The following is a 71171-nucleotide window of genomic DNA, read 5'->3' as shown; positions in this document are numbered from 1 at the left end:
CTTTTGTTCCCAAGCGCAGGGCCTTGAGAATCCTGCTCTTCCACCCAACTCCCTTGTCTGTGCCGTGGGAAGATTATGAGAGACAAATATGCCACAGCTCAGTGTACAGCGTCAGTGCTGAGCTGTCTCTCTGGCTTAGCTAGGAAGGGTCACAGAATAATCGGAATGTTAGCAGCAGCTCCTGATTCATTTCCTTATTCCTCAGAGACTTCCATCCCCAGACAAGCACACAGTCCTTTTCTTTTTAATGTGCTGCCTGCACACAAGAGGAAGCCCTACTATTAGCACCACGCTCTAACCAGCTGAGCTAACTGGCCAGGTGAGCAAGCCTACTATTACCCCAAGCCATCCTTTGCTTGGGAACAGGGTCTACAGACTTCTGGTTCCAGAAGGTGGCTTTATTCTGCTGGATGTTACTCTTCTTGGGACCCTCTCAGGCTACTTGGAATGTGTCTGCAAGACTCTGTTTATGGCTTGCAAGGCCTATTCTTAATGACTTGCTCCAGACTTGTGTTCAGAGTGTTTCTGATGAACTTCCAACATCTAAGAAGGTTGGTTATCTGGAGGCTGTTAGCAGAAAGCATCTTCAAACAGAACCCCACACCCATACTCTCTCTCTCTCTCTCTCTCTCTTTTCTCTCTCTCTCTCTTTTCTCTCTCTCTCTCAGTGTGTTTATTTCTTTATTCTTTCATTCCTTCCTTTCTTTTTGTAATTGTGAGATACTTATTCAGAGAAACAGAAAACATGTATTTAAAAATAACTATAAAGCTAATCCTTTGACACGGGTCAAGAAATAGAGCACAGCCCTCAACAGCTCCCTGTATTGTCCTCTCTAGTCACTTGTGTGGAAGTTGCAGGTATTCCTTTCCTTGGCAAGTCTGGAAAATGTTCATTCTAGTGGGTTCTTTCCTGACACATCCATAGACGTCCTTATGGCATGCAGCCATGGATAGTGCTGTCTTCTCTCTGGATCTCTCAGATCATTCTCTCCTTTTATCTGTGTTCCATTGATCCCCTTTGTCCCTTTCTTCTTCATTATTAGTCACTACTCACCACCTGTCACATGTACAACACATTCCCTCCTGCAGATGAGAGCAATTACAGGGAACAAACCCCAAATGCGTCATTAATTATAGACACAAACAGCAATTACCACATACCAGAATGCATTTAAATACATATGTTTTGATGAATGGGTTTCTTGGATTCATCTTTATTACTCTGCCCTAGAATCCTCTTCCCGTGGACCTATCAGATTCCTGGCTATTCCTTGTTTCTTCTTGTTGGCTAACCTACACATCCTTTATTCCTCTTGGCCTCTCTGGGTGGCTGCACAGTTCAGAGTCCAGTTGGGAGCAGAGACCATACTAGGTGGTGAGGCAATCTGATACAAAGACTTAATGCCCTAGAGAAAAGGAGGGTTCCAATGTTATGGAAGCTGCCACCCTAGGAAGTCATCACTCCCCTAGGCTAGGGGAACAATGAGGAGGGGTCTCAGTTTTGATGTCTCTGATGCTAGTGTCTTTGATCTTAGAGAATGGGGGTCCCAGACATTTGAAAAGAGGCTGGTGTTAGGGTTTCAACAGGGGAAGGGTGCATGAATGATTGTGTCTTGGGGAAACTAAGCCGGGTTTGTTGGCTGCCATGAGAAGGAATTGCTACTGTGATTGATTACAGAATGAGGTGGGAGGCTGGGCAGTGCTGGTAGGATGGGAACCAGTCCTGTAGTAAGCAGATGGGGGAAGCAGTGGACTCTAGGGCTGTGGTGTTCTGCATTTGAACTGCATTTCAATAGGGTGAAACCAACTGGGCAAGGCAGATGCAGTTGGGCAATCGGAGAGTTCTTGCACGGTGTAGAGCACGGGACTGAATCTGGTCTGAGGGGTAGAGCTTATAGATTGGCACAAGTGACCATCAGGCTAACACATGAGCAGCCCTCCCCAGACCACTAGCTTGGACCATATCTCCTCTGCTTCTGCTCACACAGACCAAACATTTCTCCAAGTCTAGAGAGGCAGGGATGCCTGCAGGGACTTACAACTTGTCATCAGAGCACATATGTGCTCAGACCACTATGATGCCAGTTGCATGTGAAGCATGCTCTTCATTCCTGTGAAATATGTCCCATATAAAGTCACCCATCTCCACACCAAATAATTTCTCTGTTTTAGAAAGAGTGATCTGGGAGACCCCTCCAGAGGAGAAATTGACTTTTGAGTGGTTCTGAGGGCTGGGAAGCAGTCAGCCATACAAAAGTCATATGGTAGACCGTGACATTCGCATATGTTTGTTCTCTGAGAATGGTACCTGCTAGGCCCATGTGAGAAAGATCAGGAAGGTGACATGTTTGAAAAAACAAAGGAGAGGCTGAAGGCCAGAGAGGATGAAGAAGTCAGTGGGTCCTAGGTAAGCGTAGCCTAGGATCCTTATGGAATGTGTGGATTTGAGCCCGCAGGATCTATGGGTAGAAGCACTTCACAGGGAAGTCTGGTGGTCTCTGATTGATCCATGGAACCATTTTAGAAGAATAGACCAACTCCTGAAAGATGTTTTCTGCTCTCCACATAAATGCTATGGCCTGTACACATGTGTGCGAGCGTGCACACACACACACACACACACACACACACACACACACACACTAAATAAAAGTTTGGATTTTGTTTCAAGTGGGATGAGAAACAATGGTAATGTTTTAGGCATGGAGCAGAAACAGAAATTCAAGCAAGCAAACCAAAATGGTTGCTCTATGGAGAAGCAAAGTGGGGATAGGAAGAGTAAGGCTTGGAAGTGTGTGCACATTTATTGTCTCAGTCAAATCCCACAATAACCATATGGAAGGCTGTTGCTACTTTCACCTTCCAGATGAGGAAAGTGAGTCTTAGAATGTTGCCTAGCTGGTCAGAGCAGAGATTCCAGCTTGGCCCCCAAGGATACATTTTCTCTGTGCCTCTGTCCTAGGCTGGTCTTGTTCTGCTTCTAGGTTCTAGAGGGGAAGAAGGGCACCTCTTCCCAGAGTTATTTAAATTATTAATTAATTAATTAATTAATTAATTAATTAATTAATTGTGGGTGCTCATGTGATTGCCATGATGCATGTGTGGAGGTCAGAGGACAACTTGTAGGAAATGGTTCTTTCCTTCTACCCTGTGGGTCCTGAGGATCAAGCTCAGCTCATCAGGCTTCGTGGCAAGCGCCTTTATCTGATGAGCCATCTTGCCAGCCCTTGTGTGAGTTATTGAGAAGCCAGATAGTCTGTGAGAAACCGGAAACGAAGGTTTGAATCTAAAACGCTCGCACGGGTTCCTGCTTTCTCCCACGGGTTCCTGCTTGGAATGCCTGCCCAGCTGCTGGCAGCACTATTTTGAAGGCTTCGGGACTTTCAGGAGGCTGGGCCAGGCTGGTAGAAGTAAACCACTAGGGGCAGGACTGGAAGGTTACAACTGATGTCCAGCTCTGCTTCCTGGTCTCTGGGGATATCATCCACTCACTCCCCCACGAGCTGAGTTCCTCTGTCATGAGATAGTTGACAAAACCCCACAAAAATAAACCTGTCTGTTCTGTCAGATATTTTATCCAAATGAGATAAGAGTAACTAGGACAGAGGGGGCTAAGATCCCCTGACAGCAGATAGGAACCACACAGACACCAGGCGCATTCAGTTCCTGGTAATGACAGATTGCAAAGTGAAGACACGGACTGCAGTAACGCAGCTCTGCAGAAAATAAGAGAGGAGAAGCATCTCAGACAGCGGGTGGCCCCTTTGTATCCTTTACCACTTCTTTCTTCCTCATCCCTGGGATTTGTAGGGTATCCCTTCCATTGATGAATACAGCCTCAATGATGGGTGGTACTCTTTTGTCCTGTTCTTTTGTTTGTTTTGTTTTGTTTTTCCAGACAGGGTTTTTTTTTTTTTTTTTTTTTTTTTTGTGTGGTTTTGGGGCCTGTCCTGGAACTAGCTCTGTAGATCGGGCTGGCTTCGAAAACAGAGATCTATCTGCCTGCTTCTGCTGGGATTAAAGGCGGGCGCCACCAGCACCTGGCACAGTTGTTCTGTACTTGGTCCCAAAGAGTAAAGTCTCCATCTCTTATTGTGTCCACCTCTCTGTCATTCTCTTTCTGTAACTGTCATCATTGTTGTGGTTGTCATTAGCACCACCACTACCATCTTCCCCCTACTTCTCTACTGCATATTTGTTGTTCTACCTCTGTCTGTCCTTTCTTAAACAAAGGGGTCTGTTATTAATTAATATACTGGAAGGCTGAGGTGGAGACTGGTTTGGGTGGGTGTATGATTATGCTAAACACCAATATCTGTGTCTCTGCTCCCCTGGACAGAACCTGCTTACACATTGAGGCAAATAGCCCCAAGAAGTTCAGGCTTGTTTTCACCTTCTGAGTTAGCAATCTAGTGGGGGGTGGGGGGGGGAGTGTCTTTTATCTAACACTTCCAGTAAGTCTGGGAGCTAATCTGATGCTCATGGGCAGCCTTGGCAACAAGCCCATTGCTGTAGTCACTGTGGCATTATCACCAGCCAGACCTGAGTCACTTGCTATCCTCCGGCAGGGGGATGGGGAGGGGGGATGTGGGTGGTGAGGTCAGTCTCATGTGAACCACATGATGTTATTAAAAGTGTTTATTCATAGGAGAATAGGGGTGTTGATATCTGAAATGGATGGAAAGGATGCTTGGCAAACCAGTACAGCAGCCATCTGTGACACATAGCATTTGAGGTGGGTGGGCCTGAGTATCAGAAAGGAAGAGCATTCTGAGAGGACACAGGAAAAGCACAGGGTCTGGACTGGTCTAGCAGCCTGGTCCTCTGGATTCAAAGAAAGAGGGAAACTTTCTTTGTTCCTTTCAGAATAGCAAATGTTGCAGTTCTTACTGTCATATGGCCATTCTTCTCATCTTTTGAATTTCATGGTGGAAGACTTTCAACAAACCCAAAGACAAAACAGACCAGATCCAACCCACCCTAGCCTGCCACTCAGTTTGGAATTATGAATATTCTGCCAGTTTTAGGTTGCTGATCTTCCCTCATGGAGTGCTTTAAAATATACCCCAGACACAACATCATGTCTCCTCTAAACCTGGCCAGTATTAGGTATTATGTCAGTCAGTTTTCATTCCAGTGACATAATATTTGAGGCAAACAGTTTAAGAAAAGAGAACTTTACTCTGGCTTGCAGATCTAGATGTATTTGTTCCCGGTCACCTGGAAGTGTGTTCCTAGACTAGTAAGAGGGCATGGTGGAGGAAGATTCTTGTGTCACAGCAGCCAGGAAGCAGGGAGGGCAGCATGAACCGCCAGGGACAAATATGTCTTTCCAGGATGTAGTTGTTACTTTTTTCATTGCTGTGGCAAAACAGCTGACAATGTAAACATGAAGGAAGAGTTCAGTTTGGCCATAGTTTGGGAATGCAATCCCTTGTGGCAGGTAGGGCTGGCATGGTGGCAGGAGCATGAGCTAGTTGGTCACATTGCATCTACAGTCAGGAAGCAGAGATATGGACTCTGGTAGTCAGCTGCTTTCCTTCTTTCTCTCTGTTGGAACCCCAGTCTGTCGGATGGCACTGCTCACAGTCAGGTGAGTTGTTTTCCACCTTCAGTCAAACCTCTCTGGAAACACCCTTACAGGCACACCAAGATGTGTGTCTCCTAGGTGATTCAAAATGTAGTCAAGTTGAAAATAAAGATTAACCATTACATGGGGGATGACTCCAGGGACCCACTTCTTCCAATGAGAGCCTACTCTTCACAACTCTATCATCCCACATAGCATAGTCCATTCAAATTTAACATACATCAAATAAGCCAGGCATGGTGGCTCATGCCTTTAATCCCAGCACTGAGAGACAGAAGCAGGTGGATCTCTATGAGTTTCACACCAGCCTGGTTTACATAGTGAGTTCCAGAACATGGTCAGAACAACCATGAGAGATAGGTAAGACCCTATCTCTCAAAGCAAAAAAGCTGTCGTTACATCTTTTTGAGTCATTGACCAAAGGGGTCCCATAGATACCCTCAAACATCACAGGTTATTTCCAAGGCTGTTGGTTACTCTTTATAACCTGATGGTAAGGCCCTGTTGTTGAAGATACAACTAACATGCCTTTTAATGTAGATAAATCAAGCTGGAATCCAACTAGAAGCTTCACCCCTGCTGACTAGCATTCATAGTGTGAGTACTACTGGAGGAGAAAAGTAAGTGCCAACATCACCCAGTTACAAATTCTGTGATCTACAACAGAGAGCTACTTGCAAGATATATTGGTACAATATTTGCAAACCTGTTATAGGAGTAACCAACCACTTTTTTAAAAAATTGGATTTAAGGCCTACTCCATCAGGTGATACTCAACCCTGACACTGCTAAAGTGACCAAGAGCCTGAGACTAGACCTAGGGGGAACCTACTGCTATTATTCTGATAAAGGAATGTAGCAATAAAATGACTCCTAATGGTATATTGCAAAAATCCATGGTTAGCTACACCACTCAGTTCTTATCAGGGAAGCTTCTTGAGGTAGATTAACACAGAAAAACACAACTGGACAATGTGCAGAGAGTAAGAGACTTCAGATAAACTCAGCCCAGAATGGGATGTCTTCATCAAATCCCTCCCTTCAAGGCTCAGGGATCTATGTGGAAGAGGAGGCAGAAAGATTGTAAGAGCTAGTAGTTGTGGATGACTCCAAAGGCAAAGAGTCTTCTACACACAACAGGACCAATGATCATATGAACCCATATTGACTGTGACAGCACACATAAGACCTGCACAGGTTTAAAACAGACAAAATCCCAGCACTGAGAAGGGAGAGTGGAAACAAAGCCCCACCCCAACCAAAAAGTTATTTACAATTGATACACACTGAGAAGGGGGAGACCACTTTTCTCAAATGGATACTGGATCCTCACTGGTGATATTAACCACACTCAAGGTCGAGGGCAGTTCCCATGCCCAGGAATATTTGGCCAGCACAAAATGGACTCAGTGTGTGTGTGTGTGTGTGTGTGTGTGTGTGTGTGTGTGTGTGTGGTTTTTTAAAATTTTGTTTTGCTTTAATCTTATTAGTTTTCTACATTTTAATTTGTTAGTTTTGAATTTCATTTTGTTGTTTTGTTTTGGGGAAAGAGAAAACAGAACTTGAAGTTAGAGAGGTGGGGAGGGTCTGAGAGAAGTTGGAAAGGGGGCAGAATATAGTCAAAATATATTGTATAAAAATACTAAATTAAACCCACCAATGAATTAATCCATTCATGAAGGCAGAAGCTTCAAGATTCAATCACTTTTCTAAAGCACCATCTCTGCATCCAAATCCTTCATTAACTACTACAAACGTCTCTTTAAAATACAGAGACACTTAGAATCCATAGTCATGATACATCACCTCATTTAACACTACTCTTAATGTGGTCTAATAATAAATTTGGATTCAAATTTATCTCATTTTTTTCAAAAATACTTTTAAAAGTTGGTTTGAAATAGGTCCAAACCCTCTCCACATCTTGTATTTGTTGACATGTTTGTAAGTTCTTTGTTTTCAATAGACTTCTATTTGAATATTAATTTCAGGTCTACTTAATGTGTAACATTCTTCTTCTTTGTTGAAGAAACTGGATCTTTCTGGGTTTGGTTGGCTATCACCTCAATAATGTGAACATGTGATTTAATATATGAAGGGACACTAGTCAATTTGAGTTTGTGGCTCCGGTAGGCCCTTCCCCAATTCCCTCTGCTTTGCTAAAAACTGTTAGATTGCATTCTGAAGCTAGCTACCAAAGTCTATTCCCTATTCCCTTATTTGACCAATTCTTCCTCCTGAGGTTGACTGCAAAGGTCCAGCTATCAAAGTCCAGACATCCAAAGCTCCCTTTGGCTCACCTAATTAGCATTCCCAATTAAAATTAAGCATCTCATCCTGACACCGGCTTTCCTCTTTTACCTTTAGAAGCCACCATTTTCCTTTGTGCCACGTCTGCCCTGGTCGAAGGCAGTCCTTTGACCCTCTGGGACAAGTACCCCTTCCCTCTCTTCCTTGTTCCCTTCGCCTTCTCTCTTTCCCTCCATCTCCTGTCTTTGTCCCTTATTCCCTGCCTAAGTCCCTCTGGGGCAAATCTCTTTTGTGCTGAAAACTTGGTCTTAGTGGTTCTGAGGCAACACCGAGCCTTTCAACAAATTTCTGTCTTTGGTTGTAAACTGGAGAATGGTGTAGGTGCTCCCTTATATTTTGGATCCATTTTCTCTTCTTCCTTGTTTTGGCAAGTTGCCTTCGCAGTGACATGTTTGCTATGGTGTCCTATCAGGAAACACCCAATGTCTTGCTCTTTTAAAGGGAACAATTTCCACTTTTCATCTTTAGGAAGGATACTTGCCATGGAATTTTTTTTCAGCTACTAAGGCTTAGGCCTAATACATTTATTCTTAGTTTGCAAAAGTTTTTGTTAAAATAGTTTCCAGGTCGGGTCCTTAGCTTACTAAGTCTTGTTTTTGTATCTATCTATTATATTTTCTGATTTTGGAAAATGTTTTCTTTCTCTCCTCATAGAACAAGCCAGGAAACTGCGCCCTACTTTTCCTGTTCTCTGGGAGAGTTTGTGTTGGATTGCAACATTGTCTTTGAGTGTTTTGGTAGGATTTGCCTGTACCTCTGTCTCCACAGACCTGCTGTTTTTCTTGTGGAGGTATTTCAAACCACTTACGTGGTTTCAGACCTTTTAGGATTTTTTTTTTACTTCTTGAGTTTACTTGGTGAGTTACATTTTCCTATAAATTTGTTTATTCTATCTGTTTTTCTAAGTTATTGGCATTGGATTTCCATAATTCCTCCTAATTCCACCTTTCCCATGCTAAACTTCCCTCTCTGTTTATGCTTCAGGTACTGGTCAATATTGCCTAAAGCAGTGGTTCTCAACCTGTGGGTCACTACTCCTTTAGAAGTCAAATAACCTTTCACAGGGTTCACCTAAGACCACCAGAATTGTTTTATGATTCTTTTAAACTAGTGGGTTTTAACGTGTACTCAGTGGAATACACAGATCATGGATCTACTTGGGCAGGTTCTACCAAACACACATCTGTGTAAATTAAACCTCCAGCCCTACAGGGATTGTTCCTGTCCTTGCTGTTTCCAGAAAACCCACATGTAGTGACAGTTCTGATTTCCATATCATGTGGCATCTTTGCCTTTTATAACTCTAACACAAGTAGAACTTTGTTACATGCAGTCTTTGTATCTTTTTTCTTTTTAACCTCATTGTAGTTAGGTGTTTGGTTTGTCTGTTTTGTTCCGTTGTTGCTTCTGTTCCATTGAATTGATATACCTCCTCCTTTTCTTTTTGCCCCCCCCCTTTTCCCCTTTCCCTCTCCCGACTTCCTCTCTTCTTCTTTACCCTTCTTCCAGGTGCCCCGTGTCACATAACTAGCATAAATTTCTCCCATGGATGCGCATGTGGATTCTTTCTAGATGTACTACTTACTCTTTCACTTATGATGACAACTGCTACAAACGTTTTTATGCAAATCTTTTTTTTGTTTTGTTTTGTTTTCAGAACTTGTTCCTATTTCTTTTGGGCAAATAGTAGGAGTGGAAATGCCAAGTCATAGGTAGGTGTGTGTTTACCTGTGTAAGAAACCAAATTGTTTCCCAAGGAGGTTTTTCTAATTTCTGCTCCCACCAGAAAGTCCTTAACAGCATGTGACCTTTTAAGTCTTTTGAATTTCTATAACTCTAGAGAATATCCTAGTTGTATTTTTAAAATCAATTATATGACTGACATATAATTTACCTGCAATAAAATGCATACATTAAAATGTATGATTGGTATGTCATGGAAAATATAAAACCACCACTCCAATCAGGACATTGCTATCACCATGTATCCCTGTGAGGCCAAGTCAACCCCACTAACCTCATTTCTACTCTGTGTACTGTTTATTGGTGTAGAGTTTCACACTGTGTGTGCTGTCAGTTTAGAACTTCACACTGGTAGAATCACACACTACATACTGTCTTTCGAGTGGCTTGACTCAGTTGGCAACATTTTCTTTAAGATTAATCCAAGTGTTTGTATATAGTGGTGACTGTTTTTTCTTTGCTGACTGTTATTCCATTGTACAAATATGTCACAGCTTGTCTTTTTGTTCATCTGATGGTTTGTTTTAGCTTTGGCTTTTATGCATATGCCTTCTATGCACAAGCATTTTGGGGTATATGATTTTATTTCTTGGATAAATTTCTAAGAAGAGAATGATTAAAGCATATGGGAAATGTGTGTTTAGCTTTTGAAATAGATTTTAAAATGTAATTTTATTGTATGAATGAGTGTTTTGTCTTTTTGCATGGGCACCATGTGCAAGACTGGTGACAGTGGAGGTCAGAAGGGGGCATTTGGCTCATCAAAACCAGGGGTACAGGTGGTGTGAGCCACCATGTGTGCTCTGGGAACTGAATACAGGTCCTATGTAAGAGCAGCAAGCACTCTTAATCAGTGAGCCATCTCTGGAGGGCCCATGCTTAACTTATGAAACTATGAACCTGTTTTCAAAGTGCTTATAATAATTTATAATTCTACTAGCAGGGTATGAGACTTTCATTGCAGTAGATCTGCCAATGGTTGCTATGGTGACACCAGTTTTGACTCCATGTAGTAGTTCATTTGCATTTCTCTGATCACTAATGATATTTGCCATTGTTTCCATTCTTCAGTGTTTTAGTGAACTACATCTGAGCATTTCACACATTACTGCTGTTACCTTGCTGTTTGCAAGAGACAGTTATATATTTTATTTAATGTGCATGTATGTGTGACTGGGTCTCTCCCTCCCTCTTTCTCTAAAAAGCACATGCATGAAGGAGCCAAAGGATGCCTGAGGAAGGTGTCAGGTTCCCTGAAACTGAAGCTGCTGCTGCTTGTGAGCAGCCTGATATGAATTTAAGTTACAGCTTTTCTATAGTCTCAGCTCATGTAATTGACAAGGTGAATCGGTCAGATTTCCAAAGGGCCTTACTATTGTGCATATTCAGTGTGTCTGTCAGCTTGGAGCTCTCTCAGTTCCTGTCTTGCAGAATCAACTGCTCACGGAGAAATCTACATGGATTCTTCCTGCTCAGTGCCCAATTCCAGCTGCATGGCGGCCCCAGTCCCTGACTTCTGTTTCTCCATCTGTAGGGCCACTGCTCTTTGCAAGAGCAGCTGTTGTCAAGCTGTGGGTTGAGATAACTTTTCTGGGTGGGTGGGGATTGCATATCAGATATGCTATAGATCAGGTATTTATATCATGATTCATAACAATAGCAACATTACAGTTATGAAGAAGCAATAAAAATAATTTTATGGTGTGAGGTCACTAAAACATGAGGAACTGTATTAAAGAATCATAACCTTTGGATGGTTGAGAACCACTGCTAGAGACTCTTGTTCTCTGTACAGAGGTTTGGGAAGAAGCCTTGAACAAGAAGATGAAATGGACCAGGCGCTTGCCTCTGGGATAACTACTGCAAATGTAACAGCTTCTGGCAGATGACAATTTGATGGATGTGTGAACACATTCAGTGGAGTCCTCATCCTCCCTATTAGATGTTGAAACATTTCTATGTCTAGAAGAAGGGAGCTCTTTGAGTAAGGGTGGTGATGGATGATGGGGAAGTTCCAGGTTATATCTTCAGGGTATGACAGGCTTGTCTGGGGGATGGAGAAGATCTGGAATTTCTTCTGGAGAAGGAACCATAGGTTACAAGTGTGTATAAAACCATCACATGGAAATTCTTCCACCATTTCCTATCAGAGGCAATAGAGATGGCTTCAGTTTGTGCTGTTCAAATGACCTGATCTTTTAAAAGGATGGCATAGAATTTAGGAAATGTTATATAAATAAGTTCCAATGTTTAATACAAGTGTCTCAGTGATGGAGTTGGATCTGCATTTTGGTGAAGTTGAGTGATGGTTCCCCTGGAGTTACTTTCTGGTAGGATGGGCCCTCCTTTGTTTAGCTCCTGCAAGCTGCTTGCTCTTGGTATTTAGTACAAAGCAGTTGAAATCGGGGAGGCTGGCAGTACTTTATTTGGGACCTTGCCACTAGCTGACTCTGAGATCTAGAGGAATCCTCTTTCTGTGGATTTGACCCTTCTCTGAAACACAAAGCTCACTGACTCCCCAGTTCTACCATTCTTGAAGAGATATCTCAATAAAACTGAGGTATCAGTGAAACCTCCACACATCTGATTGCACATTTTTTAAAACCACTTAGTATATTTACTTACTTATTTAAGAATTATGTGTCTATGTGGGAATATGTGCACATAATGGCAGGTGCCCATGGAGGTCAGATGAGTGTGTCAGATCACCTAGAGCTGGAGTAACAGGCAGTTTTCAGCCCCCAACATTGATGCTGGCAACTGGATGCCTTCTATAAGAACAGTATATGCTCTCAACCAGCCCCCATTTAACAACTTTGAAGTATATATTATTACTCATCATTTCTGAGTCTCTGTTTTCTGACCTGTAACATGCCAGTGCACTGTGCTCATGAAAATGAAACAAGATAATAAACAGGAACTGAAAAACAGTGTGTTCCTTTCTTTATTTTTTACACCTGTGGATCTCAAATTTATGAGGCATCATAATTCCTTGGGTCCTGGTCTGTAATGCACATTACCTCCCACTCCCAAATTCTCATCCATCTCCACGGTTCTGCACCAGTGGGTTTAGGGTGCAAGCACACGGTGTACATTTTTATGGGCCTCCAGGTGGTTGTACCATGGTAGGTGGTTCCCACTAGGAGGCATTGAATAAGCCTCTAAATGTTCCCTGATCCATCAAGCACGGCTCTTGCACTTGGAAGTTTAAAAGAAAACAAAAGCAGTGGACAGGCAAAGGTCAGAAAATCAAATGGCCTATCCTTCCACAGTCAAGTAGTCCTCAAGAAGGCTGCTCAGTCACCCGTGGGGGTAAGGCTTTCGGGAAAAGCCAGCCCTTGGCAACCCAGCCCTGGTGGAAAGTTCGGTGTGGTCAGACCATGTTTTTCAGCTCTTGCTCGACTCTCCAATGTTTCTGTTTTGACAGGTGTATCCAGGGTTGGTGCAGCAGAGGTTGCCAGCTCAACCCTGGTCTGGGGAGAAGGGCTGGGGGAAGAGCGGGTTTGCCCAAACCTGTCCTCTTCTGCAGGAAGAAGGGAGAGGTTGCCAGGATGGGAAAGCAAGCTCGGAGTTCTCAGAGGCACTGAGAGACCGTGGCTCTGGTCTGTGGCTTCTAGGAAGCCCAGGAGTAATTTCAGGGTTTTGTAAGTTTTGGAATTAAAGTCACACCAACAGCAAAGTCTGTGCTTTGCATGCAGTAGCTGAAATCTCATGGGCTGTCACCTCTCCATGAAGAGTCAGACTTAATTATCTTGGCTTTAGTGAGATACAGCAAAGCAACTGAATAGAGCAGGAGAAAAGGACAGCTTGGTTAGGACAGATAAATGTGGATCTCCAAGCCAGGTCTATTGATCCAAGAGGTCTGTGCTGGGCCTATAGTCCCACAAGGAAGAAAAGAGACCAGCATGGCTGAACCATGACCTGTCCCAGCTCCATGTTTACTGATGGACCCTGTCAAATAACCCACCCAATCTCCACTCTCAGACAAGTGGCATCCATCTCACAAGATCCCACATTGAGTCATACCATTTGTTTCAGGCTTTATGGTTCCAACTGTCCATTCCTAAGCCCCAGTAAGTTCTTTGGAGTTTCAAAAGAATTGGGAAAAAAGTTAGGATATTCTAAAAGGAATATGTGATGACATGGGACAGAGGGATGAGGGTTGAGAGAAAGGAAGGGCAGAAGTATAAGGAGTGTGCTGGCTTCTTGCTCTGACCATTTGAGGAGTGTTGAGTCTTAGTGATGTTAAAGAAACTTAGATTCTATGTAATTGGATGGTGACTGATATCTATGGAACACTGGCTGCTGCTGGGTACCCAGATTGATTGACTTATGCAGCCATCACCTCAGTGTGACGATCTGGAGCCATGTTCTTCAGGAAGTCATTAAGCATAAGCAAAGTCATAGGGTTGAGCTTAAGGCTGTCTGGAAAAGCATAAGAACTTGTCTACAATCTGAGGGTGTAACACAAAGGTGGCCCTCTGCAAACATGGAAGAGTTGACATTTTGAGTTTAACCTTCCCGACCTCTTGAACCATGAGAGAAGAAATTTCTGCTGTTGGAAGCATGCAATCTGGTGTGTTTGCTGGTGGCAGCTAAGCAGACCAATACCCTAGCCGAAGAGCTTTCCAGGAATCCCATGGAGGCAACTAGTCATCAGTTAAACAGCTTATTCAAGGCTGTCTCAATGTGTATGTCTAAAAAAAAAAAACTAGTTATGACTTTGGCCCACACATTAATGCACTGCTCCACAACTCAGTTCTCCTGTGAGGTAGAGATGCGCATTATACATTCTAAATGGTAGTAAAGACTGAGTTACTATTTGTGAAGTACCTAGGGTGGTATGTGGCCTCTGCCTGACTGCACCATTGTGCTTGCTTTCACTGTTACTGTTGTATGATGTGGACCTCTGGGCTCTGGCATGCCATGACTGTTGCCACCTTGTAATCCGTGCAGCTGTGATTACTAATGAGCGACTTTTATGAGAGTGGGCCCACCTAGGATTCTCTTACGGAATGTAAGGGCAGGAGGATGCACAAGGTTCCTGAGGTTCTCAGTCCTTCCTGGAGGGTATGTAAGTGGGTAATAGTTGTGGGAAAGAGGGCGTGTTTCTTGGTGTATCTGCCTGTCTGTAAGTAATTCAATTAGACTCAATAATTCTCCAAGCGGGAGTTGGATGGAGCTGTTTCTTTGCTCTGTGATCGCTCTCTCTCTCTCTGGGGAACAGAAATGAGCTTCTCAGGGAAGGCCATGAGACATTGCCCTGCTGACACAGTGCCCACTGGATTTCACTGCTGTGATCTCAATGTTCTCAAATTGACTTCTTTTTTTTAAATCCCTATGTCTTTTCTATCATTTTGTCCTCCAAGCCCGTCCTTTGGAATCTATCTCAGCTCTGGCTTTGCTGGGACTTAACTTCAAGTCCAGCTTGTGGTAGTTTGAATGTAATTTGTCCCCATAACCCCATAATCTTGTAGGGAGTTGCACTATTAGGAGGTGTGGCTTTGTTGGAGCAAGTGTGTCACTGGGGGGCGCTGGGCTTTGAGGTTTGCTATGATCAGGATGCCAGCCGGTGTGTCAGTCAACTTCCTGATGCTTTTCAGTCAGGATGTAGCTCTCTCAGCTCCAGCACATCTGCCAGCACGCCGCCATGCTCCCCGCCGTGCTGGACTGAACCCCAATGAAATGTTTCCTTTATAAGATTGCAGTGGTCATGGTGTCTCTCCACAGCAATAGAAACCCGAACTAAGACACAGCTGATACCCTCACTTACGCTTTTCTTATCCCAGGGCCTGGCCTAGTCCTTTCCCTACCAGTAGTGTGGCAACCAGTAGTTCAAGATTTCTGGAGGTTGGTTCATAGTCCGAGAGTGTGAGGTGACTCCAGTGACCTGTCTTTCCTGTTGTCCTTGTGTTACTAGCTGGGCGTCACCCTTCTGGACGTGTCTTATCAGGGAGACTTGTCCCCACCCCCTAACTTCCCCTTCCTTTCCCTGTCTTGTTTCATGCAAGGCTATAGATATGTCTGCCCTCTTGAGGAAAAGTGGCCAGATTGAGTTTTAGGCCTTACTCATCCTTGTGAGCCTTAAGCAATGAACTCAGCGGCCCACATGCGGCAGGTGCTGTGTGAAGGGTGGCCCTCACGCCACACAGATGGGCAAGGCTCGTATACAGGGGTCTCACCTCAGCTCTTCCACCTTTTCACTCCCACTGAGCACCCCTGACTCTTACATGCCCCACATCAAAGCAGTGCCCAGGCTTTGCACGGGGGTGGGCTTGACTTAGCAAATGAACTTGCTCTCCCTTAAAACTCCTTGTGGAGCAGGCTCAGTCTTATTTCTAAGGAACCCAGCTGACCTCTGTTCTTTCAGGCCCCTTGGAGCAAGTCTGGCCTTGTCTTTTCCTCCTTTTTGGTTCTGCTTCTTTGTTTTAGAGACAACATGTGGAAGCAGCAGGCATCCCTGTGTTGTCTGGGCCTGCCCTATTTCCTATTTTCCAGTCTCATTGTAGCCAAATAACTATAGGGTCTAGCCGCAAGCTTTAGGGGATGCACTGTTTCAAGCTTGGCCTTGCCCTTGGTGGTAATTTCTTAGACTCTTGCTTGGGCTTCACTGCCAACCACTAGAGCTCCAAAAGCTCCTCGGTTCTCAGATTCTGCAGCAGAACCCTTGACAGTGACTCCCCTCTGAAGGTTAATATGAAATGGATCCCAGAAGGAATCACTTCCTCTGGTTGGGTACAAATACCAGAAGACACATCCCTCCTGGAAACAGCTCTTTACTGGGCCAGTGATACTGTGTCACATATTATCGTAAGTAGACAGGACAGTTATACGGCAGGGGGTAGGTGGGTGGTGCAAGCCAGTTGCACACTGATGTTGAGGAGAAAGGTGGTACAGAGGCTTTGAGCAGGAAGAAGACTAGTCTCTGAGGCAGTGCAAGGGAGGAGACAGCTCTGCCTTTTGCCCAGGAGCATTTAAGTCTATTGGAGTCTGAAGGAGCAGGGCAGCCTAATAGAAAGTGAGTCAAGACAATGCAGGTCTTTCCCAGCATCCCTTTCTGCCAGTGTATGTAAGACGTTCATGAAAGACAGGAGAAACATCAGAGGCTCCTTGTGCATGTTCAGGCTCTTCCCATGCCTCATCCAGCCTGCTGCTCATGTGGGAAAGAGCTCCAGACTTCTTAGGTTGTGTTGGGGTGAAGTCAATGTTCATCTATGGATAGAACAGCCAAGAGTAGTAGGCAAGAGCCCCCCTGTTATCCGGGGTGGGCCCTGCTACAGCTTCCTCCCTGGCCACCACAGAGAAGCCCCACTGGGAACACGGCATGGCAGCCCAGGCTGAACAAGGGTTGACTGCAGAGAGGCTTCACTCCTGCCTTGTCCTCCCACTTCCATCCCTGTGGTCTTCCTGGGAGCTGGACAGTAGACAAGCAGAATGTTCTGGGACCTGCAGGGTCTCTCCCTGCAGATGAAACTCTGCTTGGTTTCTTTCCAGGCCACTCCTGAGATGTAGAGGTAAGACTGAAGCGAGGAATGTTCTGGACGTGTGAATAACAACCCTCTGAACTTGTCAGAGATGACATGCACGGAGGATGCCAGCCAGGCAGAGTTCTCCTGCCATGTGTGGGGCAGGGCAAGTCCCTGTGACTCTGTTCCCATGGCTGTTGGGAGAGGCTCCCTGCAGTGTCATCTATAATGCCCCAAAGGTTTCCCTGGATGTTTTCAAGACCAGGAAGAGGCTTCTGGCTAGTGTAGATGTTAAGTCACTGCAGAGACTGGAACTAGTTATCATCCAAGAGATCTAAGACATTCTTCCATAGCCAGCCACCTCCCTCCCCAGCAGGCTATCACAGGAAGTGTGTGTGTGTGTGTGTGTGTGTGTGTGTGTGTGTGTGTGTGTGTGTGTGTTTCTTTTTCCCTCCCCTCCTAACCAGCCATGGAAACCCAGTAGGCTCTCCCTGGCCAGCAGAGAAATAGGGGTAGACAGTGAGCTCTTTTCCTGGGGTACAGTCATTATTGGGGAGCTTTAAGCTATACAGTCAGTTCTAATAGACACCCTCATATCAGGATCAAAGAACAATGATTGTAGATAGTAGGCCCTTCTGGTCCCCAACCTGCATTGCAGCATCAGGCCAAAGACCTCTTTCAGTGAGGGCTCTGGTTCCCTGGAGGGCCTGGAGGCCCGGGTAATCCAGGAGGACCCTGGATACCTGGTTCACCCTTAGGCCCTGTGGCCCCCCGCTGGCCTGGTGACCCTGTCTTTCCTGAAATCCCTGGCTTTCCCTGAGGCCCTGAGGGTCCTGGTGACCCTGGAGGCCCCTCAGGCCCTGGGGGCCCCACATCTCCTTTGGGGCCTGGCTGCCCCCTTGGCCCTCCAGTGCCAAAGCTGCCCTTTGAGCCTTTGAGTCCTGAAAAGCCTTGGGGTCCAGCTGGCCCTCTCTCTCCAACTGGTCCTGGCTCCCCAGGTGGCCCCTGAGGACCCTGACGTCCCGGGGGTCCCAGGCTGCCGGAATCCCCCTTGGGTCCTCTGTTACCAAGAGGTCCTTTTATGCCTGCATCTCCTTTGAGTCCTCTTGGTCCGGGAGGCCCAGGGACACCTAGGGTTGGATAGAAGAAGAGACAGGACACTCATGAGGCTTTCTGTAAGCAGAGTGGTCAGGGACAGCTGAAGTTCATACAGAAGCTTGACTCAGGGCAGCTGCTACTGAGCTATCAGATGATGCTTCGTTGTTGCCGGAGTGGTGGTTATAACAGTAGGTTCTATGCAACACATATTGGTATCCTACACTGGGCCTGCTATACTGCTAACACTCCCAGGTCTGACATCCCTCAGCTTCATACATAGCTAGCAGGACTGAGGGCAGGGCTCTCTCTCTCTCTCTCTCTCTCTCTCTCTCTCTCTCTCTCTCTCTCTCTCTCTCTCGTGTGTGTGTGTGTGTGTGTGTGTGTGTGTGTGTGTGTGTGTGTGTGGTGGGGGTACTCCCATCCTGCCCAAGGGAAGTCTGACCTTTCATAGCTCCTGTGGAGTTTGATTGCTGTTTTCACTGCCTGCCCTACCTCCTGGAACCTCTTGGGCCTCTGGGATCAGGGGTGGAATTGGGGATGCAGAGGAAAAAGTGAAGAAGGTAAGGCAAGACCTAACTCAAAGAAGCATCCCTCTCCAGGAAGTCCACTCGACCACCCCAACTTCTCCTAGGAGCTCCTGAGGCTGCCTCTTTCTGAGCCTTTAATCAGTGCAGAGAAATCAGTGCAGCAGAAGCCAGCACTAGGTGTGTATCTCTTGGACTCTGTTAAACCAGAAAGACAACAAGAGTAATTGTTTTACGTCTTAGCACTGGGCATCCAGCCTGGTATGCGGTCATGGGAGCTCAGGGTTTGTGAGAAGAGGCCATGTCTCAATCTGTGGACCTCTATCATGGGCCTGATGATGGGGAGAGACATGACTTTCAGCATGGAGACCATGCCAGGATCCAGTGGCCTCCCATCCCCTACCTGTCAGTGTAAGTCTCAGAGTCCCCTCTCAGATCTACACCAGCTCTGAGGATACATGACCCCGCTCTGACAGGGCACATAGAACGCCTTAAGGCCTAGGTGACAGAGCATGGTCTGAGATGGGACAACGTGGATGAAAGGGCTCCAGCTATTGTGGAGGCAAGGCTTGGTGCAGACCTCATTTTCTTCCACGGTCTCTGTGTGGGTGAGGGACAGGGTTGATGGGAACTGTGAGTCCCAGAACCTGACTCAGATCTCCATGAGAACTCTGCTAGCAACCCAGACCCTTTGCAGTGCAGTGTCAAAAGTTTGTACATTAGGTGGGCTCTGGTCCAATTCCTTCAACTAAAATCTGGAGAGTGAGGTGAAATCCCATCACTAGGCTGGAGACTGGTCCCGTTGGTAAAAGACTTGCTGTCTTGAGGATCTGAGTTCAATCCCTAGAACTAGTGATGGGTATGGTGGTCTGTGAGTATTCCTGGGGTGGGGTGGGAATGGGGTTGGAGACAGGTAGATTCCTTGAGTTTGCTTGGCTAGCCTGCCCTAGCTTACTTGTCAAAATGAGAGACCTTGTCTCAAAAAACAAGGAAGATGTCTCCTAAGGAACAAAACCTGAGGTCCACACACATCTGAATACACAAGTACCCCCCTCCCTTCTTCCCCTCTCTCTCCCTCCCTCCTTCCTTCCCTCCCCCTTCTCTCTCTCTCTCTGTATGTGTGCACGCGCGCGTGTGTGAATACAATTCTAAGGGCTTCTTTAGTGGAGACTAGAACTCAGTGATATCTTTGAGGAAAAGGATGCTGGGTGCTGATTGCTGAGCTCTCTAAGTTTCCAAAATCTTATTCTATGTTATTCTATGGTCCCGGATCACCATCACCCTGGCTGATGTGACCCACAGTCCCTTGGTCTCCCTGGGTCTCCTTCTCAAGGTGTTTCTATGTAGAGCCAGGTCAGTGAATATCGATTATGACCTAAACTGGAAACCAGAGCCTGGACAGTCAGCCCCATTAGAGCCAAAAAAAACCTCCAGCCAGCAGCTCCTGCCATCGCCTGCCATGGGACAAGACTCCACCTCAGCTCACATGGCACGCCAGCAGAGGTGGCTGGAGGTTGAGACAGCTGGTGAGTGATGGTAGCAGCCTGGCATTGGAGAAAGCAAGAAACAGGACCTGTCCTTTGATCCCCCAAGTCCCTTATTGCAGTTACCAGCATGGCACAGGCCCAAGCTGATGCCCACACAGGGCCCACCTCCCCCAGCCTGGCAGGTCTTTCTGGGAACTGGCAAATCACAGTGCTTGTCCTTATTTGGCTCCTGGCATCTGGACCAGCTGAGATTTGGAGAAGCAGAGAGCCATTTAGCAGTGGAGAGGCTCTGTGAGGCTGTGTGGCTGACGGAGCGATGCTGGGCAATCCTTCCCCATTCCAGACCTCAGAGTTCAGCAGAGAGCAGCACTAAATATCACCCCTGCAGACAGCTCAGTTAATGTAACACACACACAGCTTAAGTTCTTGACTTTGCACAACTGAATGTCAGAGTGCCCTATGGCTCTACAGCTCCTTGTCCTGACACCCCACCCCATGACTAGGTGGGCACTTGTGTCATGCCTCTGTGCTCATTTTGGAAGTTCCTTTGGATTCTTCTTCCACCTGTCTCGGGAACAGCCTGCTCCAGAGACTTCTCTAGGCCCTAGTACTCCACCCTTTTTGACTTTGGGTGGAAGCGATTGCACCCCATGTCCAGTCTGAGGATCTCATCATAGCAAGGGTGCTATGCCTGCCCCCAGGCCATCTGACATATGCCACCTTCTTCTGAGAGCCCATTTTCTCCAGTGCCCCTGCCTCCTGGAAAGGGCCTCTCCTTGACCCAGAGGAGCACAGCAGCCACTGGGAGGGTATGTAGAGTCTCCATGTCAGCAGCAAAGGAGAAAGGGCAGAGACAGACAAAGGTCTGCCCTCCCTGCCACACCGCCACTCTTTCCATGGCAGAGCCAAGCCATCTTTCCTCGAGGGAGGATGAGTACCTATCATGCTTGGGTAGACAATTGGGCAGAAGCCTCAGACCCGGTCATACCACTCATCCCGTTATCCCAAGCATCAGTGCAAGGAGGCCCCAGAAGAGAATGTCCACTTCTTTCTCTATGCCCTCTCTCGTGGCCACCACTACTGCTCCATCTCTGAGAACTCAGATGAGCCTGGGGCAGCAGCGGGAGGAGAGCAAGCAATGGGCCACTCTACCTAGCTTTCTCCCACAGCTACCACTGCTGCCCCCAGCAACCCCCCAAAAGGGAGTCCTGGGCCTTTTCCATCCAGTCTGGGGCTGTCTGAAGACGGGTGGGGGCTCTAGACTCTTCTGAAGAGCACTGAGGGTCTGTTAAGAGTAGGGAGAGCCAGCATAGGGTATGCAGCTATAATCTGAGCACTTGAGAAGCAAAGGCAGGAGGATTGGGAGTTCTGGGCTCCTGTCCTGGGTTACATAGAGTCTGTGTTGCTACCTAATAGCTTGTTTCAAGAAAGAGCACTTGTCCAGCATGTGCAAGGTCCTGGATTCCATCCTTAGAACTTACATTAAAAAAAAAAAAAAAACACAAAGCAAAACAAAAAACATGGGTGGGAACTTGGAAAGACTTCTTTCTTAGATGATCAGATGAATCATAAGAGATTGTGAGATTGTGAGGCAGGGGAGCCCCGTCCACCTCAGGACAAAGTCAACAACCAGCTGTTAGCACAATGGGAAGGAAAATGATTCAGGCTCAAAACACCACCAGGATAGAGTTCCAGTGAGCTGTCAGTAGTAATAAAACACCGGCGTGTGCCGAGTACAGGACAAAGACGAGGAGGGCTCAGAACTACTCTGCGCAGCCAAGAAGCAAACACCAGCATGGTGGCTGAGGTAAGGAGTCCCAGGGAGGCCCATCATTATTCAGGAAGCTACAGGCTGTAATTAGGCTCTTGGACCCATTAGGAACCAGCCACAACTGATTGCATGTCTGAAGGAGGCAGGTAGAGTAGGTGGTGGTTCTGTGGTCCACACTCGGGATTAGAGAAGATGAAAGAAATAGGAGTGGCTGGAAGAATCTAGAATCTCAAGAAATAACCCTGCCCACCCATGCTATAATGAGCCATTAGTAGGAGGGTTCCATGGTACCTCTTGTAGTCAGCTCACTAAGACAGAAGGAACTGGAAATGGAAGAGATGGTTCCTTGAGTGTCAAGCCCAATGGAAGCTGCCCTGTCCTGAACCCTGAGATCTAGATTGGAATGCCAGCTCTGGCATTAGCATGTTAGGTGGCTGGGCTTGATCTGTGTGTCTGTCTCTCTCTCTCTCTGTCTCTCTCTCTCTGTGTGTGTGTGTGTATGTGTGTCTGTCTGTCCTTACGTATCTGTCTCTATTTCTTCTGTTCTGTGATTCTATTGACATCAGCCAGAGAGTCTCAGTCCTAATTATGATCAACAAAAGAACACCTAGAGAATGCTGATTAACTTATATGTCTGTTGAGGGTGGGCTGGTATGTAACATCCTACATTGCTGACCAAGAGTAAGAGAACTGTTAGAGATGATGCAGAGCATCTTCCAGGAAGTTCTGGAGTGACACCAAGTGCTGAGATCCCAGGAGAAGGCTCTCCCTGGTGCCAGCCTGCAACCTCTGCTGCTTCTCTACTCAAGGTGCTGTGGGGAGTGATCATTCTGTATAGACTGAAAAAAACCTAACAGAAGAGTACAGCTAGGGCATCAAAGAAAACTCCCAACAGCTTTACAAGGCTGGCCAGACAAAAATGGGACGCACAGCTACTAACCCTTCTTCGCCTGCATACACAGCCCCTGTGCCTAAACAGAACTGTTTTTCCTTTCTTTAAAATAAAATTATTTGCCGGGTGATGGTGGCGTATGCCTTTAATATCAGTACTCCAGAGGCAGAGGTAGGTGGATCTCTATGAGTTCAAGGCTAGGCTGATCTACAAAACAAGTTCCAGGATAGCCAGAGCACTTACACAGAGAAATCCTGTCTTGAAAAACCAAAAAAAAAAATTTTTTTTAAATTTATTGTGCATGTATAGTGTTTGCGTTTATGTGTGTGAGCATATGTTCAGAGGTCAGAGGACAAGTTGCTGGAGTCAGTTTCTCCTTCCACCTCTCAGGCCCTAGCTATTGAACTCAAGTTACCAGATTTGGTAGCAGGAATCTTAACCTGACAAGGCTACCTTTGGTTTCCCTTCTTACTGTGTCAACTCCTGAATCCTTGTGGGTTATAGCAGGGTATAGCAGGCGGTGCTTACAGAACAAGTTTTCAAGTTTAATTCCTTGCACACTTGGCATCTACTCTCCATTCATACTTCCAGTTATTCATTCATTAAGCAAAAACTTCCAGAGAGCCTTTGGGGCCCACGAACTGTTAGACAGTTGTGAATGGGAAAGGGCACTATGTCATCAATATAGTGATGTCATCTCATATTAACACACCCTTTTTAGATCCATATGATTATTGTCACTGAACCCCACAATGACCCTATGTGGTACTGGCAGAACAGGTTTTAGTGGTCTTATTTGTGCTGGTTATCTTTAACTGTCAACTTGACACAACCTAGAATTGCCTGTGAAGAGAGTTTTACTATGGAATTGTCAAGAGCAGGTAGGTCTTGGGGCATGTCTGGTGGAGTTGTTTTCTTTTGATTGACATAGGAAGCACAGTCACTTGTGGGCAGCACCATTACCTAGGCAAGGAGGTCCATGCCTGGGTATACAAACAGTGTAAGAGGGGAGAAACCTAGCTAATGGGCCTGAATGGATTCACTTCTCTCTGCTCTTGACTGTTAACGGGATGTGACTAGCTGCTTGAGTTCCCACCTGACTGCCCCTCAGGGATGGGCTGTTATCTGGAATTGAAAGCCAAATAAACCTTTTCTTCCCTAAGTTGCCTTTTATCAAAGCAACAGAAATGAATGTAGGACATGGTTGGTGAGGAGACTGAGTTGAAAGTGATGAAGAACTCTACCCACTCTCAGCTAATGAGCAGTGGGTTTTTTCCCCTCCAACTCCAAAAGGATAGTCATATAGCAGTCCTAGCAGAGATACTGTCTAGCACAGACATAAAAATTATCCCAGAGACTAGGGAGAGAACAAGATTCTAGGAGAGGTGTAACCAGTGTGCATGCACCACAGGCTTTCTGTGGTGCATGGAGGCTTGGAATTAGAGCTGGAAGGGGCTGGTCCTACCCCTTCATTTACAGATGACAGAGCACAGTTGGAGAGATGAAGCAAGTTTGCCTAAGTCCCAGAACAAATTATAACCCAGCCTCCTTTCCTTTAGAGGTATTTGGCAGACCCTCCACTGCTTGTGTCACGGCCGTACCTATGTCCTAACTATCAGCTCTACACCGGCCAGACAACCCTCACTGCCAGCTCCACTGTTAGAGACTCAGAGCCTGTCTGAGGGTGAGGGATTAGTTCCCTCTCGGGTGTGATATGCAATTTACCTGGAGTCTTTCAGATAGAAGTTGTGCATGTGATGACTTTAAGATCAGGAGGGATGTTGGCCAACAGACACAACTTAAAATTGCACCTTACGGGCCACACACATGCATCCATCCTCTCAGTGAAATGATAAGGTCAACTTTCAGTTCCTATGGAAATACTCAGGACTGGGCTTTGTTGTAAATATAAGATGAAACAACAGTTAAACATGTTCTCCCCACCTCACCAATCTATATCAACAAGAAAATGAGCTCAGTGTCAGTAGAAACATGAAGATGTTGAATCGAGGGTTCCATGTACTCAAACAGATGTCCCACCATGCTTAAGAGGTGGGCTTGTAATGCAACTCTGCTATGATCAAGGCTGCAGCAAATGTCACTCTCCAAAAATTCCTCCGGGTACTGTCTCTATCTCCTCCATTCTCCATCCCTTGCCCTATAGTGAAGCAGGAGCTAGGTAGAAATGTCTGAGCTATTTGCTTTCAGCATCATGATCTCAGCATCTCCTCTCCTGTGTGGACAGTGGACACAGTTTTGAAGAACTGAAGTAGGGCACCAGGACAGAAAGAGAGAGAGACAGAGAGAGAGAGAGAGAGAGAGAGAGAGAGAGATAGATAGAGAGAGAGCATGCATGTGTGTGAGTGTGCATGCATATAAGTACATGTTTGTATACATGTCATTGGCCAGGGAGCAATATCAGGTGTTTTTCTCAATTGATCTCCAGCATATGTTATGATCGCTCTGTCTGTCTGTCTTCCCAGCTATTACCTATCTTCCTACATTCTACTAGTTCTGTTTTTTCTTCTTCTCCTTCTTCTTCCTCTTCTTTTCTTTTTCTGGAGAATTCTTATGAATAAGGAACTTAGGGAGATATAGGAGAAGAAGGCAGAGTTATGGGTTTCTGAGGGATGCTTAGTTGGACAGGCAGACAAAAGCATTAATGAGGGGGCAGAAAGGGAGAAAGTGGGCATACTTGTCTAAAAGACAAGGTCTGCATACTTGCCTATGTGGACTAAAAGAAATCCATGAATAAATCAAATGTTCTTTGAAAGGTAAAGTCAGAAACCATATCACCTTCACCAAGAGGTCTGCAAGAACCTCCCTTCTTTAATTTGTTCCTTTTGTTGAGACAGTTCACTATGTATCTCTGAGATTTAGTGTGTAGTCAGTCCAAGCTAGCCTTGAATCCACGACAATTCTCCTGCCTCAGCCTCCTGAGTGGTGGGATTATAGCTGTGTACCACAGTTTAGCACTCAAAGATAGAATTTTAAACATTAAAGATGATTTCTTTTTATTTGTGCATGTGTGTGTGTGCCTACTTGTGTGTGTATACCATGTGTGTACATGTGCCTGTGGAATCTAGAAGAGAACTTCAGATCCCCTGACTTAGAGTGACAAGTATTTGTCAGCTTCCTTACATGGGTGCTGGGAACTGAACCAGGTCTTCTGCAAGAGCAGCATGTGTGCTTAACCACTGAGCTCCTCAAAGGCGTTTCTTAAAGTTGCCTGCTGCCTTGGGAATTGGTTACAGGATGATTTCAGCAATCTATTTCCCTATGCAGCTCCCTCTATCTAGCATCCTCTATCTATGTACATACTATTGGAGATTTCCCTAAAATCATGTGCTCCTGTATATAGAAGTAACTCTGAGTCCCTGGAGAATCCTGCCCACTCCTCTTACCTCGGATGATGGTGACATTTCGGAGGATTTCTCCATGCTGTGTGTCCACAGCCTTCATCTCCTCCATGATCATGGAGAGGTTTCGGACATTGAAGTCCAACCGAGCACTGAGCAGACTGAAGCGCTCCCTGAGCAGGTCTGTGGTACCCAGCATGAGGGAGACGGACTTATTTAGGTAGTAGAGTTCCTCAGCGTGGGTGTGGAAGCCCAGAGTGCAGGACAGCCGCACATCGTCCAGGTACTTGAGCATGCTATGCACGTGATTGTCGGTGGCGTTGATATTGGTGAAGATGGTGCCGATTTCGATCTCGTGTGAAGCCATGCGTCCTTCCAGAGACTCAAACCTCTCCACTGTGCGGTTCTGGGCATATCGGGTGTGGTATTGGAGGTCATGCATGTTCTCCTCGTGGTCATCCAAAAAGGAGGAGATATTGTCCAGCTGTAGCTGCAGGCCCATGACCTGCAACACCAGGTCATGCATGCTCTCAGAATTCTGGCTAATGCGCTGCGAGGAGGCCCCCAGGGTGGTCTGAATGGCCTTGACCATTTCTCCAGTCTTGGCAGAAGTGCTACGCAGACCCCCAAAGAGCCTTGTGTAGTTCTGCCAGTCTGTAACCATCTTCTGTAGGGTCAGGGTCTCCTCGTCTGTCTTGCGCTGGATCCCATGGATCCACTCAGCAGTCTGGCCCACTGTGAAGTTGATCTGGTGTACCGCAGCCCTGACATCATAGCACTCCTGGGTGAGGTCCTTCAGAGTGGTGTCCATGCCTGCTGTGGTGGCCTGCCAGCCCCTCACCTGTGCCAGGAAGAGTCCCAGGGACTGATTTACCTGGTGGACGTAGAAGGAACAACTGCCCATCTCCTGGGAGATTTGACTGCTTGTAGTGGAGAGCAGCTCATGGGCCTGGGAAGTCTGGTCCAGCTGGACCTCCTGGGCCAGCAGCATCTTCTGAAGCCCCTCGAGCTCCTCTTGGAGCTTCCTGATTTCCTGCTCCAGCTGCCCAGCCTCACGGCAAAAGGAGCAATTGTTCAGAGCTTTTGGGTCTTCAGGAGAAAAGGGGACAACATTTTCAGTTAAATGGGACAAAGGTGCTGTGTGTGTGTGTGTGTGTGTGTGTGTGTGTGTGTGTGTGTGTGTGTGTTTATTTGCATGCAGGCATACATGCACATGTATGGAGGTCTAAGGACAACTGTAGGTGCTGTTCCTTGGGTGCCATCTGTCTTGATTTTTGAGACAGATCCTCTGGCTGGCCTGGAGCTTGTCAATCAAGCAAGGCTAACTGGCAAGTGAGCTCCAAGAATCCCCGTTTCTGTCACAATAGCACTGGGATCACAAGTATTTGCTACCACACCCACCTTTTCCAAGTGGATTCTTGGGATTATGCTCAGGTCAATGACTGAGTTCTCCCCCTAACCATACAGGCACTTTCTGCAATGCAGGCACAGGAACTGGCTTCCATTCCTGCTGTGAGAATCCCTCTCAGAAATCTCTGCAGAATCCCGTCTTTACTCTACAGTCTGAAGGGTAGGATTTTGGATATTTTCCCCACAGTATCACTGCATTCTCAAGAACAGATCTTAATAGTTGTTCTGAGGTGAGCAAGAACCTCCATTGTGCACTTCATTTAAACATTTCTACACAATTTTAATATTTGTTGTCTTCGTTGATATCTCATAGCGTATTTGTGGGGAAGATGGCCCTGGTGACAGAAAAGTAGCTTGCCAAATGGAACTCCATTATTAGGTGTCAGGACAGCACTTTCTATTTGCAACAGAGATTATCTTTGTAAAATTTCATTTATTTTATTTATTTATTTATTTTTGCAATTTTATGTGCATTGGTGTTTTGCCATGGGTATTGGGTCCCTTGGAACTGGAATTACAGACAGTTGTGAGCTCCCATGTGGGTACTGGGAATTGAACTCGGGTCCTCTCAAAGAGCAGTCAGTCCTCTTAACCACTGAGCTATCTCTCCAGCCCCCAGAGATGATCTCTAAACCCTTATCTGCTGTGACTCCTGCTAACTCCCTCTCTTAGAATGTTCCTGATTGGAGAATGAAAGAGAGACCATTGTGAACTGTGCTGTGGCTCAAGGCAGGTGACTCGGAAGGGGCTCATGTATAGCAGGATGCTTTGCAAGGTCTTAGAAATCATTTGAGATGCATGTGGGCATTTTGAGAAAGGGCCATGCTCGCTTTCCTTGTCTGCCTATGGTTTGTGGCTAGATCAGTAGCCCATATAGAAACTCTGTCCCGATCCTTGTTGCGTCCCAGTATCCCAGCCCTCCTTGGATGGATGATGCTCAGGGATCAGTGGCTGGTCTGAGAGAGTAGGCAGCACCTGTCCATCTTTTGATAACATGGGATGGAGGGCCCTGTGTGCTTGTGGACACTAGAATCTTACCCAGTCCTTGAAGATTTTCTTGCATTGACACAAGCTTCTTATTATAGATGGACTGGGTCAAGGAGATGTCTTCTGAGAGAGAGTCCACCTTCCGAAAAACTGGGGAAACAGAAGACCAGGCTGGGTCATGATTCAGAAACAGGCATCATTGGTGAGATCATTTTTTTATCAGTCTGCACTGAAACCATTTGTGCTTTTCCCAGGAGAAAGGCTTCCTAATGATCAAGTCAAAGTGCTTCTTTCTACCTGAGTTCAGCACATGTCCCATTATAAGAATAATAACTGGATTAACAGCCTGGGTTTTAGAAACAAGGCCTCCTCATAATACAGAATAGAAAAAATTCACAAACATACATAGATAAGATTACTCTTAATTCCATCACCCAGAGAGCACTCACTGCCATCAGTATCTTCAAATATGTATTTCTTCTAGTGATGTGTCCATGGATAGATACTCCCTTAACAGTCACATAGATACACTCTTTATAAAATAAAATGCAAAACTGTGTTGCTCTGGCTACCCCATCTACTTCCTTTTATTTGACTTTTATACGTATGGCATTACAGACATTTTTCTTCTTCCTACTATTTTTCCATTCTTTCTTTGGAGGGTCATCAGAGGATCTGTGTCAGTCATGAGTCCAACCCATACCCTCTCACTATTTCCAGGGCCATGTTGTCTTCTGCTGGATAAACCCAGGAACCCTGCTTCTGCTGATACTTGCTCTAAACCCTGCTGACACAACAGCTTTTGTTGGACTCATGACTGACACAGATCCTCTGAAGGCCACATCAGGCCGAATGGATTAGTATCACCCAAGGCAACTTAGCTTCTAGACTCAGATTGATATAAAGTCTGTTGGGTGACTTTGGGCAGGACAATGAACTTTTCCAGAATGAACAAAGTCATCTACAAAATGAAAACACGGAGGCAAAGATCTCCAAAAGTCTTAGCATCTCAAACCTTTATGGTTTCAAGTGATTTAGAATTTCTGGGCTCTCGCGAACACTGTGCAGCTCAGATCTGTCAAGAGGTCAAATTACTAACAGTGACATGTGTGAGAGATCCCAGGGATGACGTCAAATACTGTTAGTTGGGGTAGTATTTTATAGTTGGCAACAGTTTTTCTCTTTGTGGCTTCTCTCAATTAAGAGCCCATATATAGCTAAAGGAAAAGAAATAGACCCAATAATTGCTATTCTGACTCTAATGCTTCGTAATGTCTACTAGGCCATCAGCCAGGGGCTCATCCCATGTATTCTTTCTCCCTTCTCCCTGCACATCTCACATTTTGTAATTAATTTGTTTAGACATCGCCCTTATTTTTTTTTTTTTTTTTTTTCTGCCTTCTCATCCTGTTACGGTGTCAGTGTGAACTGTGCACTATAAGTTCATGTTCTTGCACATTTGGTCCCCAACTGGTGGCTCTGTTTTGGAAGGCACAGCCCTTCAGAGGTGGAGCCTTCACTGGAGGTAGTGGGACTATGGGAGGGGGCCTTGAGATTTTTATAGCTGGGCCCTACCTTCCTTCTGCTCTCTGCCTTCTGCCTGAAGAGGCAATGTATTTGGCCATCTCCTCCTGCTGCCATGCCTTACCCACCGTAATGGACTGCTCTCAAATGATAAGCTAAAATGAATCCTCCCTCCCTGGAGTTGCTTCTTGTCATAGCAAAAAGAAATGTTACTAATACCGCCAGGGTTGGGTCCCAAATACCCTCAGCCAGGAGCAGGGCCAAGTGCCTTTCCAGGAGGGAGGGTGTTCACTCTCAGGGTCAGTACCTTGGGTGAAGGTTACTCAGACCTCCATCGCTTCTCACTACTCCCAGCCCTGTCACTGGTCTCAGTCAGGTTGGGACAAACAGATTTCAGTATGATGTGACCAAACTGATTGAGACAATTTTTCTTAAACTCTTAGAATTTAGAATCTACCTGACCCCAGCCATGGTCACACCAACCTCACTGTGTATGAGAAGCCCCAAAACTTGGGTCTCCTGGCCTCACCTGCAGGACTCTGATTTTGCAAGTCTTAGTAAGACCTGGGAATTTATAGTTTAATGAACACTGAAGGTAATCTTGATGCAGGTGGTACCCGATCTTGTCTTGAGCAACACACAGAGATCATGGACAGAAATAGAAGCCTCTTGCCCCAGTGGTCACAACCCAGGGCTCTACAACAGATTCACCCAGAGAGCTGAAAGTTACAAATTCACTGTTACCCTGGGACATCAACAGTTCTGAAAACTCTCACATGATTCCAACGCAGACTTGTCTAACTCATCTGGTTATTTTCTTCTACTCAAAGTCCTACAGCTAACTCTTTTTCTGTTTGTTTGTTATTTAATTTTTATTATTTAATATATATTTAAAATATTTTACTTACCGATCTCAGTTCCCTCTCCCTCCAATCCTCCCATGCCCTCCATCCACTCCCCCCATTGACTCCCCCATCTTTTCCCCCATCCACTCCCCAGGGAGGGTGAGGCCTTCCAGGAGGGATCATCAAAATCTGTCAAGTCATTTGGGGTAGGGCCTTTGCTCTCCCCCCGTATCTCTAGGCTAAGGGAGTATTCTTCATGGGGAATGGGCTCCCAAAGTCTGTTTGTGCACTAGGGATACATCCTGGTTCCACTATCTGAGGTCCCATAGACTGCCCAGGCCTCCTAACTGAAACCCACGTTCAGGGGTTCTGGGTCGGTCCTATGCTGGTTTCCCAGCTATCAGACTGGGATCCATGAGCTCCCTCTTGTTCAGGTCAGCTGTTTCTGTGGGTTTCTCTAGCCTGTTCTTGACCTCTTTACTCATCACTCCTCCCTGTCTGCAACTGGATTCCAGGAGTTCAGCTCAATGTTTAGCTGTGGGTGTCTGCTTCTGCTTCCATCAGCTACTGGATGAAGGCTCTAGCATGGCATATAAGGTAGTCATCAATCTCATTATCAGGGAAGGACATTTAGGGTAGCCTCTCCACTATTTCTTAGATTGTTAGTTGGGGTCATCCTTGTAGGTCTCTGGACATTTCCCTAGTGCCAGATTTCTCTTTAAAACCTATAATGGTTCCCTCTATTATGGTATCTCTTTTCTTTTCTCCTCTGTTCTTCCCCTGACTCAATCTTCTGGTATAGTGGTGAGTATAGCTGCCTTCCTATAGCTAACTCTTAACCAGAGATTAGAAGCAAGTCTAGTCTCCTAGTGTATTAGCCACAATGATATCTGAGCCAGGATGATACTTGTCTGGGTGACAGGTGACAGATGTGGAGTGCTTGTCTCCACAGAGGTGTTTTTTGATGTAGACACCTAATCAGCCACTCCCCTGCAACCAGGTCAAGGAACTCTGAACTCACCCAGAGAGGCCAGCACAGCCACGGCCACGAGGAGCAGAGCCAGGAAGAGATACAGAATCCTTACTGACGTGTGCAGAGACAAGTTCTTTTGACAGCGGCTGCAACGGGGTCCTGACCGGCCTGCAGAAGACAAGAAGATGGCAGTGGCTTGGGTCAGTGGTGAAGGCTGGAGTGACATACTCAGTTCCGTGTTCCTGTTCTGGCCTGTCTCGTCGCTTTCCAAGCTCACAACTGGAGCTTTCCACTTCTGTCCCTTACTTGCTCCTACCTAGACTGCCTTTCTATAACTTTCTGAAATAGAGGAGACAGAGACTACCCCTCCCCCTGCCTTACTGGCCATTCTTTCTTGGCAGTATCTTCATTCAGCCCACAGAATGAAAAGATAACCTTCCTCTCCACACTGGTCCTACTGGTGATCCACGATCCCAGTAGCCTGCTCGCACTCCAGCCCAGTGCTATCTATGCTCCAATGTGTGCTCAACACAACCCAGTTTGCCCATGACTTTCTGAGTTACAGCACCAAGACTCTCCTGCCATGAGAATTCCTCAGAAGGGGCAAATCGTGATGCTTTGCAGAGAATTTCAATGTTGAGATTTAAAGTCCCACTCCTGGGGGGGTTCCCTCAGCCCCACACATGCTGGACAAATAAGCTGTAGTTGTCTTGGAAACCACACAAGGAGTTAAAGTCCACCAGTCAGGTTGGTGCAGAGAGGGAAGAGGGAACAGGTGTTCCTGGGGACTCTGGGAGGTGACCAGTGCCCGCTGAGGATGTAGCCTGGCCCCAAGAGGAACTCAGCTTAGCTGCAAATGATGGTTACCACAAGTGATTACAAACCTAGAGCCTGGTCCATATGGCACACCAGAATAAGTTCAAAATTCTGAGGGCAGGCCTGGGGCATCGATGAGTAAGTACAATGTCCAGTCAAGGAAAGAACACAGGTGTAATCCATGCCAAATGCCACTGAGGGCCCTAGTCCAACCAGCAACTCAAATGGCACGAGCAACAAAGCAGAAGATAGACCTTGGGCACAGAATGTCTGGCTAGAGCAGATGGCAGGGTTCCTATAAGGACTCAGGGGGAGCCCTGGGGGCATATGACACATGCCAGATCCTGAACTGTCCCAGGCCACACAGCTCTGCCCTTCACTCTCCAAGGGGCAATAGGAAAATGAGAGCGAGATTTCTGAAACCACTTGTTTGTTCACCTGTCTGGAGACGAAGGCAGGGAAGTCCCATCTCACAGAGGACACAGGGGGTCCCCGAGTACTTACCTTCTTGTGTGCATGGGAAGGATGGCATGTCCTCGTCTTCACCAGCCAGTTCCTCTTCAGTAACACACAGTACATCCCTGTCACTGCCAGCCGATCTAACTGTAATGGAACCAGTTGGGTCAGACTCTACCTTGACCCCAAGCCACTCCCTCCCATCTCCAGCTTCCCATCTGGTATCAAGGCTCATCTCCTATTGCCACCCAGTCCCTAGGTCCAATTCAGTCCACCTGAACCCCAGGTGACCTTATGTGAGCTGAGAAATGGAGGCAAAGGTAAGATGTAGAAGGTCACTACCGAGATATCCCACCTATGTGTAAAGAGATGTGCCCATTTTCCACAATCTAGGAAGACACACGGGCCCATCTAGTCTGCACTTCTCTCAAACTTCTGGGGGTGGAACAAAGAGATATAAGAGTGTGTTGATTGGTCCAACACATGGAACAGAAGCAGAATTTCCCTGCTTCAGGCACAAATCTGAATCTGGTCCTGCACAGGTCCAAGACTGTGTCCAGAGCAGCTAGAAAGCAGTGGGTAGACAGGAGATGAGTGTATTCTGCCTCCTGTGTGTACTTCACTGGAGACCCACCAAGGTGTCAAAGGGATCGTGGAGGAGAAGGGATCCAGAGCCAGACCTAAACGGTGTGCTCACTGTTGAAGAAACTGTTGTCCTTCCCTTCCCCTCCCATCTCCTCTCCCTAGGAAAATAATGATGAGGAAGGAGATTTAATATAGAGGCAGACCAAGCTGTGGGGCCAACTTGGACTTGGGAAATGGGGATAAAAGCCAAGGATGAAAACTAAATTACTTAGAAGAGGCATCTTTGACACACACCCCCCCCCCCCGTTTAAAAAAATAGCTCTATTTATTTAAATATTTAAATGTTAATTATTTTATTCATTTAGTCTGAAGGTGTGTATGTGTGTGCACAGACATGTAATGACTAGCATTTTTTTAAGTGAAGAGTTAAAATTCATTAAGATAAGATTTTAACATAGGTTTAGGTCTGGTCATCAGTAGAGAGACACTCAGGAAGAACTGGATGTACCCAAGTGTGACTGTGGGCTTCTCAAGAGAAAATTCTGCTTACATGTCTTAACAATAGCCACATATGCCATTAAAATGTTTTATTTTATTTTAAATTATGTGTATATGTGTATGCCTGTGTGGGGTATGTGCATGTAAGTGCAAAGCCCACAGAGGCCAGAAGGAGGCATAGGATTCCCCTGGAACTGAAGCTGTAGCCAATGTGAGCCATCAGACAAGAGGGTTGGGAATTAACTCCAATCCTCTGGAAGAGTAGCAAGTGCTCTTAACTGCTAAGCCCCAAGCCATATATACCATTCCCATGGCATCTGAAGCTATAGCTCAAATGATTGATTTTAAAAAAAAAATCCCTCCTCTTTTTACATATAAGATGTCTTTATACAATTCCTTCAAGTGAATTTGCTAGATTGGACTATAAAAACATTTTCATAATATGATAATTAACAAGCTTCCATCAAAGAAAGATATAAAAATTGTACTTCTAATTACATGTATATACTAATCTGACAGCAAATCCCAATGAGTCTCATAATTTAAAAAATGTATTTATGAATTTAACTCCCATTGGCTTCATATTTTATCTTATACATTGAAAAATTGTTGGTGAAAGACTTGTGGTGGAAGGGGCATTGTATCTCAGGGACAGAGCAAGGGCAGAGCAAGTACTTACAGTATATGAGACCCTGGTTCAACCCCTAATGTGCATGTGTGCACATGCGCGCTCAAATACACACACACACACACACACACACACACACACACACACACACACACGGAGACTCTACCTGGAGCCTGGAGAGGCTGGGTTCTCTGGTCAGCTCTCAGCCAAATGGCCCCTTTTCCTTAGCTCCCTGTTCCTCTCCTTCTCCAGTTTTAGAGGAACCAGCAGGGTTACAAGAAGTGAGAGTCTTTACTGACAGCCTGACACTTGACCAATCAGAAAGGTCTTGGATTGTCCGAAGGTGAGACACAGTGACAGCATTGCTGAACAGGGACAGATTCTAGGGTCCAGGCTTTGTTGTGGAAGCAGTGACCCAGCTGGACCTTGGTCATATGTTCCCACCAACCCTATATTTTTCCCTCTCTGGCTTGAGCTCCTAGTTTAAATGTCAAGCTCCCTACCCACCCACCCCCTCCACTTCCCTTTCACCCACCCTCTTCCTCTTGTTTCTCTTCCAAGAATCCATCTTTGGAGCTTGTTTTGCTTAATCTTTGGAGACTTCTATTTTCTTTCAACTTCAGCTCTGCATTTGTTAATACATTTGTCGTTTACCTCTTACCTAACGTTTAAAAAACCCCCAAGTATGCTGGAAGCAGCCACTCCTAGATTGTTTTCCTCATGTTTCATTTTTGAAATGTAGCAAAGTGTGGGGTCTGGCCTCAAAGCAATCATCATGACGATCCTATAAATTTTATAACCTAAAGTATCAGTTTTATGGTCAAAGAGACTGAGAGCCAAAGACATTAAGAACGCGACGGTACACACAATACAAGTGGGAAAGCCAAGATTTGGATTCAGATATCTTCCTCTGGCCTACATACTATAACTGGGAATGAGGAACTAAAGTTCTGCAGAGTTCTTGAGTATTGCTCCTGCAACTACAAGATCAGAGGGTAGAAAAGAGAAGGGACAGGACTGTCACTGAGCATGCAGAACTTTGAGGGCTGTGACAATGACCAGTAGCCCTCTTGTGTTTTGTAAAACCTTTGGTCCCTGTGACCTCCTGTCCCAAACGTTGCCCTGTGACCTCTGTAATCAAGTGGGAAATGAGAGGCAGAGGTGGGAGGACCTGTCTATGGTGCGTGGCACCATTCCCTAGCTGGAATACTGGAATATACATGTGGAGAAAGGGAGCTGAGCAGCGAACACTCATTACTCAGCTTCTTGACTGTGGATGGGTGTGGTCAGCTGATTCAGGCTCACACTGACTTCCTCACCACGATAGGCTGTACCTCTACAGTGAACCTTAAGGGAGAAATACTTTCTCCCTTAACTTGCTTTTGTCAGCGTATTTTGTCACAGTGACAGGAAAAGAAACCAAGATAATAGGCAAGAACACTTGAGAAGTATAGGCAACCTTGAAAGGACTCATGGGAAGGAACTGAGTAAGGTCCCATCACTGCCATAAGTCCCTTCTACTTAGCCCCAGCTCTGTCACAGTTCAACTGAAACTGGAGTAAGTCCCTTCCTTGCTGCATCTACTCCAGGGTCGTGGATTCACCCTCTGTGGAACTCAGCAGCCAGCTCTCATGCCCAGGGCTTGAGTTCTAAGGGCGAGCAGGCTGGTTCACAGAAAGGTGCAACGAATTCGGCTTTGAAACCTCGGAACAAATTTTCATTATGCTTTTTGCAAGCGATTCTTCAGCTATCCCTGAAGACGTCTGAAATCTGAGGCTCTCCAGAAAACAGGACTCAGAGTCCCACCTCCAGAGGAATTCTAAGTTGAGGGAGGCTGAAGATGGAAATGTTGAGGCTTAAAAGCACTCCTAATCCACTGTCCTAATTGATCCCGACAAGTAGCCTGAGAAAGATATGCTGTGAGAAATTAGAGAAACTAGTCTCTGGATTTGATAGATGGATAAGGGTGTGTGTGTGTGTGTGTGTGTGTGTGTGTGTGTGTGTGTGTTTATGGCTGCTGGTAAACACTGTAAAAAAGAATGGTAGAGTGGGAAAGGGAGATAGGAACAGGAAGCATGGTGTATGGGGTACCACACATCTCTTTACGTGTATCCCAGGAATCCAACCTTTTCAGTCTTGCTTTGCAGCTTGGGCTGTGATCCCTCCATCAATCTGCCAGCAATTTACAAGGATCACTTTGCCCAGACAGCTTAAAACTTACAGGGTGATGATCTCTTTCCCAAAAGCTTCAGGCTAGGTGGATTAGAATTCTTTGGGCCATTCTGTGCTTGTCTAACTAGAACCTCAGCAGCTAGCTAGGGCGGTGCCGTTCATCCGAGCTCTTTAGAACACTGCACTATAGGGGCTTCTCAGATCTTCCCAGTGATCCCCTCAGAGACAGATTAGCCTTCCTTCCTGTCCATGCCCCTTTCTCCCCACGCCTTAGTAGTGAGTGCTTCTTGGCCCTCCCTCGTGACAGGGCCTCCTCCCTATTCTGGCTCCAGAGACAATTTCATCACTCCACTGTTTATAGCCCTTGCAAAGAATCTGGGATGATTTAAATGAAGCCTGGCTGACACCAGCCTTCAACAAACACCCCTCCCAGAGCAGCTTTGTCACACCCTTGCTCCCCTAGTGAGAGCCTTAAATTGCCTGCCATTAGCAAATGGGAATTCATAAGGACCACCACTTTCCTGTATTGCAAGGAAGTAACAGTCCTCTCTAGACCAGTGGTTCCTGGGTGTTGGCTCTCTGCCCTGAGATGACATCTCAGCTCTGTAATGCATAGCCCTCCCCAGGCCCCAGAGAGGGTTTCTCCTCTTCCTAGTGCCCTGACTTCCTGCTGCCAGGGTAGAGTCCTGCCCTTAGGGACCCTGACTGGCCTATATCTGCATTGCTTCGGCAGCTGGCCTCTTGAGTCTCTCTGACTTTAATGAGAACATAATCCAAAGCATTTGTGGGGCTCCCTCAAGCCAAGCCTTTTGTAAGTACAAACTCAGTGTTTATGTCTCATTGAGCTCATTCTGGTTGGAGACCAGATGAACATACATTGTGAGGAAATCCTGGAAGAAGAGAGGGCTGGTGAGAAGATGAATAGAAACTAGATGGGAGCCAGGACACAGCCCTGGTGCTGGACCAAATGTGGTCCCCTGAGGCAGGAGAACAGTTTTCCTTCATCACCCCATTTTCCCAGCCTTCTGGGCCAAGCTGACTTAGTGTTGGGTATACTAGCTCTCAGAGGGGAACTCACAAGGCAAAACCACTGCTGGCCCATTACAAAGACCCTAGGATAGTAATGGCTCCACGGTGTCCGGGAATCGAACCTGGGGCCAGAACCCCAAGACACATGTGGCATCGACCTGATTGCACACGAGAGCTGGGTAGGACCCTCCAGCCAGGCCTGCCACCTGGGTACTCATCAGACCTCTCAGCACTTACGTCAGCCCAGGGCTGATGCTGCAGTGGGAGGCAGTTAAGGTAACTTGCGTTCTTTTGGCGAAGGCCTGAGTGTTTTCTGTTGGTTTAATTGTGAGCTCATTTCAATTTAAAAAACAAATGAAAATTAACCATTAGAAATATGGTTTCAATCTTTTTTATTCTTGGTATTCTCTATGGCCAAGGGAGTGTTGATGTATGGGTTTGCAAGAGTGTAACACAGCAGAGCCAAAATGATCACTGGGGGTTTCAGGGTCGAACTGCCAGGAAGTGGAAGGTGGGGAGGAGGGGGCCGAGGGAGGCAGCAGAGTTTAGGTGGGGCTTCCCTCCCTTCTACAGAGCTAGCCAGAGACAGGATAAGACATTCTTTTCCTAAAACTAGAAGGATTCCACTTTGGGTGAGGAGTGGCAGGGAGAGGTAGGGACATGAACATTCATAACATGTAGGTCTTTGGATTTGCCCACAAGTTATGGTGACCTCTCTGTAAAATGTAAAGGTTGCTGATATGATGGAGATATTCAGAGCAGACTAAGCTTCTAGGAAGGACTAGCCTCCATTGCAGGCACATGCCTGCTTTCTCTCGTGCAGTTTTGAATGCCAAGAACAGGATGGGCTTGGACGAGGACGCTGCATCAGACGAGGCATGTCTAGACCTAAAAACTTTCATGAAGCTCCTGTGAGGGACACCTAGAGTAGTATGGTGCTCTGGGGATCATGAAGGGACAAATATCTAAGGCTCTGGGAACCAGTCACTGCCTCCCTGGTCCCAAGGCCACACGGGTTCTCTGAACTGTGACAACTGCGGAGTGCTTTTACCTAGAGAAGACATGGCCGGTGCTACTCTTCACGTGGCCCACGTTGCAGGCAATGTGCTTGGAAAAAAGGAGAAAACATCAACCAGCCTTTAAAGGCCAGCTTTGCAAGCCAGCTTCATACAGTAACAGCAAACACTGAAGGTTTGAAAGTGCTTCTGTTCCTCTGGTACCTGGGGGCGTAATCTCCCAATTTAAATGCCAGAAGGAAAGCCAGGGAGGAGGGATTCCTTGTTTTTAAGCTTTAAGCTTTTGCTTGCAAGAGCCAGGTGGAACATTGGATTGACATGGGCATGTCTTGGCAGCTATGGCTGTAGCTGCTGGCTTTCTTGGGGTTGAACCTGGTTCAACCTTTCCCTGATGTGGGTAGAAAACAGCCTGGATGCACTATCACTAACCATCTGCTAACTCAGTCGCTGTCCCTGATACCAGCTTCCTTCTGGTTGATCAAGAAGGATTGATTCATCCCTCTTTTTTTCTTCTTCTTCTTTTCTGGGACCAAACACTTCCACACAAGGCAGAAGGGAGAGATTCGAGGAACTGAATAAAAGGTTTTTGGGCACTCCAAGGGACATATTTTAATGATTATCTTCAGCTGAGTTCAGAGTGAGTTTTCCAAACAGCCAATTGGGACAGGAAAAATAAAGATGTGGAAGAACCCTTCTCAGGAGCCAATGCTATATTTAAAGTTTCAGGACAGCTATGGTTTAAGGTTGGGGAACGCTGTAATTAAGGTCCCAGGGTTGTTTTCATCAGAAACCGCCTGCTACTGCCCTCCTCCATGGCTTTGTGGGTTCCTCTGAAGTCTGGTGGGAATCCTCTGTCCCCCTGAGCTCCCAGGGAGCCAGGCCTGTCTTGTTCAGATCCACATGCTCAGCTCAGTGAGTTAGCACCCACAGCCTCCTTGTCCCTGTAGTTATCTTCACTTCCTTTTTAGTCTCCACCCTCATACTGTGTCCCTTCTATCCCTGTCACCTCCTTCTGGACCTTCCCTCTGTGACCTCTCGCTGTGCTCTTGGTGACTACAGAAACTGTGAGTTCATTCTTGGTTCATCCCAAGCCTTCCTTTCTCTAAACAATATACTCCCTCTCCTCTCCCTTGTGACCTACTGTTGGCATTTGGGGTTACCCGCTTTTCACTGTAATCCTAACCCTGTAATCCTGAGCTAGCCTAAGCCAATTCTAACCCTGTGATAGCCCCCCAATGTCTACCCCACTTCTAAGAAGTTCCTCAGTGGGTGACATCACATCTATTTGAGAAGAGAACTAGGACTTTTCAGCCCAGGCAGCAGCCATCCCTATCACACCCACACTAGAATCTGAAGTAGAAACAGCCCCTCATCCACTCCCCAGAGCCCCAAGAATTTAGTGGGATGGGAGAGATGGGAGCTAGCAGTCTGCTGGATTCTTGCTGCCTACCTGCTCTGTGAATGCCACCATTTCTCGCTTCTCAAGTTCCCTGCTGCCTTTCCCATGACATTCTCCGCAGAGCCTCCTCTCCTGTAAGACAGTGGCAGGACCCTCCCTATACTAGGAATGTGAGTGCAGGGAGGAGGGAGTAGCATGAGGCACACTCAGATGTAGAGTAAGGGCAGCAGCCACTTTGGGTAGCGTTATTTTCCTATCCCCGAACCCAATCACAGCTGTCATCTATTACCACGTCCCAACCCCCATCACCCTCAGGACCAATTTCCAACTTCCAAGAAATCCTTTTTACAAAGTGTGTCCACAGAGCATGGTTCCAAAACATCCTTTGTGGGGGGAAAAAAGCTCTTAGCAAATATTTCAAAAAGTCTTGAGGGAAAAAGAAGGACATTTAAATGCATGTTTAATTCTGTGTTTCTCAGACTGCCTTGACCTCAGAACTTCCTGTCAATCTGGAAAAACATTCATTGATTGATCCCAAGGAATGAGAATTCAGAGGTGCTCCATGTTGGAAAACACTGTTCTGGATAATACCAGTGTTGGGTTAGATTATTCCTTCATCTTCCTCCTGCCATTACTGTAAACGGAGCAACACTGAGGATGAAGTTCCTTAATGGAAATCTGTGTGTCTCAAGCCCCACCAGGGCTGCAGCTCAGCTGCCTCACTTCCTGGAGCACCACTGCCACTCCTCCTGGAGCACCACTGCCACTCCTCCTGGAGCACCACTCCTCCTGGAGCACCACTGCCACTCCTCCTGGAGCACCACTGCCACTCCTCCTGGAGCACCACTGCCACTCCTCCTGGAGCACCACTGCCACTCCTCCTGGAACACCACTGCCACTCCTAAGCACCACTGCCACTCCTCCTGGAGCACCACTGCCACTCCTCCTGGAGCACCACTGCCACTCCTCCTGGAGCACCACTGCCACTCCTCCTGGAGCACCACTGCCACTCCTCCTGGAGCACCACTGCCACTCCTCCTGGAGCACCACTGCCACTCCTCCTGGAGCACCGCTGCCACTCCTCCTGGAGCACCACTCCTCCTGGAACACCACTGCCACTCCTCCTGGAACACCACTGCCACTCCTCCTGGAACACCACTCCCACTCCTCCTGGAGCACCACTGCCACTCCTCCTGGAACACCACTGCCACTCCTCCTGGAACACCACTGCCACTCCTCCAGGAGCACCACTGTCACTCCTCCAGGAGCACCACTGCCACTCCTCCTGGAGCACCACTGCCACTTCTCCTGGAGCACCACTGACATTCCTCCTGCACAAATGGGTTCCAGGTTCTCTTTGCACCCTTACCCCATGCCTTTCCAGTTTCTACCACACTAAGCCTGTCCACCTGTTCTCCACCTATCCATAACACATCCTGAACGCCAACAATAGCCTTTGGCAGGGTCAGAAAGCCGATAGCTCTCTCCTGTGCAGGCTGTCATTGCTCAGTCCGTTTTCTCTGCATTGTGGAAGACTTCCCTACCCCAAGCAGCAGAAATTCTGAAAAGACTTAACAACACTGAGTTTCAACTCCTTTATCTCTCACTGGCTGCATCAATACAGCTACATCTCACTCAAGGACAAGTGAACAGGTGTGGGAGGGGCCCCATGTGTATTTAGAACATGCAAATGAGTATTCTCCTCTGTCCCTTCTAGGAACTTTCCTAAGAGGATAACCATACAGCTAGCAGAAGTGCCTATAGAGTTGACTCTTCATGCTACAATAAACCTGGGGATGTGGATGGCCTCAATGCCTGCAAATAAGAGCTTGAATAAACTATCATAGAATTATACACGCAGAATTACAAAGATGTTCCATAACAACGTAGATTTAAGTTTACTACCTGGGGGAAATATATACATCCTTTAAAAAAAATTCTTTTAAAATATTTTAACTTTAGAGATTGAACCCAGAGTTTTGCATATATCAAGCACAAGATCTACCTTCCCCATTACCTTTAGTTAGTTTTTTTAAAAAGCTATGCTCAGGGCTGGTGAGGTGGCTCAGTGAGTAAAGGCACTTGCTGCCAAAGCCGATAACTTGAGTTTCATCTTTGGAACCCACATGATGGAAAGCGAGAACTAAATTGCCAGAGGTTGCCCTCTGACTTCTTTCTGCCAGTGAGTGATGGAGTCCATACCACAGCACATGCTGCCAACTCCACCAAAATGTAAAACGTAAAAAATCGAAACTGCGTAAGACAGAGTAATATATACAGTATCTTATCTTTGTGAGGGGCTTCCATTCATGTGCACACATAAAGTTTTATAGGAATATGACCACCTGTGTCTTGCCATCTGTCAGATCTGGGGTATGGGATTTCTATTGCCCGCCCCCCCCCCTGGAAGTTTTTGAATTTGTGAAATAGCAATCTAGGAAAGTAAGTGTCCAAGTCTTAAGGATGCTTCTCCACCCCTTTGACAGGGTCTCCCACTCTTCCCCCATTGCCTCGTTTCTGTTCTTGCCTCTTCTCTTCTGTCCCTTTGTCTTCCATCAAGTCCTGGCCACCTCTTCAGTCCCAGCTTCATCTCTCACCCCAAGAGCTCACTTCCTTTTTCCTGAAGCTCTCACCCCAAAGTCCCTGAACCTCTCACCCCCCCCCCTGCAGCCCAGCTTCCTCACAGCCTGGTAATTCTCCCTCCCCTCTGATGACCACCAACAGTATGGATCACTCCCTCCCTCCCACTTTCCTAGTTCTTTGCCTGTGTCCTAAACCATGCCTCTCGGTTCCATTGCGAGCTCGATTTCTTCTTCTCACCCTCTAAGAGTAGAGTTTTTCCAACACAGGACAAAGTTAAAGGAGGGATATAACTGAGCCTAGTGAGAGGTGTCAAATGAGCCTTTTTCTGACGAGCCCTACAGGTTCTCCAAGGACAATAACAGACACTGGGGCACAAGGCTGCCCTGGCCCGTGGCCCTCAGTTTCTCTTAGCAAGCCCTCAACTCTAGGCAAATCTGTCTACCCACCAGCACACTTCCTGAAGTACCCAAGGCTCAATGCTCACTGGCACCATTTCTAGCCTCTCCCAAGCTATCTGATCCAAGTTGCCCCACCCTTGACGCATAGCTGAAGCCCTTTCTGGACATTCATTCATTCACTTGCTCTTTGGACCCCTCCCGAGTACACTGTCCCTGTCACCCCTTTGTTTTTCTCTACCAGCTGTCCTGATTATCCATCACTGTCCTTGGATCTACACGCCTGGGGTCTGCCACACAGTGCAGCTGCCTCCCTCTCAGCAGCTGCACCTCATCCCCTCAAGCAGGTCTCCCACATGTATTGGCTCTCTGGAAGCAGGAGGGAGACATCCCAGAATCTACTTGGCTTCGGATGGAAGTGAAGATTACTTTCCTTGAACTCTGTAGAAAGGTCTGCAGTCTCCAATAGAGATGCTGACATTACTGGAAACACAGGCCAGGACCTTGGGGGACTATGTATGTATGGGACAATCATTCTAGGTCTAATTGGGAAAGTGTTCAGTGAGACCCCAGGAGTTCACATCCAAGGCCATAGAACATAAACAAAACAAACAAACATACAAACAAAAAACAAAACCAAAAAAACCCCACAAACAACAAACATCAGAAAAATCCAGCCAGAAGAGTCAGTACAAGCATGCACTCCATCCTTGATGCCTCTTTTGTAACCCTGACTACTTCTAGGCTCTTTCACAATTATGGGGCACAAACCTTGTGTCCTAGCAAAAGGAAAGCTCTTTGAGAGAAAGGTCAGTGTCTAAGCTCTTCTTTGTATCTTCTTGGACACTAGTTCCAAGACTTTGAGAACCCTAGCATCTAACATCAGCCCTATCTATACATGTTCACTAAACAGAAGCATGTTAACACATTACACAATAAACAAGTATTGTGAGCTAGAGAATGGGCAGACAGAATGTTCATGAAACCCCATATTCAAACACCTCTCTGTAGCATCATCCAGCCTACTTGATGAGGGGACTGGGGCCTATGGTGTGCCGTGATAAAGCTGAGCTGTGCTAGACTGGGCTGACTTTAGCACACAGAGGGTGGGGGGGGCACAGCATAATTGAATACAGGTGGAGTATATGCAAGAGTTCACACCACCCCAGATGCCAAGTCTAACACCCAGACCAGCTGCGCATCCACGGAAAGTGCCAAGCTGTCCACCAGCGCCTGTTCCAAAGCAGCATGCTGTTTCTTCTCTCTCAAGTTAGCTCTGAGATATGAGTCTTCTGGTTTTAAAGTTATCCCAGATGGGCAGCAGGGTAACAACTTTGTAGTGAGAATTTTGGATGGTTTGGCGCTGACCTCTAACATCCAAATCTCTGTGACCTCTGTGACCCCTGCATCAGTTGGTGGCTCTTTTCACCTCTGTGCCATCAGCTCCGCCCTAGTCTCCTTACTGGGCGGAGCCACACATCTCTCAGAGACAGAGACACACACCAAACACATGCTTCCCACCACACCAAGTGTTACTGGGGCCCAGAGCTCCTGGGCCTCAAGGAATACTCAGGAGGGGGAACCAGGACTGGAGACCCACATCTGAGGGCCAAATTGGGCATCTTTGAAGTTTGAGATTCTGCCTTTACAGCCTACTTCTGGGAGGCTCTGGGAGGGCTTTCCATCAAGCCCCTGTCACACACAGGTGGCTGTTAATGGCTCACAAGTCAGTGGGAAATTCTGAGGTGGGCTTGTGGCAGCTGTTTGCTCCTAGGCTTACCAGTGAGAGAGGCCAGGTGCCAGCTTGCATAAAAAGTCTTGGCTACCTGGGAGGCCTGGCCAGCCACTGTCAGGCTGGAGCCTCCTCCCCCACCCGCCCTCAGCAGAAACATCTTGGCCTCCAGAGCAGGACCCTGTCATGGGGGTGGAGGGGATGGGCAGGCACTCAACAGGCCTGCTTTCTGGTTTAAATACTGTCCCCACCAATGATGCTTCCCTCTGCAAAACATCACATCACCGTGTTTGTTTTGAGCAGGGGACATTGTGGTCCTTGGCCAGCAGATGTAATTGGGAGATTGGTGGGGTCTTGAAGGAGCCAGAAAAGTCAGCCTCCCTTGGGGAGGGGCGTCTTTGGAAAGTCTCCCTCCCCAGCTCCCAAGGGTACTATACTTTTTTCACTCCATTGAGGGTGAAACAAACAAACAAAAAAACCAAACCAAACCAAACCAAAAAAAAAAAAAAAAAAAAAAAAAAAAAAAAAAAGATCCCAAAGGCTGTTTCCATCTACCCTGCCCTTCCCATCATAGGTAGAGATGATAGCTTTCTGGCTGCTGAGTGGGAGGCATGCTGGGAGTCAATAATTTTCTCTCCTGGCAGCTCTGTGCCCCTTGAGGCCCTGGGGTGTCACAGGAAATCACTGAAGTTTTCTAAAGAGCTGCTCCTAAGCTTGTGGAGGAGAGTTATCCTGGAACCCCGGGACACACCAGAATTGCAGCAGGAGTGAGCAGGCAGGATTCACAATTGCCTCCGTTCCTTCCTGGGGACCTCCTAAGAAACATTCATTCACGCTCATTCTTTTGTCCCCAGTGCAGGTTTTGAGCCCTATCTTTGCCTTTTTATATTTTGTCTGCAGGGGGTGGGGTGGGGATTGGGGGTGGGGTCAAAAGCACAATGAGAATCTCAGCATCCTAGCACCATCAGTATCCTAGCACCATCCCATGGGCAAGGTCCAGGGCAATCCAAAGCCCGGTAGACTATAGTGAGATGTGTCCTCAGAACTTTTAGAAAATGGACTGCCCTGGACTACAGATAGGAGAGAGCTCCAGAGATGCAGCCCCTAGGATCAGGGGCCCATGGGCAAGGTTCTTCTTCATCTGCCAAGGCCACTCTCTGGCTTACCCAGGTCAGTCTAAGACCATGACACCATCAGAAAGCTTTGGCAGAAGGTGCCAGAGGCCCAAGGGAAGGAAGCAGAAAGGAACAGGTCTTTTCTGGGCTGGGGGTCAGAGTCCTGGGCTCTAGATCTTTTGGCTAGCAATAAGTTGTAGGCTGCTTTTTCCATAGTACCAGCTATGAAATTCCTGGGGCTCAATGCAAAATGAGAGTCGGGGAGGAGGAGAGCCCCTGTTAACATTATTAATTTCACAATACCATCAGTGGCCCTTTAAACAAAGTGTGGGTCCCATGGGGGTACTGAACATGTGTCACATTCAGAGTCAACCCTACTCTCTGGGTTTCCCAACCCTTGAATACCAAAGAGGCAAGCCACATCTGTTCCAGCTGAAGCAAGATTGACAGGTGGGGTCTGGCTTCCAGGTGCCTTCTCAGCAACACCTGAGAGTGTAGTGTTGGAGCCCAGAGGTCTTCTTAGGAAGGGCAAAGCTGTGACGTTCTCCCCTGGGCTACTGCAGAAAGAGTGCCACAACCCTCCAAAGCCTACTTCTCTCCCGGCCAAGAAGGGAGCTCTCCAGGACCCAGGAGCAAGCAGCTTGGGATCAAGAAGGGTTCCTTTTTCCATTTCAATTCTGTCTGGCCCTCAGGGCTTGCTCGTGGTCCCCAGGTCAGGGAAGTTCAGATGTCAGGAAGGTCAGGACTCAGCTGGGACTCTGACTGGCATGATTGTCTTGAGTTGGTGGAAGAGAGGAGCATAAGCCTGGCTGGGGTCTGCAGGAGCCCCTGGGATGGGGCCTCAGCTGTGATCTACACCAAGCATCTTTCTGTGGTCCCTGGGAATCGCATCGGAATTGTCTCTGGACTTTAAACTTGTTTTGAGGGGTAAGCAATGGCGGCAAGGCCGGCACAGCAAGGGCCATGTGTGATGATGGTTTATCACCCCTCTCTTCTCTTTCCAGGACTTAGGACTCTTTCTGTCCCGTCGCGTTCCGTCCAGTTCTCTCCCCCACCCCCACCTCCTGCCCCACCACCTACTCAGAGATAGTAAAAAGAAAGTCGGGGGGGGGGGGAGGCGACCTGGAAAAACTTCCCCAGCGTTGGGGACCCTCAGCCCTCCTGCAGTCCAGGCTCCAGGTGTCCCTGGCCCGTGTCTGTGGGGGAAGGAATGGGTGATCTCTGTGCTGCCAGGGCGTCTGCTTACCTTTCATGGTCCCTTCTGCGCGGGCCTCTGCAGGGCCCGGTGGTGCTCGAGTAGCCTTGGATAGAGCGGGAAGCCGGGGTCCTCCCCAGGCAACGACCGGCGCCCCTAGGCGCGGCCCGCGGCACTGGGGCTCGCGTGGGGATACATGCGGCGTTGTGTAGCTTCACAGGCGGCGTGGTCAGAGGAGGATCCCGGGGGTCGTAGGCTGGGGCCGCCGCGCTGCCCGCCGGAGCCGGGCGAGCTGTGCTGCCCCGCGCCCGCAGTCCTGGCCTCGCGCGCATCCCTCCCTCCTCCTCCCGCCCTCCCTCGTCGTCACCGCTTGGGCCCCAGCCCAGATCAACTTCCTTGATATTTTCAAAACTGCCGCGACCGGGTCCCTTTGTGCCCCTGGTGCACTGCGAAGGGTGAGAAGGAGAGTTCGCCACCCAGGGGCATAGGACAGTTACCATTGTGGTGGGCGTGGACCGGGACCCTGGATTTCAGACCTGCACAGTTCCCTAGCCCATCTTGGAGGAGCAAGAATTCTCGGGGACCAGCCCTCTGCCAACTGTTGGTTTTGCAATGGTCTGTGCTCTCCACATCCACACTCCCCTGCACAGCAAGCCTCCTCTTCCAAGTAGACCCCTCAGTCCTGGTCAACTGCAGTTGTTACCTATTAGTTGCCATGGCTCGCTGCCACTGTCAAGCTCAGCAGTGTTGAACTTCTGGTCTGCATGGGAGAACTGGGCCCTGAGCACTCCAAAATCCTGCTACATGTGACAGGGCCACTGATGTACCGGACAACACAGGGAAAGTTATTTCAGACACTGAGGTGACTCTTGGCATAAAGCCCCCTCGGGGTGTCATTTTGCATTAAGTGGACATATGTTAACCACACATTTACCAGTCTTCCAGATTCTGCCCTAAGTTCGTCAGTAAGGAATGGAAAGCCAGCACAGCACAGAGCACAGCACAGCAACAGCACAGAGATGCGGTAGGTATGGGAGCAAAGAGCAGGGACTCCAGAGTGAGGACAACCTAGTCTGCCCTCTTCTTGTGGCTGAAGAATGGAGAGTGGAGATGACAACACTGACATTAACATATAAAGAAAGCCGATTGGTGGCGGGGAGGTGGACTCTGCCACGCCCCCCAATCCCTGACAGATTTGGGAGAAGCTGTGTTACATACTTTTGGGGCATTTCCCAAATGGACTTATTAGTCTACTGTCATTGATGGGGTGGGGTGGAGGGAGGCTTTTCCTTTTTTTTTTTTTTTTTTTTTTTTTTTTTTTTTTGAACTCTATTTCTAGCATGTGTCCTGGTCCAGTTCTTTGCTGCCTTGAGACTCATACCCACCCCTGTAGCATTCTGATTGCTACAGCCCTGCTGCCCACTCCTGCCCCTGTATTTCTTCCTCATTTAAGGTTGGAATGAAGCACCGAGGGCCTGGGGTAAAGAGAGACACTGCTACTCACCCAGCAGACCAGAGAGGGCAAAGCTCCGTCACCCGCACTCTGCTTGGCCTTGACTTAGGAAGTCTACAGTTTGCAAAAGGTGTCCCCTGACTATACTAGCAGAAACTCACACTACCTGGAAGGAGGGACGCTAGGACTCTAAGTCTGCCACTTGAGTCCTGGTTTCTGAGACTCACAGTCTATATCAGGGCACTTCTTAGGAAGTGCTAAGTAGACAGTCATATCCATCAAAAGAAACTTCATCTCAGTGGTCGCCTCTTCACTAACTTGTGTAACCCTCTGCATGAGATGCATTCCTTGTTGCTATAATGAAATAGTGACAAAATAGCTTAAGGGGGAAAAAATAACTTGTTTGGGCTCCTGAGTTGAGCACACAGTCTACCACAGAAGGGAAAGTGTGATGGCTTCTCTAGCTGTGGTCACAGGAAGGTGTAAGAAATCCACCTCGCCCGCACCTGTTGCACTGCCCACGCCCACTGGGCAGATGTGACCTGGTCGGGTTGCAGAGAGCATCATCGGGTGGCGTGCATGGAGTGGGAACCTGCTGCAGTCATCTGTTTCAGGTATAAGTGATTGCTCCCCGAATGAACATCAGTCAACCTATGCTGTGTTCTAGTGAATCTTATTTCCCACTCGATAGGAAGGTGGGGCGTCTGATCACATTGTGTCTACAGTCAATAAGCAGAGAGAGGTGGGTGTTGGTGTTTAGCTCACATTCTCTTTTCTTCCCTTTTTATCCAGTCCCCCCCCACAAGAGGGTTTCTCTATGTAGTCCTGGCTGGCTATGTAGACCAGGCTGGCCTTGAACTCACAGAGATCTGCCTGCCTCTGCCTCCTGAGTGCTGGGATTAAAGGTGTGCACTACCACTGCCCTGCTTTCTTCCTTTTTATTCCATCCAGGATGGTGCCACCCACCTTTAGGGTGACTCTTCTCGCCTCAGTTAAACCTCCCTGAAGACACCCTCATGGACACCCACAGAACTCTGTTTCCTGAATGACTCTAGGTCCTGTCAAGTTGTCGAAATTAACATCACAAACTGTCTGCAGTCCTGTGAAATGAGCACCACCGTTGTCTCTGTGCATGAAAAGGTTTAGCCATATATTTAGCTTGCTGGTCAGTGGGAATGGTGGGATTTGAATTTGGGCAGGTTAAATTCAACACCTTGTTTAAAGTGGTGAGAAAAATGCTTAGATGTTTGTGGACAAAATGAGTTCAAAAAGGAGCCCTTCATTTCATTCCCGGTTTCTGTAGCTGGTGGAGGAAGGGCTTCACCCTTCTGTGAAGGAGTAGGTACCACTCCCAGGACCTTACTGGGTCTAAGAATATTTGCATCCTGGTGTTACATAAGTTTCTGCCCCTCCAGCCTGGTCCCATAACCTCTTCAGCCCCAAATAAACACACAGATGCTATATTAATTTATTAAACTGTCGGTCGATGACTAGGGCTTCTTATTGGCTAGCACTTTCTTAGTTATTAACTCATTTCTATCAATCTATGTATTGCCACAAGGCTGTAATGCCCCAGCATGGTGTTACTCTTCTGGCAACATCGAGGCTCCATGTCTCAGGCTCACTTTCCTACCTTTCCCAGAATATTCCTTGTCTCCTAGACCCACCTATCTTCTTGCCTCATTAGTTGAACAATGTTTTATTCATTAACCAATAAGAGAAATATATATATATATATATATATATGTATATATATATATATATATATATCATCCAGGCCATTATTCTGAACATCAGTTATCAGTCCTGAAGACTGATGTTTCTGGTTGCAGATGGATCCTGGGTGAAGTCTAAAGGACAAGGATCAGCTCTGAGGATGCAGAAGGTATTCCAAGGCCCTAAAGGGACTCTGAGGAGAAGAACTCAGCTTTATGAACTGAGGAGAGATTAGGTTATCACACATCAGGAATTAAAGATCTGTGTGGTTTAGAGTGATAAAAAGCAGAGCCTTGCCACAAAGTAAGAAGGGGGCACATGGCTTCTAACAGAGTCTACACCAGCCTTTGGGTGACCACTTTCATCTGCAAGTTCAGGCACTTTCTACCCACAACCAGAGGGATGGGCCTGGGTCACTGGAACACCTCTTACTAAAGGATGAGGCTACATAGCCTTTGGGAGAAGGAGGGAAGCGTGGATATCAGGGCGGAGGCCTGGGTAGCAGTAGTCAGAGAGGGGTGGGGAGACAGTTTGGTACCATTTTCACCTGTAGTTGGGACAGGCAGCACACACACAAGCCATACCTGTGTTGAAAGTCAAAGGAAATGGCTAATGGCAAAGATGCTTACCAGGGAGAAGTATGACCAGTGACGGTTGATGCACCAGGGATTTATGAAGACGAGGAGCCCAGGGTTCCTGAGAAGTGTTGTTTCAAGTCTTGGCGAGAGTTCCACGACACCAGTTCTCTTTTACTTGAAGCGAAAGTCCTCTCTCACTCTTCCTGCAAGCTTCACTATTATTCCTCCTTCGCCTCAGGTTCACGACCTCCCCAGTGCCCGCTGCCCTCTTGCATACCTCTCACCTCCCATCTCCCCAGGGATGAGGCCTCTGGAAGCATCTTCACTTTTCCTACTACTTGGCCCAGAAGCCTCAATGCTCAGAAGTCTCCCCCCTTCCTCCTGACTAGCAAACAGAACAGTCTTTCTGCACCCACAGCCTCTTCAGCCTTGGGCAATGAACACTGCCAGTGGATGCTACTCAGAGCTCTGCAAAGAATCAAAACCAATAGGACACACATTTAGCTAACCCCCTTTTATGCCCAGGGAATAGGTTCCCAGGCCCTCAGTAGAAGCCTGAAGCCATAGACACAGAACAAACCACAGATACACTATGTTTGTTCCTATACATAGACCTGTGGTAAAATTTAACTGATAAGTTAGACATAGTAAAAGACTAATAATAACTACAATAAAATGGAACAATTATTTAAAAACTGTATTTCAACACCAGAGAAGCTAGAATCCTCTTCCAGAAACAGATGGAAGCAGGTGCAGAAATCCACAACTAACCAATGGGCCAAGCTCCTGGAGTACAATCGAAGTGAGGGAGGAAAGATAATATGAACAAAGGAGTCAAGACTATGGTGGGGAAACCCACAGACTTGCCGACCCCTGACTCAGGTCTGACAAATGGGGAACCTGCATAAGGCCAAACTAGACTCCCTTAATATAGGTGACAATGGTGTGACTGGAACTATATATGAGGCCACTTGCAGTGGGTCAAATATCTAACTCTAATGTACAATGGAGCCCATTCTATATGGAGAGATACTTTGCCCAGCCTAGACACAGGGGTGTGGAGGGTAGGGAGGTGCCTTGGTCTTGCCTCAATGAGATGGTGGGACAGACTTAGTAGACTTCATAGGGGAGGCCTTACCCTCTCCATTGAGCAGATGGGAGAAGAGAGGGTGGGGGAGCAGAAGGAAAGGAGGGAGGTGGAACTAGGATTTGAATGTAAAAAATAAATTAATAAAAAATAAATAAAAATACTGTGTTTAAAGTTAAGTATTGTCAGTTTCTCTAAAGATACCTGATTGTGCTGTGTGGGCACTAGTTGGTATGTAAGATTCACACCATAGATGTGCTAGACAAAGGCCTAAGAGTGTAAAAATGTCATAATTCTCACTATTCTGTATGTTAATTAAAAGCAAATAATAACAATAATAGTTTAAGTTTCTTGCAGACTTACTCCTCACCTAAACAGGAAAAGAGAATACAAAAAATGTGTATATTTCCAAAATACTGTATAAATTGAATGCAATTATAGTATCTCTTTTTAACTAGGAAAAAATTTTTTAAATTCATGTGAATAATTTTATAATGTAGGAACTGAAAAAAAGGGGGGGGGTGGAGAGGTGGGTCAGAGGTTGAGAGCATTGAGTGCTTTTCCATAGGACCAGGGTTCAATTCCCAGCACCCACATGGTGGCTCACAATTGTCTATAACTCCAACTCCAGGGGATTCAACACCCTCATACAGAGAAGAAGGAATAACACCAATGCTTATAAAATAAAAATAAATAAATCATTTTTTAAAAGGAATTGAAAAAATTTAAAGGAAAACCTACATAATTAAAACTATGTATTCTGCACACATAGAGGAAACCAATCAGATGAACAGACTAGAAAGTTTGATATAGATCTAAGTTTGTTTGAGAAATGTCACATATATAGAAATGACATATTAACTTGGCAAGGATAGGATAGTGTGATGGTTCATCCAAGTTGTCAACATGATGAAATCTAGAATCACTTGAGAGATGGACATCTGGATATGTTTGCAGGGAATTTTCTTAATTAGGTCAGTTCAAGTAGGAAGACCTGCCCACTGTGGGTGGCATCATTCCCTAGGCCGAATCCTGAACTATATAAAAAGAAAGTGGGCTGAGCGCTGGCCTTCATAGATTGTAGATGCAATGTGATCACTTGCTTTAAGCTCCTGTAGCTATGACTTACCAGTCATAATAGACTGTACCCTCAAACTGTGAGCCAAAATAAGCCCTTTCTCCCTTAAGTTACATTTAAGTATTTTACCATAGCAAATGGAAAAGTGACAAAGTCAGTTTCTCTGATAATACTGTTATGTATTAGGTTACTACTCTAGAATAAAATGAAACTAGATCACCACTTTGTCACACCCCCACCCCCACACACACTCATATGCACAGAGTCACATACATGCATTTTCTTTTGAATATATATACAGATATAAAAATAGCATAATAGAAGCCAAATGAAAATGAGGAGGATAGTGATCTATCTTTGAGTTGTCAAGCAGCTCACAACCACTTAGAACTCCATCTACAGTGTACCTGACACCCTCTTCCACCTCCATGGATACCCCCCACACACACACAAATACATACAGACACAACAAATATAAAGGGAACTTGGGGCACACAAAGGATTACCTTCTTTGTTTTATTTGTTTACTTAAAAAATCTTATAATTGACTGATAAGCACAAATAACTTGTTAAAATAAACACCCAATATGGATAGCCAAGACCAGAAAAGGAAATTTTACTTCAAAACAAAGAGTTGAAATCAGTAAATATACAAAGAGACTAGAACAGATAATACCTGCCCCCTTGTCTCTGTCTGTCTCCCAGTCACTGTCTCTGTATCTCTCTTTCTTTTTTCCTGATGGAGGGTTTCATTAAAAAGCCCAAGCTGGTATGAACGTCTATGTAGCTCAGGCTGGCCTCCTTCAAACTCATGATACTGGCAGGCATGACTACTCTTGGTGGAAGATATTAGTTTTCAACTCACCAAACTGGCACATTCAAAGGACAATACCTATCACAGTGGTCAAGTGGAAAGGGTCCATTCCTAGAGAAGATAAAGTCCCAGAAATCCTTGGGGAGACGTTCAACAGAAAATGTATCTGAACATTAAGAATGAGCCCTCTCCAGTGGGTAAAGTGCTTACAGTCTAACATAAGGACCAGAGTTTGCATGCCAAGAACCCACATCGGGATATGTCCATGCCCATCTGAGATCTCAGTGCTTCTACAAAGAGATGGGAGAGCAGCTAGGTTGGTACACAGCAGGGGACAAGAGGTCCTTCCTCAAACATATGTGCCATTGAACACATATAACAACCCATTCACACATACATGAACATGTGCACACACTTCACACATAGAGATTTGAGAAAACAAATGAGCTGTCTGCTTTGTCTGTCAGTACCTTAAACTTGTTGGGAGCAATAAGGGCATCAATAAATCCAGAAGCATGTGGAAGGTCATAATTTATCAAACTGCTTCAACAGAAAAGGTGGATTGTGAGAATGAATGAACAAAAAAACATATTTACTTTTACTATGGGATGCTGTTATGTTGCCTGGAAATATGGGTTAGGTCTTCCTATGCATTGACTCAGAATGATGTCTATGATATTTCATTAGGTAGAAAAGAGCAAGTTGTATATTACTTAATATTGTTTTTAAAACCATGTATGTATATGCACCACATGTGTGCAGTACCTGAGGAGGCCAGACGGGGGAAGTCAGATCACCTGGAACTGGAGTTAGAGGTTATTGTGAGGCAGCATGTGAGTGCTGGAAGTTGAATTTAGGTCCTTTGAAAGAGCAGCTACTGCTGCCTATTTTTTTTTTTTTTTTTTTTTTTGCTTATATATTTGTAAACACACACATTACATGTAAATGTGTGCATATAAATAAACATCAACTACTTTAGAAGCATGAAGTTCCAAGGGAAGCTGACAATAAGACAGATAACGAAAGGGTGATTGGTTACTGTGTATTCATCCTTTCCTTTAAATCTTTGAGGGGATGTGATGTGGAGCCAGCAGTATCTGTGTCCTTGTGTCCTCCAAGCTTGCCCCACAGGTCAGTGTACATCAGTGTGACAAGCACAGTATTGTGTACTTTGTATATTGTACAAAAATGAGCAGAGGCAGGGCATCAATATCGAAAATAGGAAGTGTTTGCTACTATCCCATCTGGTCACCCAACCAGGTGTCTGTGTTAAGTCTAAACCCACACATAAAGGCAAAATGGAGCATGTTTGGGGAAGGGGTGAAGAGTTAGGTATTTGGCACCCTGTATGAAGAGGTTGAAGAAAACATAGTTAAGGTCAGGTGCAATTTGATGAGCTGGCTTGTGGAAGAAAGGACACCAAATCACATATTGTCTTAGAAATAAGATGTAGGAGGCAGCTGTATGGAGGAAACTTCAGAGGCATCAGCCAGAGTGAGCAGATACCTGCTAGGGGTCCTGTGAGTCCTCTTCCCCTATGCTTTCTGTAAAGGGACTAAGACCACACACTATGACACAGAGAAGACCAACGCAGCAAAAGTGTAAGCCAACAATTTGAAAACCGTGTTTCTAAACTGGCTGCTTTCACTTGGATTAATCCATATATGATAGGTGTATTAATATAAATTTGTATATGTATTAATATAAAATATATTATATATGTGTTATGAGCATGTTTTCTTCCCAGCCTGGTCACACAGCCACACCAGCCCCAAATAACACACAGAGACACTATATTAGATATATTGCTGTTGGCCTGCTACTAGCATTTCTTATTGGCTAGCTCTGTCTTAAATATTAACCCATTCTATTAATCTAAGTATTTCTCTCTTACCCAAGAAAGGGCCCAGAGTTCTACCTTGTTGGTCCTACCTCTTGAAACAGCTCCCTACTACTTCCCGAATCCTCCTTGTGCCCTGGTCCTGCCTATCTTGCTTTCCTATTGACCAACAGTGCTTTATTCATTAACCAGTAAGAGAAACATATTTACAGAATGACATCTCCCATCAATATGTATGCAGATGATGTGTCAGATTAATGCAATTAAAAGTGCTGATAGGGAGAACTCAGCTATTGGTAATTTTAATATAATTTAAATAATTTCTTTTTAGACAAGGTCTTATATAGTTCAGGTTGGCCTCAAACTTGTTAGACAGCTAAAGATGATCTTGAAATCCTGATCCTCTTGCCATCACCTCCTGAGTTCTGGGATTACAGGTGTGGGTCATCACAAACTGGAGTGTATTTCTGGGAATTATACCCATGCATGCTGGGCAAGCCTTCTACCAACAGAGCTATGGTCCTCACTGGTAATGTTTAGGGTTACCAAGTAAGTCCATTGGTTAGCCATTGACTGGTTCCATAGGAAAGCACAGATCTAAAGTAATAATTTGGGAATAGGTAATTATAGAAAAAGAAGTCTTGATTTGAGGCAGATCTGTGGATCATTTTTTTTTTCAATGCTCAGTAGCTTAACAGTCGGAGATAAAGGCTGGGATTGAAAAATTTTGTAGTGCAATACAGACAGTGTAGCCTGTCCTCAGTATGAGGAATGGTAAAGTTAGTTTAAAGAACATTTAGCTGTCTCAAGTATATGATAAGCAATTCATGATTTACTAACTACAGCTCTCTCCTGGGCAATCACAAATGGGAAGAGAAGAAGGACCAACTGATGAGGTTTTTGTATCTCAGTGATGCTCAGAAAAGATGCTGAACATTCTTCATCAACCATTGGTAGATTAAGTTATTTATGTTTTTATTATCCATTATGTCACTATAGGTCCATGATTGACTTAATGCACCCTAAAATACTTAAATAATTACTGCCTAAAGAGTGATACTTTTCATTTATTTATTTATTTTTGGTTTTTCAAGACAAGTTTTCTCTTTGTAGCTTTGGAGCATGTCCTGAACTTGCTCTGTAGACCAGGCTGCCCTTGAACTCTGTCTGCCTTGAGATCTATCTGCCTGGTTGCATGCTGAGTTTACTCAGCTGGCTAATGGGTGTGTGGGAAGGGCACCAAGTAAAAAATCAAATTCAAAGACATTTGGGCAACCAGAGATGCTGAATAAAGCTTAAAGAGAAAAATAGTTCATCACAAAGCTTCTCATTTACTCCGACACTCTTCCCCCACAAACATGGAGAAAAGAAGCAAGCCAAACGCCTCAGTCAGGGCTGTACAAGTCCAAGATGGGAGAATAGAGGGAAAGAACAACCCCAGCCTACAGGCTGATGAACTCTGTGAATCAGCCCATGACTCAGCATCTAGCTCAAGGCTAATGTTTAGGACCAAGAAGTGGGTGGTCCTATTCTGCTCTGCATGGTCTTGTTATTCCTGGTACTGGCAGGCTCGGAGATGGGTTTGGGGATTTTTGTTTGTGTTTGTTTTGTTTTTTCGAGATAGGTTTCTCTGTATTGTTTTGGATGGTTTTGGGGTTTTGCATGTGGCAAAGTCAGAAGGTCAAAGCCTGGAAAAGTCTGCAAAGCATGACAAGCAGGGAACTTCCAGGCCTCCAAGGGAAGCAGACTGAGTTGCTCATGGCCATCTGATGGCCTTTGGGAGATAGAAGTAGGATTTCTTTGTGTGGTTCTGAGGACAAAAAATTGAGCTTAGGGCCAGCCTTCACAGGAGCTAGGGAGGCTTCAGCCAAGATGCCCTAAGTATCAATGGCTTCCCTAAAGCACTAATTGCGAGGGAGGTAGACAGTTCTCAGACTGGAGGCATCTAAATAGAATTGGGGGGTGCACCTGGCAGGGATGCTGAGCAGGAAGGGGATTTTGTATGAGGATCAAACCAGTTGTCTTCTGCAATTTTCCTAGAATACTGAAAATCCAGGGCTGGGGAGATGAAGTAGTTCATGAATTGCAAGAATGCGGACCTGAGTTAGACTGCTGGTACCTGTGCAAAAAGTGGCCCAAACTCATAACCTTAGAGCGGGGGAGGTAGAGGCAGGAGGGTCCTACGGCTCATTAGGAAGCTGCTGGCTTAGCCTACCTGATGAATTTCATGCCAATGAGAGATCGTGTCTAAAGCACAAATGAATGGCACCTGAGAAGGGACAACCAAGGTTGTTCTGTGGTCTCATATATGCACACGTATGCATCTGCACGCATGGCTACATCCATAAACACCCAGAGGCACACACAAATTAAGTGGTGCATTCAAGATTTGTGCCAGTTTTTTAAAAGTTGACTTTCCAGTGGGAACTGGAGAAAACTGATTCCTTGCAGTTGTGGCCAGGGAATCCCTATTGCCCTCTCCCTGGATCCCTTATCTCAGTTGACAAAGGCAGCTCCTCCTGCCTGACCTCCAAAGAACAGTTCTTACAGGCACAGTTATTGTAGTCTGTGCCTGCTTCATCCAACAGGGAGGGAGCTGTGGAACAAAAAAAAAAAAAAAAAAAAAAAAAAAAAAAAAGGACAAGGACACCAGCATCCATGGAAAATGTAGCTGTTACTGATAATTTTTTTTTTTTCTTTTTAAGGAAAACAAAGAGAAGTTTCTGGAAGAGAAAAATTCCCCCAAGTTTCTGTTACCCCTGTTCTTTGGTTAGTTATCTTCTCAAACTTGGCAGTGGATCAGGTTAGGCTAAAGGAAGCCTTAGAGGGGACACTTTTCAGAATCATCCTTCCCAGATGGAAGAAACTAACGCCTGAGGGCCATGTGCTTCATCCTAAGGCACTGGATGCCTCGAGGCACAACTAGGACTACAGCCAGTCCTAACTCCCACTTCTGCTCAAGCCTAGACACTTCTGTAGGCTGCCTTTTGGGAAAAGTCCAGATCACCATAGCCTCTGGCCTTGGGCAAATGGAAATCTAACCTCCTGGCTGTTCTTTTATAGACATGAAAGGGACATTCAGGCCCTGACTACACATCTCTCCTTCAAGCCCTTTCTCTCTTACATGGTTTTTGAGGCCTGCCACCCAAACTCCCTTACCTGTCCTGGGTCCTCACTAGTTTGAGAGGAATGCCAGCCTCTTGTCCTGTCTCTTGACACACAAATGTTCCAGGGGCCAGAGTAGGAAGCTTGGCTTCTCCAAGAAGCAACAACGTGGTGGAGGCTTCTAGATGGTTCCTCCTTTCCAGTGCCCTGTAACAGATGTTCCTGCTCTCAGCAGAAAACAGCTGGGCAGCTTCTCAGCACCTCTGGACACACCAGATACTTAATCCGCAGGGCCCAGTGGAGAACTTGTACAATACGCTCCTTGTTCAGAAACCAGTGTGAATGACAAGCCTGAGACAAAGTGCTTTTGCTTTACGTTTTTTATGAGTATGTATATGTTATACATAATAATGTATACACAATACATATATTTATATATGCAATTATATATAATAATGAGTTTAATAATGACATTTCCATACATGTATATAATGCATTTTGATCTTACTCACCTCTTCTCATTTACTTTTTCTTGTCCCCTCCCCCATCCCATAATCTCTTTTCTCTCTTCCTCTCTCTCATTAGTTTCATTAGAGTTGTGTACAGAAGTATGGAGAGGAAAGTTATTTCCAGAAACACGGCACCTCACCAGTGGCTATACTACTGAAGAAAGTGAGACAGTGTACTTGAAAATAGGTGTGAGGTTCCTAGGTCCGGGACCGGTGAAGCCCACCCTGCTTGACTGGGTCCCAAGGGCATAGGAACAACGTTTATTTAAGCTCTATGGATCCCGAGAGACAGGGGAGGTCTTTTGGGTCCCTGGGGTGTGATTTGTTCATTTTTAACCCATTTCTGTTTCATCTATCTGTCCACCAAGGGACCAGCTGCCCAAGGCGGCATTTAGAGAGCCAAGGACTCTTCCTTATCACAACACCTGTGTCATCCTCAGCGTTACTGAGAGTCTCTCATTTAAATGGGAGAAAAGAAAGGGGAGAGGTTAATGGGTTAATGTGGAAGAGAAGATGGATGTGCAAAAGGGTGGGCATGGGCTGGTGGACTCCTGAGCCTGTTTTGGGCTGGGACTGGGCCAGAGTACTGAGTGTAACAGCCCTCTTCCCTTAAGGCCTTGCTGTGAGGCCTTAGGTAGTATGCAAGCAAGAGAGGGGCCACCAATCTAGGGTCCCTCTGGCACCGGAAGGGTTATTTGTGATGCCCATGCGCCCCCCGGCGCCCCCCGCTGAGTGCTACACCTCCTATCCCCACCGCCAAGCTTCCCGAAAGCTCCTGGTGCATTCCCCGGCATTCTCTGTGCATGAGTCATGCAGGTTTGCAGCCAGCCCCAAAGGGGGTGTACTTGAGCCGAGCACTATAAATAGGGCGCTTCCCTGGTGCTCACCACCAGGAGGAGCATACTGGAGCGACGCTGCAGACCGGTGAGACATCCGCACCTTTCCTACCCCAGCGCAGTAGCCACTCCGGGAGGGATGGGAGGACAAGGGCAGCAACCAGGTGGAGAGATGGCTCAGCTGTGGGGAAGTGGGAGGAGGCCAGAATCCTATCTCCAGGGAGCCGTATCTCGGGTAGAATTGCACCGGGGCTGTGCGCTGTGACTCGTGAGTCCCCGTGTTCATTAACCCGGATCACAATTTCAAGGCTGTTCAATAGGCAGCGTGCAAAGATCTTCCTTTTGCAAAAATGGGGAAACTGAGGGTTGAAGCCTGCGTTGCGCTGCGTTGCGGGAGGCGCAAGGGCGTGAGTGGCTGTGCGCTGCGAGCAGGTGCGGATCTAGGTGGTGGCTGATGTCTTACATGCTTGAGTCACCGTATTTGCACCTCCCTTCCAGCTCCTGGGACAGCACATAATAAAAAAAGATGTGTGTTTAAGGGTACGCAGCAGCTATCCAGTCCTGTTTCCCTCAGGGCTGAATGCATTCAGTTTTTTAGAGAAATGCTTCATCAGGCCGGAGATGTCTGATCCCACCGGATCATTTTATAGATGGTAATCTGAGGCCTGGAGGGGATTAGAGAGAAGTTCAACCTCCAACGTTATACGAATGAGAATTGAAGCCCCCTGGCTTTCCAGAATTTCTGGACCCAATTTTAAAAATTACTGCTGCTGCTGCTGTTTTAAAGGAAGAAGTTAGGAATTCATGCATCTACGCAGGTTCTCTAACAGGGAGCTCATGAGAGTACAGTTTAGTTGCCCATCCTTGTGAAAATAATAAAATAAACTGCAAATGTTAGTCGATGGAATACTAGACAGCTACAAATGGGTGACTTCAAAGGATATTGGAAAACTGGACCTGTAGAGGGATGGTTTATAAAAATGCATTGAAAGAAATGGAGGAAATAAGGCACATGGGCCGTGTTGTCCTGTTAGATAAGGAGGTCCTTGGCCCTGATGAGGCTCATCCTCTCAACGCAGTTGGCAGGCAGGCAGTAGGCCAGCCTCGGAATGATGAGAGGAAGTGAGTCAGTGCAGAGGGAGGGCACCAGGCATTGTCCTTGGACCAACAGCACCGCAGCACCTGGAAGCTTGACAGGCAATCAGATTCTGGCCCCACAGTGAGCATTGCCATTGTCCTCAGGGTTAGAGTCAAGGATCCATCGACCGCTTCTTTGAGGTCTGTATCAGGTCCAGTTTATGGATAAAGAAATCGAGGCAGAGAGACTTAAGACTTTTGTTGTCAAGGAAAGGATATTAAAATGAGGTTTTGGAGGGCCGGGCTCTGATCCTGGGGTGGCCACTGGTCCCCAGGCTTTGGCAATCTGGTGGAAGGGAGAGGTTGGGTGGAAAAGTGACTCTTCCTTTCTTATCTGGGAGCTTGGTGGCTCTCCAGGCCCTGGGTCTCCTTTGGTAGGTCCCAGGTCCACTGCGCCTCATCTTGAAACTGCCTCAGTCAAGGGTCTTCCTTGGCTACCCTGCCCTGATTCCGGGCACAATACTATCCTCTGTTCAGAACCCATTTCCAAAGCTGCTGAATGGAGTTTCCAAAAGTCACACTTGAGGTTTCTCCCACCTACAGGTATTTCTGTGGCTTCATTTCTGATGTGGCAAAGGGTCTGTCCCTGCCTAAGGCATTTCAGGCCTCTGTGAGCATCTGGGAGACCTGTGAGATCAGGACCTTCATAGCGGATCTGAAATCAGGCTGGTCCAGCTACCCACCCACCACAGGGAAAGTACCCATCTCTCCTCCAATGTAGCTCCTCTGCCTGTGTCCATAATTACACCCTGGTGGAGGCCTTCCCTATTAATGATCTACTCAGAGTGCCCATGGGCCTGTTCGGCTGAGAGCATGTTTTAGAGTGAGCCATTTCAGGAAGAAAGACCACTCCCCCTTCTCTGTTTCCGTGGCTATGGGAAGTTGGTGAGCCCAGATAAGCCATTCTGGGCAGGGTTGGAGATAAAAGGTATGTGTGTGTGTGTGTGTGTGTGTGTGTGTGTATGCAACCAATCCAGCTTCTGGGAAAGGATCCATTGTGTAATACTGGGGCTTCAGCCTGTGTCCCCTGGCTCAGGGCAGCCAGCCCAGTCATGGCAGGGGCACCTTGGCAGAGCAAGCTGGTTCAGGCTTAGAGGGAATCAGCATGTGAAAGGGATTTGCTGGAGCCAATGGGCCTGTCCTCCTGAAGGGGCTTTCATGGGGGCCCACTGCTAAGCCCTGCTTTGTCTTCCCCTTCCCTGGCTCTGCTTTCTAAAGAGTTCTAACCTCCTCATTTTGCCCCATGCCACACTCTAGAATCCATCTTCAGCCTGGCACATGCCTCACCTAGAGAGAGCCCTATGGATTAAATTTGCTGTGCTGACTGAAGGGGGTGAATGTTATCTCTGACTCCTAAAAAGCACACTTGATAGCCCTGGGGGCTCTGAGGGGACCACAGGGCTGGGCTGAAGTGAGGGTGCAGTCCCATTGAAGGGGGTAGGAGAGAGATTTACTTATCCCACGTTCATCAGGGATAAACTGCAGTAATGCCAGCTGAGGGGACAGACGAGGATCACAGGTTCCAATCCCACCCCACTTCCTTTTCTCAGGGAGCTGTGGCAGGCTACAGGAACCCTGTAAGCTGCCCGGCTGTTACTATGATGTTCTCCTGTTCTTTCCAAACAGACCTGCTAGGACTCCTGACCCAGAGGAGGCCGCACCATGAAGATTCTCCTGCTGTGCGTGGGGCTGCTGCTGACCTGGGACAATGACATTGTCCTGGGAGAGCAGGAGGTCTCTGACAAAGAGCTCCAGGGCAAGTAGACTAAGTAGACTCGGGTGGAGGTGGGGCCTGGGGCAGGGCTGCCTCTGCAAGCTCAGTCCCCAAGTGTTGAGGGCTGTTTTCTTACTGCACCCTGGGTCTGTCCCTGTCCCTGTGCTCCATTCTCTCTGGGTCTAAGCTCCTGCTTTGGTTTTGTGTGGTCAGATGCCTTCTAGACATTGACCTCCATGTCCCAAGTCACTCCCTCATCCCTTCCTGGTCCCCTCACCTGGCTGTCCTACTTTTCTCCCAAAGCTGTGCCTGGACCATTTGAAATGGCATCCAGAGTTCTTCCGCATGTGTCCCCAAACCTGTCCCTCTAGAAACCTGGTCCCGCCAGTGTCCTTCTCTGGACAAGAACAGTACAATTCAACATGAAGTAGTCATCTGAGATCACCTCCTCCTCCCCATCTTCCACCCCCTGCTCCCTACCTCCTCTCCCCTCCTCTCCACCTCCCACCCCTCTTCCCCACCTCCTGTCCCCTCCTCCCCATCTTCCAAGGCTGGCCCCAAACCTGCCTTTCTTCCTTCCTTCTCTCTCAACCTCTTGCTCATTTGCTGGCCAGTTCTGTGGGGTTTTCACTTAGAAAACCTAGATATTTAGATCAGACCTCGGTGTGACTCTGCCCTATACTCTCTAAGTCAGTGGTTCTTAACCTTCCTAATGCTGTGACACTTTAATACAGTTCTTCATGTTGTAGTGACTCCCAACAAAACATTATTTTCACTGCCACTTCATAACTGCAATTTTGCTGCTGTTATGAATTGTAATGTAAAATCTGATATGTGACCCCTTCAAAACGGCCATTCGACCCCCCCCCCAGAGGAGTCTTGACCCAAGGCTAAGAGAACCACTCTTCTTGAACTCATCACTCAATTCCTAAACTCCAGTTTTACTGAGATATGATAGACACATCAAAATGATGTAATACAGAATACAACCTGATGCTTTGGTATTGATATGCAGCTGTTAGCTGTCCATTACCTCACGTTATTGCTGCGGTTCAGACACTTAAAATATATTCTCTTAGCACACTACAAAGGGTAGAACACAATGCTATTAACCATGGGCACCATTTGGACCATTGACCTCAGGCTTACTCATGCTGTATAATTGAAACTTCATGCCCTTGTCTCAACAGCCCCCCACCCCCGCCACACACTTCCCCTCCTCCTTGGATGTGTTTGACAGTGGTAGATAGAACACATTCAAGGTGTGGGAAAAGGTGCGTGACACAGGATACGTACCCAGTAAGTGGTGCCGCTGTGACATGCTGTGTCATTGCCTCTGTCACTGGTGCTGTGCCTTGGTTACAGTCACCATGGTGAATGCAGCCCTTCGTTTATCTTCCCGTCTCCATGTTGTTCTGTGCCATTTCATTCATCTTCCTGTCCCCATCACCTGACATTGGAACAAAGAAGTACAAAGGCTGGGTTAAACTGAACTCCAGAGAAATCTACATCCCAAACAACAGACTTTTATTGTATTTTGGTGTTTAAAGGGTTAACTACCACTTTTTTTTTTTTCTCCTGTCCTTGAAATATCCTCTGTGTCCGTTGGCTCCCCAGGGTGGTGTGGCAGGGGCCAGACATAGTACAGCTGCCCTTCTCTGTACTACTCCTGTGGTTTGTGTTTCTGAGCTGGGGCGCCATTTACCATGGGCCCTGTGATGAGACAGAGGCAGGACAGAGACCATAGCAGCTGCCACTGGCTTGGGGTGGTGGTGATTGTATCTCAGCTTGGCAGCCCTTGACAACCCCCATTGGAGCAGGATTTTCTCATAGTCCTACTGGCTCCTGGGCAATTTCTCCAGCCATTTCTTCCTCTCAACTCATCCTCTCTTCCTTTCTCTCACAGAAATGTCCTCTCAAGGGAGTAAGTACATTAATAAGGAAATTCAAAATGCTGTCCAGGGGGTGAAACAGATAAAGACCCTCATAGAAAAAACCAATGCGGAGCGCAAGTCACTGCTCAACAGTTTAGAGGAAGCCAAGAAGAAGAAGGAGGTAGGGCCAAGACTTGACTGGGGGGAGGAAGTCAATGTGGTGGGCAGGTGTCTTGTGGGGTTGCCATGGTGTCCTAGCACAGTTCTTACACAGCTTTGCTGAAGCTGGGCTAGACCCAGGGAAAGCACATTTGCTTGTGAAAGCCTCCGGGCTGAGGTCTTGGATCTGGTTTCCTTGCAAGTCCAGTCCAGGGCCTGAAGCCCAGATTCATTTCAATAGATTTTTCTAATCCTTGTTGAGGATAGGCCATGGTGTGGAACTTGGGTGGGAGTGGATCATGGCAGCTTCTGGCTACTCTGCTCTACTCTTTTCTTTTGTATTTAAAATTAATGTAAAATCCTTGTAATCTATCCTGGACATCCATCTATCCTCACTTAGCCACAAGGGGGCAGGTTTCTAGACCCTTAGTAGGAGCCTGAAGCTGTGGATAGGACCAGGCCCTCTAGATATGTGTTTGTGTCCTTGTTTATGATCATGCTTAATTTATAAATTACAGACAGTAAGATATGAACAAGAACGTAGAACACTTATAATGTAGAGAAAGTTATGCAGATGTATTTCACTTGCAAAATACCTCAAATCCTCACGGTCCATGATACTAATTTTAGAATGTGGTAGACCATAAATAGGTAAGGCTGATAATAATTGGGGCTACTGTGTTACCATTTGTTTAACTTGTCCTTTACATTTGAGCATCTTGGTTGGCTCTGGCACACACACGCACACATGCACACTCGCATGCATGCACACACAGTGGAATTTACACACATACCCATTATTCACACACATTTATTTTCCATGTTTATATGCAGATGTACACATCTGATGTAAACTAATATCTCTTCAGGCATTGGATATAACATTTTTATTTTGGCAATCCATAGAGCCAATGACTGGGCCAGGGGCATGGTAATGCATTTGATAGTTGATGTGACTTCTGTTTTCATAGCTTTGATTTGCATGCCAGGGACCACAATTATAACAGAAAGGCGAGACAGCATCTTTGGGGCAATGAGAAGAGGAAGTGAGATGTGAGAGGGAGGTGGAGCCTGAGGAAGAGACTGTCAGGGCAGTGGGTCAGAGGTCAAGGAAAGCGTAGGGAAGCGCCAGGCCTTGAAAGGTAAGAGGCTGCTGAGAGGCCTGGAGCGAAGGCGGAGGCCTCAGTAGCACATTGTCCATAAACCAGGGAGGCCTGCCTGGGGTCTGCGTGGCTCACCTGGCCTTGTTATTTTCCTGAAGGATGCTCTAGACGACACCAGGGATTCTGAAATGAAACTGAAGGCATTCCCGGAAGTGTGCAATGAGACCATGATGGCCCTCTGGGAAGAGTGTAAGCCCTGCCTGAAGCAGACCTGCATGAAGTTCTATGCACGTGTCTGCAGAAGCGGCTCTGGTCTGGTTGGCCGACAGGTGAGAAGGAGGCATGTACACGGTCTGGGCTCTGAATGGGGAATGTGGAGAATCCATGAAACAGGCCTCGTTCCATATGGTGGATACCGCTGATTAGCATGGCTTGACGACTTGCCTTTGTAGTGTCATGGTTGATTGGTAATGTCTGACATGAGTGCAGATGTAAACAGTCATCACCGGTGTGCTTGCTGAGTGGGTACCATCTCTTAGAAGATCTTTAACTAGCTGGGTAAAATGGCCTCATAGTATGGCAGGATCCTGTGCTCATCTAGGGAGAAGGAATTAAGAATATTTAGTATATTGGGGTTGGTTCTATCTCTGCCTGTGAGCTTCACAAGGCTGGGACTCAGTACTATTCACTGTTTCCTGATGGCTGACCACCTAAGTGGGAGTGGCTGTCCTCTATGGTCAAAGATGACCGGGGGCAGGGGGGAGCAGACTCACGAAGTGATGAGACTTGTGAGTCTCTGAGTCTCACAGTGAGAGGTAGATGGAGTGGTACTAGCCGACAGGGTACCCAGGAGGCAGAACAGTGGGGGCTTGGGTCACCTGCCGCGAGATCAGCGGAGGATGAAGCTGGAGTCAACACCTCCTTACTGTGCTTCTCTGGGTCCTAGCTGGAGGAGTTTCTGAACCAGAGTTCACCCTTCTACTTCTGGATGAATGGTGACCGCATTGACTCCCTGATGGAGAGTGACCGACAGCAGAGCCAAGCCCTGGATGCCATGCAGGACAGCTTTACCCGGGCATCTGGCATCATGGACACTCTTTTCCAGGACCGGTTCTTCACCCATGAGCCCCAGGACACACACTACTTCTCACCCTTCGGCTTTCCACACAGGAGGCCTCATTTCTTATATCCCAAGTCCCGCTTGGTCCGTAGCCTCATCCCTTTCTCCCACTATGGGCCCCTGAGCTTCCCTGACATGTTCCAGCCTTTCTTTGAGATGATACACCGGGCACAACAGGCCATGGATATGCAGTTCCACAGCCCAGCCTTCCAGTTCCCGGACATGGATTTGTTAAGAGGTCAGAAAGCACTTGCTTTCTTACCTCCCAGATGTTAAGGCTCTTCCAGGACTTGGCCTGTGCTGCCTTTATGTTCCTAGCAGCCCTGTAGGCTGGTATTCTCCGTTTACAGGTTAAAGGAGCTAGGACGGGGTGGGAGTGGGGGTGGGGGGGGAGAGTGCAGATGACAAAGTGGGGTCTAGTTCAATTTAGCACTGTAGAGATTGGAGTCTGGCTGAGTTTTGGTGGCACACACCTTTAATTCAAACACTCAGGAGGCAGAGGTAGGTGTATCTCTGTGAGTTCAAGGCCAGCCTGGTCTACAAAGCAAGTTTCATGATAGCCAGAGTGGTTACACAGAGAAACCCCCAAAACTGAGAGAGAGAGAGAGAGAGATAGATAGAGAGAGAGAGAGAGAGAGAGAGAGAGAGAGAGAGAGAGAGAGAGAGAGATTGGAGCCTGTGTTCTTTGTAGCCAACTCAGGGTATGACCTGGCCTGTGCCTCCTACAGGATCACAGCTGCTTTCTTAGGGACTCCTGGGGGTGTGTTTTGGGAAGCCTGTCCTTCCAGGCTTTATTGCCTTTAAAGATGTTCGTGGTCTTGACCTTAGTGTGCAATGTCTGTAGGGATGAAATGTAGCATGGACAGAGGAAGCCAGTGTCTGAGGAGCAATATTCTCCATCAGAGATTTGCGTCCTAACACTATGTTCTACTTGGTGTGGTGTACACAATGGGGCTTGATCGCCAGTTAGGGAGTACCACCAGTCAAGGAGAATGACGAACAGAGTGTACTATGATGCCAGAGGGTACATGACTGGGGGAGTGTGGCAGGAGAGAGCTCCTCAGATGGAGACAATGGAAGCTTAGGCCTTACCTGCTGAAGAGCCATGGGGATATCCTCTAGGAGCCACAGGGAAATCCCGTGTGCACAGGGAAGCAACCACCAGAGTCTTCCCCTGACTATAGGGCTAAGCAGAGGTGTGGAGGGGTGTTGGGTGGGCTCCCTTCCAAAGTGCTATATGCCTCAGCTTGCATCTTTCTCCCCTCATATGTGTTCAGAAGGTGAAGATGACCGTGCAGTGTGCAAGGAGATCCGCCACAACTCCACAGGATGCCTGAAGATGAAGGGCCAGTGTGAGAAATGTCAGGAAATCTTGTCTGTGGGTGAGTGGATGAGCATTCTACAATCTGGCACTGCCGTCACCTGACTTTGGGCCATCAGGGATTCACTGGCACTGTCTTTCTGGAGAGACTGCTCTCTGTTTGTGAGCTGCGCTCCCTGGGGAGAGTCCTCACCCTGATGCTCAGCCTACTGCTCTCATGTTTAGAGTTAGGTTCATTATTTGGGAACTGGAGTAAAGCCCAGTGCCTCACACCTGCTGGGCAAATGTTCTACCAGTGAGCCACAACCATTGTACTTAGAATCAAGTTTAGATGCAGATTGTTCTAATGTAGATGAGGAGTATTTAAAGCACCCACAACTTTGGTGGCCCATGGTAAACCCACAGTCCACAGTTGGTGTTACCATAGAATTTGACTATAGTCACCAGCAATCCACAACTTATTCCCCTGGTTACTTTGTCCACGGTGCCAAGTATAGTAAACCTTGTTTGTTTGTTTTGTTTTGTTTTTCACTTCATATCATGAAATCTTAGGCAACATGCATTTTGTTTAATGAGCATTCACCACATGCCAGGTACTGTTGTAAACACTTAACAGATGCTTGTTCAGAATGACCTTGTGAAGCTGGGTAACATCTCTTTCCATCTTATAGAATGACTAAGTGACTTACCTAAGATTAGGAGACACAGATACCTCATCTCACTTAGCTGTGCTCATGGATAGCATCCTGGGGACCCTGAGCTATGTATGTCCTTGTGACAGTGGTCCTTGAAATCCTGGCCACGTTCCTTTTGGTGGATTAGTCCCCTAGAAGAGGAAGTACTTTCCTTTAGCAGTTCCCATGGCACTTTGGGTATGGTGGTACTCCCCTATAATCCAAGCACTTGGGGGGCTGATGTAGGAAGATGGTGAATTCAAAGCCAGTCTTGGCTACATAGTGAGATTCTGTCTCAAAGAAAACAAACAAAACACAAACAAAATCAAAACTGTCCCTCGAAGTTTTGTCAGTTCAGGCTATGGATCAAATGCCCCTGCTCTGAGCCTAGTCTTTACAGTGGCTCCCTGCTCAGGTCACAAAGCGTTAATCTTCCTTATCAACCCCATGGCTTTGCTGTTACTTCATACTTGTGGTTGGCCAAGATTGCCCTTCAGAGTCTGGTTAAATATTCCTAGCCTCACTCCTGCCATGTTAGGAGCCCATGCAAACAAACATTAGTGTTTTCAAAGGTTATGGTGTGAAATTTTAGGCAAATATACTGCCACACCTGCAGGCTTTCCCCAGGAAACTGTCAGGATAGTTGAATGACAGAGAGCCTGACTGCAAGGAAGCCAGTCACCTTATAGACTAGATCTCTTACAGCAGACTCAGTGACCCCTGACCACACACTCAACACTCATCACATCCATCAACCGTTAGTTCTTATTTACAGTGCTTACAATTACATGGATAGGCTCTGCCAGGGACCTGTAGCCTGGGACGTCTTGATTCATCCCTGTGGAGCAGACCTTTGCAATGCTGAGCATTTAACAGCATCTTTGGCTTCCACCTTCCAGATGCCAAGAGCAACCCTTCCTCCACTGTGACAATCAGAAATACCTTCAGAACTTCCAGAACAGGCCCTCGTGGATAGCATGGTCCCAGGTTGAGACCCACCATTTGGCACTGTTTAGCCCTTCAAGGACTTTCCCTTGTTTGAGATATTTACTAGGAGGAATGTTCGGGTTATTCCATGAAGATTTCTTCTCAACCCGGCTTCCTGTCTCGAGTCCTGTTTCTTTCCCCACACATTTTATCTTATGTATGATTGCAGCTGCACATAGCACCCAGAAGACTCTCTTCTCTCTCATCTTGCTTCGGTTTCATATAGCCACTTCTGAATGTTTTAAAAATAATGGAGGAAAAACTGGTTTGCAGAAGGCATGGGCACTTTTGAGTCCTAGAAACCCGACATCTGCAGTGTACTTGAGGACCAGAAGCAAAGATTGTGATTCTCCTGTTCTCTGCAGGAATGCCCTGGCCAGCTGTGGGTGGACAAGGGCAGGCATGGATCGACCCCCAGACCCCAAACATGCATTTTGTAACCTACAGATTTCACTGGCTCTTCTAAGG

At 46.8% G+C, this 71171-nt stretch overlaps 2 protein-coding genes across 4 annotated transcripts in view; one reads left to right on the top strand and one right to left on the bottom strand.

Moving 5' to 3' along the window:
- Positions 1–17579: 17579 nt before the first annotated feature.
- Positions 17580–47939, bottom strand: Scara3 (scavenger receptor class A member 3). 3 transcript variants are annotated; one of them, XM_051195488.1, is made up of 6 exons: positions 47650–47938; positions 33300–33398; positions 32028–32147; positions 28689–28787; positions 26286–27329; positions 17581–18239 (listed from the first exon to the last, which is right to left on the bottom strand). In XM_051195488.1, exons 1-6 carry the CDS (start codon positions 47654–47656, stop codon positions 17788–17790), a joined length of 1821 nt encoding a protein of 606 aa, XP_051051445.1. In that variant the 5' UTR covers positions 47657–47938; the 3' UTR covers positions 17581–17787. The 3 variants fall into 3 exon arrangements, with proteins under 3 accessions (XP_051051448.1, XP_051051445.1, XP_051051447.1); XM_051195490.1 differs by lacking the exon at positions 47650–47938 and adding an exon at positions 37089–37280; XM_051195491.1 differs by lacking the exon at positions 33300–33398 and having other exon boundaries at positions 17580–18239; positions 47650–47939.
- A 12621-nt stretch (positions 47940–60560) lies between these two features.
- The window catches only part of Clu (clusterin), a 13040-nt gene continuing 2429 nt past the window's right edge, over positions 60561–71171 (top strand). The window contains exons 1-6 of the mRNA XM_051195500.1: positions 60561–60702; positions 63378–63507; positions 65372–65520; positions 66760–66930; positions 67548–67959; positions 68999–69103. Coding sequence (XP_051051457.1) covers positions 63414–63507; positions 65372–65520; positions 66760–66930; positions 67548–67959; positions 68999–69103 — 931 coding nt within the window. The 5' untranslated portion in view covers positions 60561–60702; positions 63378–63413. The remainder of the gene's footprint in view (positions 60703–63377; positions 63508–65371; positions 65521–66759; positions 66931–67547; positions 67960–68998; positions 69104–71171) is intronic.

This window comes from Phodopus roborovskii, unplaced genomic scaffold, assembly GCF_943737965.1.
Source record: "Phodopus roborovskii unplaced genomic scaffold, PHOROB, whole genome shotgun sequence".
NCBI lineage: Eukaryota > Metazoa > Chordata > Mammalia > Rodentia > Cricetidae > Phodopus > Phodopus roborovskii.
The sequence above is the reverse complement of the archived record's forward strand: the minus strand, read 5'-3'. Positions and strand labels throughout refer to the sequence as shown.

What these genes read in the sequence shown, in the direction of transcription:
- Scara3 (XM_051195488.1), bottom strand. An exon ending in CTTCCCATGCACACAAGAAG is followed by an intron (nt 32,148 to 33,299) that starts GTAAGTACTCGG and finishes TGTCTTCTGCAG; the next exon opens with GCCGGTCAGGACCCCGTTGC. An exon ending in GGCTGTGCTGGCCTCTCTGG is followed by an intron (nt 28,788 to 32,027) that starts GTGAGTTCAGAG and finishes CTGTTTCCCCAG; the next exon opens with TTTTTCGGAAGGTGGACTCT.